This window comes from Cyclopterus lumpus, chromosome 7 (genome assembly GCF_009769545.1).
Source record: "Cyclopterus lumpus isolate fCycLum1 chromosome 7, fCycLum1.pri, whole genome shotgun sequence".
Classification (NCBI taxonomy): domain Eukaryota; kingdom Metazoa; phylum Chordata; class Actinopteri; order Perciformes; family Cyclopteridae; genus Cyclopterus; species Cyclopterus lumpus.
This window is the reverse complement of record NC_046972.1, coordinates 19,576,529-19,645,437: the sequence shown is the minus strand read 5'-3', so window position 1 is coordinate 19,645,437 and position 68,909 is coordinate 19,576,529. Positions and strand designations below refer to the sequence as shown.

Here is a 68,909-nt window from a genome sequence, read left to right as displayed (position 1 = left end):
TCATATATTATAAACTGCTTACAGCTAGTGTTATGAAATTAAAGAGTCTAAATGATATTTTATATTGCTATAGAAACTTCCAATAACTACAGTTTACAAGATTACGTTTGAACATATGATAATGTTGCAATTTACCCAATACTAATTGTTACTGTTTCGAGCTTGAAAGCACAATTATGTAACTGAATGAAACCTTCGTCAAAATGTTGCTATGCTTTCAGCTCCGTTATTTAGCCAGTCTGTGCCGCCCACCAGCTGCTCAAAGCTGGCGGGAGGAGAGCTCCGTTAACCTTAAATAGGCTTTTTTCATCTCCCGATTGCAGATTTTTACTGTATATCGGTATATATAGATTACATTTTCTTTTACATGCCCGATAGGACAAGTGCGTGATGCATTCCAATGGCCTAAACAGAGTTTCCTTGCCAAGGGCAAGAGGGCCACTCTTAATTCTAAGGCCTCCGGAGAGTTTTTTTGTATGTATTTGATTGAATGCCATCAGCATTGAGTATTTACATATACTACATTTTATTATGAAGAAAACAAATGTGTTTTCTTTCTATTAAGAGATCTATGCAGCCATACCCAGGTATATTACAATATTATGTGATGATCAAACAGTTTAAAAAGTATTTAACACAGTATCTGACTCTTCTTTTTAGATTTTCCTAGCCTCACCACAACTCCCCCAACAACGACAACAGCTCCCCCTATAACGACCACAACAACTCCACCTACCACGACCACAACTCCCACATCCACAACAACTCCACCTACCACAACCACAACTCCACCTACCACGACAACTCCACTTACCACGACAACAACTCCACCTACCACGACCACAACTCCCACATCCACAACAACTCCACCTACCACGACAACAACTCCACCTACCACAACAACTCCCATGACCACAACAACTCCACCAACCACGACAACAACTCCCCCTACTACGACAACAACTCCCACGACCACAACAACTCCACCAACCACGACAACAACTCCCCCTACTACGACAACAACTCCCACGACCACAACAACTCCACCAACCACAACAACAACTCCCCCTACCACGACAACAACTCCCACAACCACAACAACTCCACCAATCACGACAACAACTCCACCTACCACAACTCCACCTACCACCACAACAACTCCCATGACCACAACAACTCCCCCTACCACGACAACAGCTCCCACGACCACAACAACTCCACCTACCACCACAACAACTCCCCCTACCACGACAACAGCTCCCACGACCACAACAACTCCACCTACAATGACAACAACTCCACCTACCACAACAACTCCCATGACCACAACAACTCCACCAACCACGACAACAACTCCCCCTACCACGACAACAACTCCCACAACCACAACAACTCCACCAACCACGACAACAACTCCACCTACCACAACAACTCCCATGACCACAACAACTCCACCTACCACCACAACAACTCCCCCTACGACGACAACAGCTCCCACGACCACAACTCCACCTACCACAACAACTCCCACGACCACAACAACTCCACCTACCACAACAACTCCCACGACCACAACTCCCCCTACCACAACAACTCCCCCTACCACGACAACAGCTCCCACGACCACAACAACTCCACCTACAACAACAACAACTCCACCTACCACAACAACTCCCATGACCACAACAACTCCACCTACGACGACAACAGCTCCCACGACCACAACAACTCCACCTACCACAACAACTCCCACAACCACAACTCCCCCTACCACAACAACTCCCACCACAACAACTCCCCCTACCACGACAACAGCTCCCACGACCACAACAACTCCACCTACAACGACAACAACTCCACCTACCACAACAACTCCCATGACCACAACAACTCCACCTACCACCACAACAACTCCCCCTACCACCACAACAACTCCCACGACCACAACTCCCCCTACCACAACAACTCCCACGACCACAACTCCACCTACCACCACAACAACTCCACCTACCACGACAACAGCTCCCACGACAACTGCCCCTACAACAACCACAACTCCCCCTACCACCGCATCACCCACTACCATATCAACAACTACCCAGTCTGGAGGATCTGGAAACCCGTGTGTAGGACAGATCAGTGGGCACTTTGCTAATCCCGCTAACCCCTCAGAGTTCTACCAATGTTCTCCTGCAGGTTCTTTCATCATTTCATGCCAAACTGGTTTGATCTTTAGTGATGTTACCGGAGCCTGTAGCTTTCCCTAGTAGTAAGTGGTAATATCTTTCCTCAATAACAAATGGGGGGGGGGGGGGGTGTTATTGTCAAATGCTGTTACATACACAATTTCTTCTGATGCTTCACTGTTGAGATAAATATAAAAGAAATGCTTGAAGATTCATCAATACAACTTGTAGTGTATTTACAATTGTCTCTTATTTGAAGGTGTATCTAAATCATTGTGGTGTGCATGTTCTTGTTTTTACACTTACTTAATTATATGGCTTGTACATATACTTGTGGTGGTTGCATATCTATTTTATTAAATCTATATTTAACACTATTGAATGGTCTTTTTTCTTTTTAATTTAATTTAGCTCTTGGTAGCTTTGTCCTCCATAATGACAGATGTTACAATTATTAAATGTACAAGTTAATAATGTTGAATTTATAAAATACTAGACGTTTCATAGACAGTTTTTTCCATGTGAAATAACTTATCTGACTCACGTAGATCTTTGACTGTTGGGTCTCTCTCCTTATCGGAATACACATAATTGATTGGTCGAGTAGCGTCACGTGAGATGATTTACAATGCATGTAACGGTCGGTGAGTTTCCTGGACCGCCAAACAAGTGCCCTAAAGGCAAGAATAATTCTCAATCATTCATCGTCTGGGTCCGTACTCGGACTGCTTATTAGTGACCCCTGCCATATACTAATGTGTAAGGTAATAAATCAAGTGAGAATTAAGGAAATGTTCTCATAGACTTCTATATACCAGATAAGTCGCCCCTTGCAAGCTCTAACAAAGAATGCAAATTCAACTTGCCTTTACAAATCCCAATTCATTTTAAAGATTGAGTCAGTGAAGGTACAGAATGCTTTATAAACCTCTTTAGTTGATCACCAGGATGGAAATACAAATTACCATTCAGCATTTCTACCTGAAAGAAGCATCTTTGAATATGTTCTGTTCCAAAATGTATTTATGCACTAATTTAATTCATGTTAAATGTAAAATTATAATTTCAAGTACAATATTATTAGCAGCCCAACAAAAAATTAGACCATCAGATTGAAATGGTTTTAAATCATTAAACACGTTCACAATATTGTTATAAAAAATGCAGAAAAGCTCCACAAAGTTATCTCATTTGTCATTTTTATCAAAACAAGGTAATCTTGATTGTCTCATCAACAGTTCTTTCAACTTGTCAACAACAATCCGATTAACAGTCACAGCAGGATAGCCACTCTCACACTGCTGGTACCACAACAACTCCCCCTACCACAATGTCGCCGACAACCACAACAACTCCCCCTACCACAATGTCGCCGACAACCACAACAACTCCCCCTACCACAATGTCGCCGACAACCACAACTCCCCCTACCACAATGTCGCCGACAACCACAACAACTCCCCCTACCACAATGTCGCCGACAACCACAACAACTCCCCCTACCACAACAATGCCGACAACCACAACATCACCCACTAAGTCTCAAGAATCTGTAAACTCTTGTACAAAAACGGCCAATGGGTAATTTGCCGATCCCGCTGACCCAACACAATACTACCAATGTGCTGGTACAACACCTCACCTCCATAAATGCGCAGGTGATTTGGTCTTTAGTGACACTGTCAAAAACGTGTGTGCGAAGATAGGAGCACTCCATCAAAATTTAATAATTCTCAATTATGGTACAGGTATGTTATCGATGCCTGCTTTCCTCTATTGTCAAGCTCTTTTTTATGTTAATTGTAATAAAGTGTAGAATGCCTCCCACAAGCTGTGTAAATTAGCTTTTGTTCTTTTTTGATACATTTTGGGGAAATTGTGCTTTTGTAAGTGTATTGTGTAATATGTCAAGAAATACATTAAATATCACACGACAACGAGCATAGCATCAAATGTTATTTGTTGTAATTTTAAACAATGCCTGTCTTAAATCTGTGTGCAAATTCAACTTGCCTTTACAAATCCCAATTCATTTTAAAGATTCAGTCAGTGAGTACATAAACAAAACGAAAGCATCTTTTTATATTTTATGTTATCAGCAGCCAAAATGTATTCATACACTCATTTAATTAATGTTATTATGTACCATCATTTCAAGTAGAACAATATTATAAGCAGCCCAACAAAAAAAAAGTATCAGTTATCTCATAAATTGTTTAAAATCATTACAACACTATTGCAAAATTGTTATCCCAAATGCAGAAGAGGTCCACAAAGTTGTCTCATATGTCATTTTATCAGAACAAGGTCAATACTGTATGTCATCAAACACTATTAAAAAGAGTCTGTTAATGTAAAGCTATGGGAAATTGTATTGCCAGGCTCTAAAATGTAGAATCACGCAGGATCACATCATTTTATTTAAAATGTAGTGACCAATACACTGATTCAAGGTCCCACTAATTATTCAGTTTACTAATAACACAGACTTTTGGATTGCATTTTACCCATAATGTCTATCCTTAGAGTTCATGGATAGAGCTGTGAGGCTTAGGGAGCTTCTGAATGTCACAGTTTTTAATCAGACTGAAGTAAAACACTACAAGCTCCTCGTAGTTCTTTTTGGAAATCCGTTCATTGATGCCATGGAATCTAAAAAAAGAAAAAGAAAAACAACTTATGGAATCTAAAGAAGAGAAAATATGTTACCCTTTATACAATTTCCTTGCGCTATTCTTGCAGGATCATTTAATAAGGATGCTTTTTAAAATCACCAAAGCTGAGTGGCAAACTGGGTTAAAAGTTGGTTCCGTACATAAAACTCTTAACATTGCAGTTGACAGTCTGAACCGTACACGTGTGTGACATAAAAGTGTTACCAACAGCAGAAAGCTCTTTTGTTCATTTGGCCTTCTAGTTTGCCAGATATTACTATTATTATACTCTCTGCAGCAGGCTTTATTGAGACAATTGTTATCTAATATTAGACAAACTAGATCTTACCTTTGTGCATCACCTGGTTTAAACCAGATTGGAGCGAAGCGATAAATATCATTCGTCAGGTCTTTAAAGTGTCGACTGTCTGTGTTCCCAATACAGATACCTGAACATACAAACATTATATTACAACAGTTATTGAATATTTTTGACCGAACCGACCACATTTTTATACAATTATGTCCATCTGGAGTCTACCTGGAGCAACTGTAACAGTTGGAAACATGTCCAACACAGTTTTCTTGATGATTTGGTAGCCAAACGACGTCTCATCCATAGAGCTCACAGGCAAGGGGTCAAATCCATCAACGAGCTCTAGCTTCACTCGTTGGTCCCCCACTGTGGACCGGATGAGGTCCAGGACCTGGACGTTACAGCAAACATCAACTTTTACTCAAAATATTCATGAAGAGACATAAGGAATTCTCAAAAAGAAGAATCAAACTTCTGACTACCTCTCGGAGGGACTGTGCTGAGTGGATTCGTAGATTTACATAAGCTTCAGCGAGGGATGGGATGATATTCACCTATATGGTGGGAAAGAATTTAGGTTTGTGCTCAGGAAAACTGAAAATTCCTGTGATTCATCCTATATTTCAGAATGAATAACTGTACCTTAACTCCTGAATTAAACATGGTGACTGCTGTGGTTGTCCTTACAAAAGCATTCGTGTCTGGTTTTCTTTCAAGTACCCTGTAACATAAAACATGATCAATTAATTATTCCAATGGTCAAAATCAGAAGAAAACTTGCTAAATTAATTTTAGGACGTAGTTACCTGCCTAAGAGTGGGGCAAACAGCCACAAATTTGACATTATGAACTTCATTGGAAGTCCGAACTGAAAACAAAGAATAAATAACTGCGTAGCAACAGAAAAGATGTAATATGCTATCAAAAGTGATGGCAATGATGGACAAGTAGCTGGTTCCTCTTACCTTGTGCGCCAGATGCTCAAATGTTCCACGTTCAGGCCCATGACCAAATAACCTTGGCATAGGGTTGTCCTCTAGTCTGAGGCAATAGCATGACATAATTAAAGTATTAGATTTAGTTTGAAGAGTGATGCAAAAAAAAGTAAATGTAGACTGTAGCTAAACATATATATATATATATATATATATATATATATATATATATATATATTTATTTTGTATGTATGACGAAAATCACCTTTTGACTGCTGCAGCCAAGATCCCAATACTGGTCTCTCTGGGAGGCATTGAGGAGTGACCAGGAACCATGAACACACTAAGCTTCACAGTAGCCGAACCCTTTTCACTTATCCCAATCCTACAAAACAAGTATCCAACTATTAATCACCTATATCGTGTTTTATACAATTTAATGGAGACATGCTAGGGTTGTGAGTGTGTTGTGATGGCAGGCTTGGTCCAATTGTTTGCTTTTAACATGTAAACTAAATAATGTGTTTCCACAAGAGCAACACATTTCCCCTTGGGGATTAATAAAGTATCTATCTATCTATCTATCTATAGATCTATCATAACAGGTTCTCACAGTGCAGCAGGTCCTTCAAGACCACTGATGACCCCATCAAGTACAGCCAGGCCCTCGTCCAGGACAAACGACAGCTGCACACCACGCTGCTTCAGTACACGCACTATGTTCATTGCCCCCTTGTAACCACTGACCTGAAAAAAAAGAAGAAGGAAAAGGTCACAGACATTGACAATAGTGTAAATTATATCTTGGTTCGTAATTTCAAAGAGTAAGAGTTTTGATGAATATCTTAGGTACTTCTTCATCATGACCTAGTCCAATGTAAAATCCTCTCCGTGGAGCAAAGCCTTTTATCAGTAAGTACTCCAGTGCCTGAAGAATTCCCTGGAAGATATAAATAATGTTGGATTAGTTTGGTTGGCACATGATGAAGTAGTAATTCAACTAATCTCTGTAATAGCAAGGTTCTACAAAATATAACATGTTCACGCACCATTAAAGAGCCTTTGTCATCTATGGTCCCTCTACCATAGATGAAGCCATCTATCTCCTTGGCGGAAAATGGTGGGGCCTCCCAGCCATCTGATTCTGAGGCAGGTACTACATCTATGTGGGCCAGCAGCATGTATGGCACCAGGTCAGACTGCAATCCTTGCACCCAAAACAGGTGGCTGTAGTTGGCCACCAATTCATGACGAACCAAGCTTGAAGAGAACACTGTTGGAAAGGCTGACACAGGAAGAAGAGTACAAGCTTAAAAAGGGTGAACGTCATCTTTTTACAAATTAAGGTCAGCTTTAATACTCAGCCTATATATTTTTTTAAAAGGTGTATAACTTCATGTGTCTGCAAAGATCCCCAACGATGTGATGAGGCATGAAACATTATATATACACACACATATATATATAAATATACATATATATATATATATATATATATACACACACACACACACACACACATATATATATATATATATATATGTATGTGTGTTTATATATATATATATATATATATATATATATATATATACGTATATATACATATATATTTATGTATATATACATATATATACGTATATATTTATGTATATATACACATATATATACATATACATACACACACACACACATATATATATATATATATGTATATGTATGTGTGTTTATATATATATATATATATATATACATATATATTTATGTATATATACACATATATATATATACACACACACATATAATATACACACATATACATACATACATACATACATACATGTGTATATGAATAAAACAATTAAAATTAGTTTTCTTTGGCCTATATGGAAACTTAGTCTCATGAGAAAACCTGAATTAAACGATACATGAAAATACTGTAACGTCGGCTGTTAGTCCGACTGCTGGCACCTGAAACGTCAACATCCGAGTGACACACTTTGATATTAAATTGCTGGAAGCCTTCCTTAAGGAACCGAATGGCATGAATCGGGCCTTGTTGTGTGATTCTAAACACGTTACCAGTCATGCGAGTGAAGCAAAGGGCAGTCTGGTAAAAAGCACGTCTACCACATAACTAACGTTGTTGCCGGCAGAGACACAATCAACGTGAGGTAAACAGTTGAAGTCATTTAGAAATATGTTTTTGTTAGCCCCGTGAAACTAGCATACACACACACACACACACACACACACACACACACACGCACACGGCGAAACACAATCAATCGCACCTTTGCGCGTTAGGTCGCGGCCTTTTAATTCAACGTTACCTTTCCGGAGGAACCTGTCAAATTCAAGCAGCGCGCTGGTGTTGCTCTCCTCCCCCGAAAAGGACACCGTGGGGATCCGGATCGCCTCTGGTCAGACACACGGAGATAACGCTCGTTAACGGCGTCACCTTTTTTTTTTTTTTTTAACACTAAACTTCACCGACGAGCAGGCGAAGGGAAACAAAACAAAAAAAAAAAAAAAATATGTACCTTTAAAATGCGCGAGGAGCTGCTCTCGCTGGTGGTCGTCTATGACGAGCGAGACGTTGCTCGTCTTTTCCCAGCGCGCGAGCTTCAGTCCGACATTCACGTCCAGGGAGAGCGTCCTGATAGACGCGACGGTGAACAACAGCAGCGCTGTAACGAGGAGACTAATTATAATAATCTTTAAAAACTTGAATATTTTGAACTTTGGCCCCGAGTCTGTCATGGTCTGCTGTGACAGCGGAACTCGGTTCACCGAGAACTTGAGTGAAAGACAGCGGAGGGTGAATCGGTTTGGGTTCGTTGACTGAGAGCCACCTGCCGGCGCCACGAGGCATTGCACTTGTAAACTTCCTCGTGACATTTATTAAAATAAAAAGTAGATTATATAATGCGAAAGATGCCTTTTTGATTTGTACATCTGCATGTATTCTGAATTAGTTGCAGAAACAAAACGTATAAAGCAACACATTCTTTATTGAAATATGGTTAAAATATATACAAAAAAAAAAAAAAACATACATCACACGAGTACAGTGGCGCTAATTCATTGAAAAGGCAACATAACATTACAGTTTGGGTGAGGAAATATAGCATTAGGATTTATTACGTTTGAGAACATCTTTTAAAGTCTCAGCTTCATTTCTGTGTTTTAGAAATAGTTTCAACAACGCCGACAAGAACATATAAAACTAGACTTTTGGGTTAGATAGTAAAGCAACATGTGCTCCCTGAAGATATCACAGGATCGGGTCATTATGGCTTGCATAACTCCCCCCCCCCCCCCCAAAAAAAAAGCAACAGCTGTAAATCAATGTGGAGCATTAAAAGAGCCCCGGGTTACTCCAGTTCAGAGAGTGCTGGTGCCTCCCGTATCTGAGCCTGAAGCGAAAGCCCCTCCTCACTCTCTGAACCCTGGTTTAGACTGTCCAGTAAGGCCACGAATGTACTAAACGAGTCATCTTCAACACAAACATAAATGAGGTACAAGAGGCACACCACAGTGACGAAGACCAAAATCTGTATCTGGACTGGCACAAGGCGGCGCTCGACCTCTTGTCTCTCCAAGGTCGTGGGACTGGCAGGAGTGTCTGGGTACGTGTACTGAACAGGTCTCCCTGCTGCACCCTTGATGGGTCTCCGACAAGTGGCACTGAAATACAACGGAGTACATGTTCTGATAACACAATCGCGATACTCCTGTATGCGTCGGTATGTGCAAGATGTCCATGTGTGTCCCCCACCAATTCAAAATTCCTGTAAACATTTTTTTGAAAAACATTGGCACACTGCAATAGTGTTGGTGAGGCACTTACTAGATCCTTGTGGGGGTGGCATTAGTGTTTGGAAGCTTGTCCCTGAAAGTATCTTTCACGGGCTCCTGAGAAAGCAAGAAAAGAGAGCAGAAACTACGGTCAAAGTAGACCGGTGGAAAAAGAGAAATTAGCCCCGGCCCCAGTGAGACTGAGGCCGAGCAAGTCAGGTAGAAATGAAGGGGAAAAAAATGGGTAAACTGTGATGTAATCACCAGTGATCTGACAAATATTACGACATTTCTTTTCTTTTTAAAGAGCAACTCTTGAGTTAAGTGTGTATTTTTCTAGTTTCAGTTCCACATAGAAACACTAACATTTGAAAGAAGTGGACAATGCACACGACCCCATCAAAAACAGCAAATGTATGTTGTATATGCCTTAATTTCCCAATTGTAAGTGGAAGCCTTGGGGGTGTAGTACAGGGACTGGTTCTTCATGGTGTCCTGGTTCAGTGTTGACATGTCCAGCTAAGGAAACGAGACGTAACAGATTAAGGTTTCAAGAGGATGAATTTCCTCCAGTCTCCAGTGAACCTCTCCAAACAATTCTGACCACCACCACAAGTTTGAGCTTTAGAGTGTGACTGAATAATGTGAGCACTACTGACCCCGTTGGACCACGGCCAATGCTCCTGCTCATTGCACCCATTCAAATCTCCCCCAGTGTCTATGCTCACGGAGCGCGACCTCGAACTCTCCATCTGTTGTTAGAAGCGATAATGTGCATGACCGAGTGACCACGGCGGCAGTGAGAACTCGCAACCTTTGAAATAACAGGGCGATTCTTAAAGTTAAAAAACTGTGGGTTTAAAAAAAACAAAAAAAACAAAGATTAACTTTCCTCCTCAACCATTTGAGTGATGCTGAAGGCCTGAGAGGAAATTGTTGAGTCGCCATTGGGCACAACTGATCCAGATGGAAACTGTAAGAATTAGGATTATGTTAACGGAAACACAAACATGCATCACATAATCTTAACACCAGCGAGATACCAACACCCAGTAACGCAAAACAAAAACATCCCCATTGGTGGCTTGAGAAGGACACAATGTACAGTGCAAGTGAGGAATGCGGAGAATTCAAAATCCACGAGAGAAGTGAAATAAAAACCAGCCTACCCCTGATCCTAATCCGGAGCGTTGATCTACAGAGGATGCTCTACTAATTCCTACGGGAATCTGCGAGCAGCTAGGCCGACCCCGCTCCAATGATTTTATCGCATTCCCCGAATTCCACTTGGGACTCAGTTCCCCGTTTCTAGAAGTACGAGCGAGCTACAAAAAGGCCGACCCAAGCAAAAACAAAAACACACATTTAGTGTCCCCTGAGAATTCAGTTTGATAGAATTTTGTGCAAAAGATATGTAGTATTTACCAGCCTTGATTGGGGTAAAAAGCACTGCGGGTAAAGAAAGTCACCATTCTGAAAACACAACTCTACCTGTGAAAAAAAAAAAAAAAAAGATTAACAGTTGCCATCTCTAACCACTAGGAGGCACTGCAAGGAAGATGTATATTAATAGGAGCTAGTGATGGAAAGAAAATCTATTGGACAGCAAAAGCATACAGATTGTGCAAGCACCCCAATTTCACACAAGTCAAGTCATTAACACAGGAAGTCTAATTCACTGTTCTCACCTGGCGGCTGCCTGGTTGTGCCGACTCAGACTTTTTATTCCTTTCTTCTCCTTCGGAACCTGTCCAAGTCACAGAAAACAATACAAATACAAATGCAGTACAACAAGTATAATACTATTGGTATACTATGCAAAACCAATCCCTTGGTCAACACTAAAGTAGCCATTATGTTATATTATTTATTGGTGTATCATTGTAAAACCGTCACCGAGAATAATAAATTATGTTGGGCAACATTACTCTGAGCCTCTTTTTCTTCAATTGGGGGTCCTCAGAGTTTAAAATGTGTTCATAGTTTCTTAAAAAGATCCCCTCCACATTCGTACTGGGATATATTTGCATACATTTAGCAATGTTGTACCAATTCCACACAAAGTCTTTGTCTCCTTAATACTTCCTGATCTCAAATGTAGTTTATTCTACAGAAGGTCCAAAATATGGAATTATCCATTCATTGTTTTCTCTCGTCACAGCAGCTTAAAAACAGCCCTGAAATCACTTCTTACCAACCAATATTATCCATATGGACTAAGTAAGCTGGGTCCAACCAATATTTTACTCTGTCGTACCAGTCCAAAGGCCTATTATGATTGTTTTGTTTATTATTTCATTACTTGATGTTTGTGTGCATGTCTTATACCTATGAGTGACAGAAGGGTGTATTGTTGTCAAGAACTTTGCTAAACATGCCTCCGTTTCATACTATGTATAAAATAATTGACATGCATACAAATTGTGTGTATGACATTACAGTAATGCCAAGTTCAAGTTTTTTTTAGGCAATACCTGACTCTTCATCATCCTCCTCTTCTTCTTCACTGTCAGAGTACATGACACCTGGCTCTACTCCGTTCAGACGGCCATGTCCATCCGACTGAAGCAGTTTCCTGAGCTTCTTCTCATACACGGCTCTGGTGGAGGCTAGCATAGGCAAATAAACAACACTACAGCAATTTGGTTTTTTTAAGACAAGGGGCAAACAGACCTACAAAAAAAAAAAATAGAGGGAAAGAATCTAATTTCTACAATAAAAAAAGAAACAATTTTCAAGACCGTGATTTAACCTCACCGACTATGGGCCCAGCGGTAACCCCGTGTTCGAGCAGAGCGGCCATGAGGTCATCATCAGTCAAGCCCCTCGGGTCGGGCATCTCTGCGCCCTCCTCCTGGTCCTGGGAATACAAAAATGTTCTGAATGAATGTGAATGCTGTTCGAGACGCGACAAAGACTGCAGCTCGGATGCCAGCAGTCTCGGATATGTGAAAAACAGCTGGAGGCTGCAGTTCACAAGACTGCTCATATTCATCCAATTTTGGACTTTTATAAATCTTCTGCGGAAGAAGAGGTTATTAGTTGACGCTGGCATATCAGATATTAACTAATAGATACTACGATATGGTTTATCGTTCGACGGCGCTCTGCTTATCTTCGTCACACAGCTCCTCATAACAACACTTTAATGAATGATTCTTTCTGGGGGGGAAAATGAGAAATGAATAAATAAAATCTGCCAATTATTTCTCTTTTAAATTTATTATTATGAAACGTCAAAGAAATAGGAAACACATGCCAATCAACACTTACCAGGTCACAGGGTGAGATCTTCAATTTGCCTGTCGTCCAAAACTTTGAACTTATTACTTTAAAATGACTTAAATGCTTGGTAGAATATCAAATAACGTGCATTTCCTTGACCATTAGATATATACGCAGCTCAAAACATCAGCATTGAGTCTAGAGTGCACATCTTGCAGCCAATTCTAAATGAAATGAAACTCTACTTTACAGTACTATGGATTAAAATCTTAAAGTAGAGTAAATGTCTTTCCACACCACCACATGGCACAGAAACAACCTCCAGACTTGACAAATGAGTGGGACAGGTGTGGCAAAGCACATGCACCAACTAAGCTGCAACTATAAGCCTCGTGTAAATCTATACCTATACAGCTGGTGGATTCCGTGGTCAAGGGCCTCAAATGCTGCAGCAGGCTGTCTGGTAGCCGTGACCCAGATCCACACCTCCCTGCCCCTCCACAGCTGCGGCGCATGCGCAGCATCTCTTTAATTCAGTTCATACCGAATATTACCATGCACAGCGACTCATGTTTATCCAACACAACAGTTGGCAAGTTGTTGACGTCCAGGCAATATATGTGCAATGCCAACACACTTTATTTTGATGTGAAGTTACACAAAGTTGTGATCGCAAAAACGAACACAAAAAAAACTACAAGTTCAACTCACGGCCACATATTGTACTTGATCCTCCTCGTCGCTGGAGAAATCCGCTGCGGTTCTCTGCTCGATGTGTTTTAAGTGCAGCTCCACGTAAACCTCCTTCCTGCTCTTGGCAGGTGGCAGCGCGACATTGTGGGCAACGAGGTCCGACTTCAGTCTGGATTTAGAGAGCTGAGCGGGGTCCTCCAGGAACAGCGACATGGCACGGGCACGACGCGGAGAGAGAACACGCGTTCACCGGCTGGACTTGATATATATATATATATATATATATATATGTGTGTGTGTATGAAACGTGCCGTGAGACCGATGAAGCCGACGGAGCTGACGTCACCCCGTAGAAACCCTCTCGCCCCAGGGAAGAAGAACCTGGCTGAGCGGAGGAGAACAGCTGCTCCCGGACACTTGATTGACAGCAATTGAACAATTCCGGTATTGAGGAACAAGCACTGCGAGCTAAACGTGTGTTGAGCTTTAATGTGTTTGTTTTGAAGTTCATTACTTTGCAATTAAAATCTTTTAATTACCTGATGATTCAAAAAAAGTGTTTGGTTAGCTCCTTATTTGATTAGTTGTTGGTTATATCATCGACTGTGTGTACGTGTATTTGTGTGTGTGTGTGTATATATATATATATATATATATATATATATATATATATATATATATACAGTATATAAGCATGTGTATATGTGTGTGTATATATATAATATATATATATATATAAGCATGTGTATATTTATGTGTATATATATATATATATACACATACATACATATATATGTATAGATATATATACAGTATATATATAGATATATATATATAAGCATGTGTATATTTATGTGTATATATATACACATACATACATATATATGTATATATATATATATATATATATATATATATATATATATATATATATATATATATATAGTAGTACAACAACGGTTTTACTTCAAAAACCCAATATTAAAAACGGGATATTTGTGTCCGTGTGAATACACTCAGTAAGTAAGGGTGTCAGTAAGCCATGGCAATTTAATTTATTAAAATAAATAAACAAGTGTTATTATTTACACTTGGGCTGTTCCATCTCTGGCATTTCAAAATGTATTCAGTGAAATAAAAATAAAAAGCCTATTGGGAACCCCACATTTCAAAGTTATGAAAGTTTGAATTGTCAGTGTAAATTCCTCCTGCCAAGCCGCAGCAATTGAAATGTGTACCTTTGACCTCCAGCCTTGACCCAGGCTCTGGCTGCTGTTGGTGTAGTAGTCGTCTCTCTGGTGCGTGTGGCTGCATTCTTACTGGAACGATGGATATCCACCAAGTGCACGTAGAGGTGGTGAGTCGTTCCTTTCCTAACATCTGTGAACAGATTGAAAGAAGAAAGAAAAAAACACTTTTTCAGGTGATTCGCTGTAAAAGCAAGAGGTGCAGAATTGTTCCATTGAGGACTTTTTCCCCCAACCCAACACCAGCAGGCACCTGTTCTAAAAAACACTTTGATTATCTATAAAACTTAAAATCATCAGTGGTCGAGATACAACTGAGTAAACCTGCTTCTTGGAACCGGCCTCTGGTGCTTTCAGAGATGTTATCAAAAAACATGATTATGGAAAACGTGTGGACGACTTTATAGAGTAAAACTTATCAACCCCAACCCCCTAACATCTGGTACTGTAGTGACAGTTATCCTTAAGCAGGTCCCTGATATAGAACCACATATAAGATTACATGCAATGGGGAATTCTGTAACCCTATGATGCACATGTCTATAATGTAAAATAAACTAGGGCTGCTCCCTCTTAGTCAATTAGTCCTTTTTTGATGCTAAATTACTTATTTTCAAGAAACTTATTAGCACATATTTTAAAGTGGTGTTTTTTTTTATTCTTTGTGGAGAAACAGAGTTTGACAGAACTGTCGATCAAAATCAACTAATCAATTAGCCGACAATATCGTGGGAATGTTAGTCGACTAAGTCTTTGGTTGAAGACAGCCCTATTATAAAGATCATTATAATGCGTTATAGTCTGCCTCCAGCGCTTTTAAATTATAGTTATAAGCTCTCAAATGTGCATAATGCTTTAATAATCATAAAACATTATAAAGCATTTTATAATGACTTCCAAGGAATTCTATCATAATACTTCTTAATTGTAGGTCACTAACTGACCATTTTGTTTTTGGCAAGGATCAGTGATTTATAATTCTCATAGTTGTAATACATCATAACATTTTTATAATTAATGATCACTGTTATACTGCATTATAATATGATTATGAATTACTCTGTGGTTATTGTTTGCTAAAAGTAAAGCACACAAAACACGTTTTACTTTACATAATGCCGACAATTACTATTTTGAGTACTTTATAGTCAGATTATGATGCATTATGAAAACATAACAATGTATTACAACTATTGGAATTATATTACCAGCAATTGTAAAGTATTACGACACTTGACCGTATAAGTGATTATACAATGCTTTATAATGTGTTATTATTATTATTATTTTAATCCATGAGTTCTTCTAACTATAATTATACTGTACTATAAGCAGATTATGACGCATTATAGTGAACACCACTCATTGCCAGAGGAAACATAAACAGATGAAGCAAAATGAGCCAAAGATGGGTTATTTTGTTTGTCTTTGGTGCAAATCGTACAAAACAGCTCAAATATATTTAATTAGATGCCTTTGCTATATCTTTGTGCTCATGAAATGACAATACAGCAGTTGTTTACATTGCTCCGCAGTGATATTTGAGTTTGAGTTGAGCAGACCGCACGCTGAGCTGTTTACTGTTGGGAATTTGAGCTGTATCGTTTTTAGATTGATCAACACAGTGTGATCAGTGGGGGCCTCCAGAGGTAGGAGTGGATTGACATTGCCTGATTAGGATCCATCACTTGTGAACACGTATGCGTTTTTATTGTTGGGTTATTTTGATTTTCTTGTTTGCTCGATTTTTCCACGCAGTGTGATTATGCAAGAACTGGTATTTTCACAATTTGGTGCTCCTACACAATTGGAGATGTACACCATTGTTGTAGAAATAGCAGCTGACATGTCAAGATATGCTGCAGTGGGTTTGCCTTGGTCGCTTTGTGCCTTTTGCTGAGTAAAAACGAATATTTACATTACTTTTGTTTGTTAAGAAAACTCCACAGAGCAATTTTGAAACTCACCCAGCCTGAACATCGCTGTTCATATATATCTCAATATGAAATATCGAGATCTCCGTAATTGGTCTGCAGGGATGTTTTACTGATACAGTATTGAACAGATCAAAGGAAAAGAGAAACATTAAAGAGCAGATTTCAAAGTGTACTTGGTTTAAAAACCTGGCGGCCAAGACAGCCATTTTTATATTTCTCCATAATGTAAAAAACATTTTTGTTCGCCTCTGAATATTTTTATCCCATAGATAGCACAGCTGTGGCATAATATGCTAGTCTTCACATACTTATATGATGTCATTGCTGCAGATAATCATTTTCTCAAATGATTTTGGTGATAACCTCTTGAAGTGTTAGGCCGACAGATAAAAACGATGTAGTTGAATTATGTTGCCCCGTTATTTTATTAATAGGAACACATCAAAATATTTGATTTTATGTACATGTAAATGAAATCTCCAGCAATAACGTAGGTATAATTATTTTGCTAATCTGATAAGTGGATGTATCTGTAGGTTTATGTAAAGCTCTATGAGACTAATGATGTCATACGACATACAAGTTTAAGTTTTAAAACATGCAGGATAGGCTTAACGTCCACTTTTAGACAACTGGTGTTGTAGATCATCACAGAGTCCTTGAATTAAACATCTCTGGATGCACAGAGTTGAGACGTCCAACGTAACGAGAGATGCATGACATAGATGCTGTTGACAGCTTTTGTTGACACCCTTACATAATATTGTAGATGCCCCAATTAGCCGGGCTAAAAAAAAAGAAGAAGCTAAACTTTCGTTTGAAAAAATAATTATACTTGGTTTTTATACGTTTTGATTATGTTGTTCACTGACTAGTTTGATTAGGGATAAATGACGTTTGCGAATAGCAGAGAACTTTAGCAAAGACATCCTAGAAAAGGATGTGAAAGTCTTCAATCCCACTCCCTCGGGTGACTGTCCACCGTGTGTCCAATGGCTTTAAACCCTACATGAAATGTTAGAACGAACTCACATAGGAATAGAAAGCCATAAGACACAGTTGTGGTTTAATTTAGAAGACAATAATACAAAATTAGTGACTGATGCAGTCTGAGAAAGGCTGAAAGCTTGAAAGCAAAAAGAAAAGGGGGAAAAAACAGAAGCATGCTGCAGAAAGCATTCAGGATTTAAAACTCACATTGGCATGCATAATTATTTAAGAGAAACTGTACGTCTTCATCTGAGGCCCAGGGGAGTAAAATGAAACTGTCTTGTTAGTCTTGAGACGGAAGGAATTGTATTTTTCCGAGACTCAAACAAATTGACCCCTTGTCTGACGCTTTACAGCAATACCCTGCAAGCTATTCAACTCCTCGGGGAGCTCTGCAGAATAATCTTTGATTAAAAATGCCCTTTTAAACTGGGAGACTGCAGGGAAAAGGTGCAATCGTAATCAAAAGGATTCTGCCTCTGAATTCCAAACGGATGACATAACGTATTCTGTAGCGATCCTCTGCCATATTCTTCCACGAGCACAAAGGAGATCATCACCTCAGCATTTTTGTATTCCACTGCCGGGCACAGCGAGCCTCACAGTTGTTATCGAGTTGTTGCGTCTGTGGTGTCCAGAACATTTTATGTCATTTTCAACATTTCCATGCAGCATATCTCTTGTACCTCCTTTGAAGAGTCGAGCATAATTAATGCACAGGAAAACTAATATACTTAGTGGGTTTCATACATGCTCCCACAACTCTTTAAACGTAAAGAAGTTTAATAGAAGATTGTATCTCTCTGTGTTGGACTGAAGCAGCAGACTGTTTACCACTATTTTTAACCGTTGGAAATGCAGACTCAGCAAAACTTGATGCAATGGAGGCCAAATCTGCACAACCCAGATGTCTGCTCAGAAAAACAGTAGCCTTTATAAAAACATGAAAGATATCTAGTGGAAAGAGAAACCGGGCTACTGTAGAGGACAGAGGAGGCATTTGTTGACATTGTATCAAGTGCAACGCTGAGATATTTGAGAGGCACAGAGGGGCCAGGTATTTGTCAGTCAGTGTTTCTTGTCTCCAACTCAAACAACAAAAGCCCCATTGAGACCGCTACTTTTTTTTTTTTCTCTCCGAACAAGCACACAAAGCTTCCTGTACTCGGCTGCAACTGTCCGGTACTGAGAACCACGTCTGGTCGTCTTTCCGTGCACCTGTTTCAAGTTGTTCTGGCTGAGCAAGATTGTAAAAAAAACACTTTGTTATAAAGTTTCACATCTTTTCTCAAAAGCTTTGCCACATTTGAAAATTGGCTCTTTTCTTTCTTTTTTTTATCCCGTAGTTGCAAGATGTCCAAACTTTCTCTTGAAACTTTTTTTTCTGAAGAGATGCAGAAAACACAATGAAGTTAAGTGTGATTTTTAAAGTTTGTCAGCCTAACCAAACATCCATCGGTGAACACATTCAGATTGATATCTCAATGGCCTCACATGTGCTGGATATTCACATAACCTCTGACAGAGAACATTATGGGGGGGAATCGTTTACTCGATTAGCCTTTTTCCAGCTTTTAAAAAAAGACCACTGCCTCTGAGCTCCAAGGGAGCCGGTTCTCATGCATGTCTCAGCATAAATTAGTAAAGCCCCTGTGTCAGACTCTGTCCAGACAAGAAGGTGAATCTCAGCCACAGGGAGGATTAGCTTTTATCCCTAAACATCGTACATGGGTCCCTCTTTGCTCCAAGCCAATTCGTGATCAGATGTTTTTATTGGCTTTAGCTTTTCTTTCATATATGTTATTACATTCCTCTGTTTGTTTTTTTGACAGAAGAGTATGAGGAGTGTGGTATATTCTCTCTCAAGAATTGTAAATGCAAAGCTATAACAATAAAGCAAGGGACTAATATTCCACAATTTGACATTTAGACATTGATCTTGAAAATAAAGAGGGGTGGCACCTGTTTTCTTATCCTATGCAGTACTCCCTTTTCACAGATTACAAACACACCTAAGTACCTTCCAGACGAGACAACCAGCTCACATTGAAACACTGCAGACAACCCATGAAAGCCTCAAGAGTACCGAGTACCACTGTCATTGTCATTCTTTACACTTCTGAGAGCAGCAGTGACGTGCATTTAGTGCAGCTCGTATTCACATGCTATAAATCCGACTCTTACCTCCTTCTCCCTCTCCTGCCGTCCCTCGCTGGAACGAGTATGGCATCCCCTCAGCCTAATACTGTATGGTGAGACAATGGGTCGTGGGGGGAGGAGGAGTTACTGTGTGAGCAGGAGCGAGAGTGGGGAGGAAGGGGGAGTAAAAGAGAGAGAGAGAGAGAGAGCTCTCACAATACTCTCAAACCACGAATCTGACAAAACGTTGGATGAATGGCAATTCTTGAACCCCCCCCCCCCCCCCACACACACACACACACACACACACACACACACACACACACACCCTCAGATGCAATGTCAGAGAAAAACAGTAACCAGAAAACCCTCTTCACGTGGGAAATGTAAGGAAAAACAAGAAACTGTGAGAGAATGGGTCCTGGATTTAAACAAGTCCCTTTCTTTGGCTTTCGCTGAATGAGTTCTTAAGATTCCAAGTTGGCAGAGTGCCCATGGGTCCTGGATGGAAAAAGGATAAAAGAGGGGCTGAGGTAGGGGGGCTCCCTATTGTGTTTGTTCCCTTCCTTTCAGTCCTGGCCCTCGAGTTGATCTTTGCAGCCAGTTGCTAAATATTCCGGTCACTTATTCCCTTCACTTGTATACAGAAGGTTTTTTTTTATTTTCTTCGCATTTTCATCTGGATTGATGCACAACTTTTCACCCTGCACACATACAGTATTGGGCAGTTTTGGGGTGGATGGTTTAAAGCAAGAGGCAGAATGTTATTTCTCCTGGTGAATGTGGGATGGAGACAGCAGGTGCTGTTGCCCCTCTCTGAGTCACAGACAGCTTTTCCCCCCTCGATCCATTTCCTCTACTAATACACCCTCCTCATCCTGTCTACTTGAGGAAGGGGGGGGGGGGGGGGGGTGATAGATGGCGTCTGTATGATGAAGCACAATAAAACAAAAAGATAGTTTGTTGAAGGTTGTTTTGGAGCGTTAGTCGCATCGTCCTGACCCAGAGTGGCTGAGTGTGCCACAGGGTGAAGGCGATGATGATGGAGAGGCTGTCGAGGATGAACGCGACCGCATCTCTTGTCAGTCACCCCCCTGTGCTTCTCACCGCTGCATCAGTGGCGCAAGAGAAGCCCTGTTTTCACTCACAGTCTATCCTCCTCCTCCTCCCTACCCACAAACCCTTCCTTACCCTCTCCTTCTCTCTCTCTCTCTCTCTCTCTAATAGACACACAGGCTGGGTTCATTACTATTCACCAGGTTTCACTCGGACACGCATCATTGCTCCACTCTCTACAACTGTGTCGGGGCGGAGGGGGGAGAGAGGGTACGGGGGAGAAGAAGGAAGAAGGAAGAAGCAAGACACGTCTCATGATAGAAATGAATAGATCACCATTGTTGTTTTCTGTGCCCGGATGTTTGTGTACAAACATATTTCCAGTTGTTCACCGACATAAATATCTTCAGGACAACAAAGCTAGTTCAGTCCTCAAAACAGAGAATGGGTTTTCCTTTGGGTTTTTTTTAGTTGTTGTTCACTTCCCTTTCATTAAATCCAATGAGGTCGTACACTCTATCACGGTTGAAGTTATTATTATTATTATGTTGGCGAAGCCTTCTGAACTCTGTCACACTCATTTCAGGAGAAAAAAAAGTACTTCCAACTAATCCTTCTTTTATGCTACTTCCGGTTTTACTGTTTAGTCATCAGTTCACAATAGATAGGACAGATCACACTGATTCATAGAAGTGGAGCTAAATCACAAGGGAGGAGAACATCTGCTACCGTGGCAACCTCCACATGAAATCATACCAATTTGATTGTGTCTCTGTGTTATTGGCCTTGAGCTACTTTTCGGGCTGGAGCAATATATTGGAGGGACTTTTAATAATTATGCAACCTTTCTTCTTGGTTTGTATCATTTCATGTTTTTAGAATACAGTAGACTCCTCTCTGCAATGAAGGGCGTTACACTTGGAAACAGCTTTCTGCATTTTAAGGATTCAAACAAACAAATGAATCATTTGTATGAGAATCTGCGAACACAGAGGACGCAACTGTTTTCACAAAGGAACGGTCGTGTTATTGACTTTAAACAAGAGCTAAAATTATCACCTAATCATTTCAGTCATTTCTTTTTTTTTTTTATTAAATATCTATAGTTTCTTTACCATTGTTTGGACCAACCAAGCAATGTGAGTTTTTTTTACTTTAAAGCTTCTGGCATTTTTATCACTACTTTCTAATATTCTATATCATCAGTTGCAGCCTCACAGTTTAAACCATGTGAGCTGGACTTGAGTGGCATTTGATGAGTGATGCGTCCCAGGGTGTGTTGTAACGTTTTAAAACAGAGCCCACCTCACACCCTTAAGGATTGATTTAGTGTCAGCTTCACTGCATAATCCCTGCTCAGCCTTTAGAAGTGATGTACTGTGGAGTAATATTAATTACAACAATGTTTGTCAGACGGTCAGAAAGTGTAGATACAGAAACCGAAAAAGTAATTGACCTCTGATAAACAATTCACTATAAGACTAACAGCATTGATCATTGAAGTATAAGTATCCAACATCCCAGTGATCAATAGTCTGCAGAGGGCTCCAGATGTGACCGGCTGCCGCTCTCTGGGTGGGAATTTGAAGCCTTTGGATACGCATCAGCGCTCCACTGAACTTAAACTTGTATTCACATAATATTCAAGCCAGGACTGTTGGAGAATAAAGCTCTGCACTCAGTCTCGATACACTACAAAAGTCAAATGACATCCTGAAAGACCTAATGATCAGAGTACAAGGGCCTCCTGTTTATATACCAATATGCAACAGCAAATAATATTTGTTTGAAAATATCATGCCTTTGTTCATGAACATTATTAGAACAAAATTGATACTAAATGTTCACGGAAAGTGTATTTTGTTGATTTCCTTTAAATTCCCTCTGAAAAGACCAAATCAGCATGTAGCAACTAAACCCTGATTGTGTGTCGGGGTTACACAGCCCTCGGTTTAAGAAGAGGTCCAATAGGATACAAGCTTTGTTCGCTGGGATTCTTCCTACCGTTCATACCGGCCAGCACAAGATTCCCTTCTGGTGGACTTTCAATGTTAATGGTGGGAGACTTCATCCAGACTCCTCGTTCATGTGCAAAAAAAAAAAAAACATTTCAAAGTTGAGCTGAAACTCATGTGACGCATCAGCAGTCTGAAAGATAACCACCCAAACTCAAAGTTACAATCACTTTAGAACTAAATCTCCCCTCTGTGCTACTATCCACATATAGTTCCACATCAAAGCATAACTGGCCAATTAAATATAAGTAAGTACTACTTTTTAGATGCAAAGAGTTATCCGTTTTATAGACATGACTTTACATGAAAGTGACCCTTCATTTTCTCTGTCTCTCTCTCTCTCTAAACTCCGAATGATTTGATGACTTTATAATCTGCTCATGTACCGACCCTCATGAGTGCTTTATGTTTTAACTGCAAGCTAGTTTGAAAGCCCAGAGCCTCGAAGAACGGAACCGTTTTGCCCCGCAGCCATGCCTGTTTGCATGCCACATATCCGTGGCTCTATTCTGGGCCTGAGGAGATGTGTGTGCACTGCAGGGGCATTTCCATCGCGAGCTGCCGGGGACCGACTGGAGGAATACAGTTATGTGGCAGCGGCATTCCTTCTTGCTCTAAGAGCAGCCTGTATCATGTCAAGTATAGCTAATCCGCTCTCTTGTGTTAATGCATACACTGACTAAATCACGCGTGTCCGTCGGACTTGACAAGTAATAATAAACAAACACACTGTGACTTCCTCCTTCTCAAAGACCTCGAAAGGTTTATGTTGCTCTCACGTATTAATAAATATACACATCCACAGGCTTATGAAGAAATATAGAGGGCTTTGGAGGTATTAGCATGTAATCCGTGGCATTTGTTATTATTGTATCATATACGTCAGCATGTGCTTTTCTCTGCAGGCTCACTGGAACCATATTGGCTTTGCACAGACTTACTCACTGGCACGGAGCCCATTACTGGTCTGCTCCCTTCTTTTCTCTCTGAGCATATCTCCCCTCAAACTAGTAATCACTGTTTACATTTAAATTGCACCATCTTACTGTTTATCCATAAGGCTGGTACTGGGTGTAGGCCTTTGTGCTTTCTGCCCCTGCAGCCTGGAACCGATTGCAGCTAGACCTGCAGCTAGACCTGCAGACAGACCTTCAGATAGACCTGCAGATAGACCTGCAGATAGACCTGCATATATAGACCTGCAAAGACCTGCAGACAGACCTGCAGATAGACCTGCAAAGACCTGTAGCTAGACCTGCAGACAAACCTGCAGACAGACCTGCAGATAGACCTGCAGATAGACCTGCAGCTAGACCTGCAGACAGACCTGCAGATATACCTGTAGCTAGACCTGCAAAGACCTGTAGCTAGACCTGCAGACAAACCTGCAGACAGACCTGCAGACAGACCTGCAGATAGACCTGCAGCTAGACCTGCAGACAGACCTGCAGATATACCTGTAGCTAGACCTGCAGCTAGACCTGCAGACATACCTGCAGCTAGACCTGCAGCTAGACCTGCAGACAGACCTGCAGACAGACCTGCAGACAGACCTGCAGCTAGACCTGCAGATAGACCTGCAGACATACCTGCAGCTAGACCTGCAGACAGACCTGCAGACAGACCTGCAGCTAGACCTGCAGACAGACCTGCAGACAGACCTGCAGCTAGACCTGCAGCTAGACTTGCAGACAGACTTGCAGACAGACCTGCAGCGAGATAGGTTGATCCCAGTTAGAACTTGAAAAAATATTGCGAAAGGTTTGGAGGCTAATTTAATAAACAGCTATTTATGTTTCCTCCTGTCTGTGTTCCTGGGCATGTGACTATATAGTTAATACTGTGTGTTCTGTATTAGTGTTTTAAAAAAAAAAAAATGTTTGATTGTCTACTGCGTCTTAAAATGTCAAATTTGATGTGTTTTTAAAGGTTTGTGTATGTCTCGCATTGAAACCCTTTGCTGTCGTGTTGGCCAGGGCTCTCTTGAAAAAGGGATGTTCTAATCTCAATGAGAGCTTCCTGGTTAAATACAGGTTTGACACACAAAAAGAACAATATGCCGAGGTAAAGGCAGAGAGACAAATGTGTTTAGGATTCCTGTCACATTGTCCTGGAACTGTCTCAGGATGAGGTGCATGTCAATGCCGTCTGTGGTGTCTTATCTCTGCACGTGGCTGCCATCAGCATGTGTCAGAGGTGTATTGTGCTCAGTGTGATAGAGATAGAGAGAGAGCAACAATCTCATTCCATAGAGATGAACCAGGATTTATTTTCTCTTGAATTGTGGATGAATGCAATGCTTTTACCCCATCTAGTGTTGAAACCGTGTGTCGAAAAAATGCTCCCCTAAAAAATGTTTTCTAAAGAATGTTTTCCACATTGTTATTTCACTGTTGTTTTAGCATTCATCTGCCGAAGGGGGAAAAAATGATATGTACTCACCTGAAAAGCAATGTGGAAAGCTGAAGCTTCTGGTGCAGACACCACGTTTCAGTGAAATAGGAAACGTCCTGTGTCCAGCCGATAAACTTTCGAGAATAACAATATTTGCCAGAGTGAGGATAAAAACATAAAGAAGTTACTGAATTTTTTTGGTGTGGAGCAGCGCAAATGATCTCTACCTCCTTCTGTTTCATGGATTGTGGAGGTCCATTCATACATTGTCATATTCATGTAATGTGTTTATGTAACTCTGTAACGCTGTTCATCTGTACACATGACATATGTTGCTTCTGTCCATCCGGGGAGAGGGATCCTCCTCTGTTGCTCTCCTGAAGGTTTCTTCCCTTTTTTCCCTGTGAAAGGTTATTTTTTGGGAGTTTTTCCTGATCCGATGTGAGGTCCTGGAACAGGGATGTCGTATGTGTACAGGTTGTAAAGCCCTCTGAGGCAAATTTGTAATTTGTGATATTGGGCTATACAAAATAAACTGAATTGAATTGAATTGAATTGAAATTTAAATTATTCCGAGCATATTGTTTCTGCATTGAGCTCGACGTGTCTGGAGGTGTGTGTGAGAGTGTTAAACCAAAAATACAAGTTAAGAAATTCTGGTGATACATTTACTTTTATAAAACGAGGAGCAGCCGTGCACTTATTCGCCCGCTCACTGCCTTCAAGTGCACCGACATTTCGAGAATGTTGTGTTCTTTAATTAGCAAACACAGTCCAGTAACTCTCTTCTTAATCTAATCTGTGTAAATGATATGTTAATTCAAAAACAGATGTCCTACTTAAGTAACTTGAGGTCGATTTTTAACACCCGCACGCCTCCGAGATTGTGTTAGTTGACAATTACCTGGAGAAGTCATATCGTGTTGCTGTGTCTCCAGAAGAGGAAGCGGATGTTAATGAATGCCTTTTGTATAAACACACATATTTCTCAGCTTTCAATACCTGACCAGCATCTCCACCTTGCAGGGCATGTTGGCAAATCAGTTACACAGCTGAGCTTTGGTGGATCCTGGCATAAGCTCTCCACTGTGAAGACAGACACAGTCACAGGGAAATGTGTCACAGGTAACGTATATAAGACGGAGAACATGGATATGAATCATACGTGTCTAGAGACAAATTAACTTACAAAGTAGCTAGTTAAGTAACAATAAAGTAACATGGATTCAAGATAGTTGATTAGTGAGAGCAAAAGATTGCATGCTTAAAACAAAAAGGTCCAGTAAAGCAACCGCATAAAGATTAGTGTTATTATAATGCAAATGTGCAACACGTATAACTCAGCGTGCCTTTAATGGTGTCAGAGTATTCCACAAAATGTTTAATAAAGATGCCTACATTTGCAGCTTGAATATGTATCGAGTTTTTTCTCGTTTCAATCTTGCCGGAAGCCCATATTTGGCCATAACCAGTCGAGCTTTGCTTCTCCCATGCAATCATTCAAGGGATTAGTTATTAAATCCTTTCTTTTATTCATCCAACTGAGGGCCAAGTAATACAACGCATATGAAATACACATTTTCTTTGCACACGGAACAGTTAAGTGTAAGAATTCAAAATATCTAAATCATGCGATAGCCGTGAGATGCTCAGTATCTGCCCGTTTCTTCTCAGGTTGACATCCGTCCTTAAATGGGGTCAAGCTAAACATTGTAGTGTCATATTGTACATATTGACCTGACTGGCCTACCTGAACTTTAGACGGACCCACACACACACACACACACACACACGCTGGCAATAAACTATACACCTTTATTCACTTCAGTTCAGACATCAGTCTACAATAAATCACCAAATGCCATAAAGACAGGATGCCAACACCATCATGTCAATGGTAAAACGCTAATGTTTAGCGTGTTTGTCGTTTACCAAATTCAACGCCTTAGTTTATTACGTTAGCATGCTAACATTGGCTAATTAGCGATGAATAAACTATTGCTGATACTGACGGGGTTTTTGGTCAAACTAAAGTATTGGACAAATTAAAATGTTGACGTGATTATGGCATTAGATTAAAAGTCTGGGAATAACTAAAGTCACTCAAATTCATCGGTACCATGGATATTTACACCATTTTCATGGTAATTCATCCATTAGTTGTTAGTCAGTCTGGACCAAAGAATTGCATTGACCAACCACATCGCCACAGTGGCTATAAAGAGAGGATACATTTATTATTTATTGAAAGTTTTGTAATTTCTGGCTGCATTCAAAAAAATCTTGCCAGGGACAGCAGATGAAATTAGCCTAACTTACAGTTTTACTGTTGATTGGTATTGGTATTTATTCCTTTTGCAATAAGTACCGCGCGTTTGTCGAGGTAGAGAAAAGACAACCTGTGTGTCATTGCTTCCTTGATGAAACACTTTCCATTGATAGGGTTGGAAGTGCCCCGACAATATAAATGCACATTTTCTGCTCGCATTTCAACACAGACTTTTCTTCATTGCTAATCATTGACATCATTGAAAAAAGTCATATTATTGTTGGAAGAATCTCCACTTCAACCATTAACTAAAAAGGACATCCTTTTCAGTTAAGAAACCCAAAGAGCAGGGCGCTAAAAGATTTAAAAGAGATCCAGAAGCTGGTTTTACGACAAAAAACATCCACACAACGTACTATTGTGAGAGCGTAACACTTGGTCGTGAGAACATCTCGGGCAGTCGGTTTCCCTGAGGTGCATCTACCTTTACTGTGGTCAAGATGTTTGTGGATGAGCGGATCGTGACTCTATTCAAAAGAAATGCCCATCACACACTGACCTATTGGAGTGTTTTCTTCAGCTTTGGACTCTGCATCGCTTTCCTTGGACCCACGATTTTGGACTTGCAATGTCAAACACAATCCACACTTAGTCAGATTACCTGGGTGTTCTTTTCCCAGCAGTTCTGCTTGTTGATTGGCAGCTCTATCGGTGGTGTTTTCAAGAGGACGTAAGTGTGACTCCCCAGACTTTGCTCTGCAGGCGTGCATGAATAATCTGGAAACAATGTACTGCCATTCTAACCTAAAGGTCTCTTTTCTTGTTTCAAAGGTTATTCAGTGCTCTAGCTGCCTTATTTGTCTCTGCTCTCACCATCTCTGTCATATTTGCCATCATCCCTGTGTGCAATAATGTTCTCCTGCTTGCCATCGCCATGGCCGTGTCCGGGTTTGCGATGGGCATTATTGACACCATCGCCAACATCCAACTGGTGACCATCTATCAGAGGGATTCGGCTGTTTTCTTACAGGTAAAAAAACATCCCGCGTTCGCTTTACCTCACCTGTAGACATTTGACGTTATAGCATTTGCATTTGATGAACAATTAATAGAAGAGAATTGAAAGAGTTTTTAAGTCATGAGCTTCACTTTTCATTTCCACAGGCTCTTCATTTCTTCATTGGGTTCGGAGCCCTGGTGAGCCCACTGATTGCCGATCCTTTCCTCTCCGAGACGGGCTGTGGGAACCACACAGGGAACGTGACGGAGACCATGCATCATTTCAGGAACATGCTGAGGAACAGTCCGATTGCAGAGCACAACATAAATCAGAGCCTCGTGCCCCACGAGGGAGGGCAAGAGGAGTCAAATGTGCACTATGCTTTCTGGATCATGGCCCTTATCAATGTGAGACGTCGGTCAGATATACAGCAGTAGATGAGCAGGAGGAGAGTTCATCTTTTTTCCCAATCTGCTATTTTTAGTTTAAAATGAATATGAATTGTGCACCCTCAGCTGCCCGTGCCCATTGCAGTCCTGTTCCTGATGTATCGGGAGCAACTGATCCCATGTTGCCCCAGCGGCACTCCTCGTCTTCTGGACAAAGATGAACTAGCTATGGAGAACCAGCCGGGGGCCGAGGGCTCGGAAGTGGAGCAAAAGGAACATGAAGCTGGAGGTAAAGACGTGGAAGAAGTGCTTTATATACAGGACTCTTATCTTTCAGTCAGCTTAGGCCAAAAAAGAAAAAAGAAATGACTATAAATGCCATTCTGTGTGCGACAATCTGTTACCCGTGACCCTCGCACTCTGCTACAGGTCACGGGGATATCTTCAGCTGCTGTCGGAATGATAACCTGCGCGGGCTGCCAATATCCTTCTTTATGATTCACATCCTCGGTGGGATGGTGCTCTTCATGACCGATGGCATTGTGGTGAGTGAGGGGGGTGCAGATAAATAATAAGATGCGCATTTCACTTACTATGTTCAACATAAAATGTTATGAATGCATATAAAATCTGGTCCACATCAAACTCAAGAAAGCAGAGCAGATGACAGAATCTGCCTTTTCTTCCCAGGGTGCGTATGCCGGCTTTGTCTACACTTACGGCGTGTCACCGCCTATGTCATTGCCACATAAGACAGCTGGTTACCTGGCCAGCATCTTTTGGGCGGCGATCACAGCCGGACGTCTTTTGTCCATTCCACTTTCGTACCGTTTCCAGCCTGTGAGACTGCTCGTGTTTAACCTGGTGAGGCCTAGAACACATTCAGAGTGGCGTTGTCGATGGCACATGCACATAGAAACGTACGAGTCAAACACCTCATTGATATTTCTCTCTCTTCTTTGTAGGCCGGTGCTATTGTTACTGTCTTGATGCTGCTTATTTTCTACACCAGCAACAGCTTCCTTTTTGCCGGGACCTTTTTATGTGGGCTTTTCCTCAGCAGCATATTCCCCTGTATGCTCGCCTACACTGAAGACATCCTTGATTATCAGGGTATAATGATACGTTTCCAGCACAATAATTACAACACAATAGTCGATACAAAGCAGGGAGAGGAAATAAACCACGCATTTCTTTTTTTTTTTGCAGGGTGTGCAACGTCAGTGCTGGTGACAAGTGCAGGGATGGGAGAGATGGTGATGCAGGTTGTGGTTGGCTCAGTAAGTCTTGATGAGTATCTCCGTCATTGTAGAATTGTGTGAACAACCCAGCAGAGATTTGGGATTTGTGTTGAGTAGTTTCTTGTCGCTATCTCATCCCCAGATTATCCAGACTGAAGGCAGCTACAGCTTCCTGCTGTGCGGAATGATAATCGCCTGCCTTGGTTTTATCTTCTTCATCGGTCTCCTGCTGTTCCATCGAATGCACAGAAATTACCTCACAGGTACACAGTATCAGCCAGCACCCTCATACAACGGCTGCCTACGGTTTGTTTATTTATTCATTTCACACTCATCACACTCGTACTCCCTCTGCATCCCAACAGGAACAAAGAAAAAGTCAGCCATGGTGGAGGAGCGGGCAAGAGAGCAGAATGGATCGGCCCAAACCGAGCAGAAACAGGAGCCGGGGAGCAGCTGAGAGGGGAAGCAGCTGTGTTTTGTCCTTTAGTGGCTACTGTAGGAGATGAACTATTACAACAATTTATCTTCAGAGATATTTTACCAAAGCCTAGCAAAATAAACGTTGTGCTGTGTTATTGTTGTTGTGCTGGAAATGACAAATGGACGCCAAGTAGATGGTGTGCTACTGTTAGCGGTTATAGTTCAAACTCTTCGAATTCTTTTTCTTCTGTTAATCAAAAAGACAGTGTTCATCAAATTGGGGATTGTTGTGGTGTTTTACATTTCATCAAGGTGTGAAATCTTCGATCTTCGATACAAGGATTATGATTACCAGTAGCATACTTTTTTAAAATCTGTTTCAATGGTTTTCTCTTTGTCGTTTATTTTTTAATCTTTTGTTTTCATATTGTTTTACGTGTGTGTGCGTATCTTTTGGCATATGTACATGGATTACTATATAATATGTGTATTAATAAACAATTATACTGATCTGGTGTACATAGTGTGGGTTTGATCGATATAGAGACAATTCTGACACCGCATTTTATAATTGACATCGAAATACATACAACACACGTGCAGTGATTCAAATGTTTATTTTCTTTGCTTTCAGAATTAACAAGAGGACAACCTCAGGTTTTACACTGTTAAACATCCAATGTAGAAGCAAGGACTTTGTACTTAAAGAAGTTGGCCCCTGAGAATTAAGAACAGTGTAAAAAAAAGAGTCATCCAGCCTTTTAATAGTTAGCTAGTCAATCTATAACTTCGGCTTCAAGCCCAGTTGCAACAAGTACAGGAGGTGTCAAAGACCAGGCCGGCACCACAGTGATTGAAGTAGCTTCTGCCGTTGCTGCAGTTGTAGAATTGGTTCTTGTTTTTTGGGTTGGGGTACATGCCAGCGGCCTTTCCAGTGCAGAATCCGCTGTCCATGCCAGCGGTGCCAGTGTTCCCACTAGTGGAGCTACCGCTGCCGGAGCCCTTTCCGGAGCCGGAGCCGGAGCCGGAGCCGGAGCCGGAGCCGGATGTCGTGCTCATTCCTACAATTGGAGGAACGGGAGTGGCAGGAGGGGCGCAGGCTGAAAAACACAACAAATCCATTACTTACCAAGTACATTTCTCAACATGTTTTACATTGATCACCTGTGATAAATATATTTAAAGTCTTACATGCATCTTCCAGATTGAGGCCCTTTTTGAGAACATTAATCAGTGGGTATTTTCCCTGGTTACAGAAAGTGCCCATGTAGTCATCCATGTCGAGGGTCCACACCATGGCGCCTCCAAATTGACTCTTTGTCAGCCAGTCAACCTACAGACAGGCAGATGTCAAAAACATAGCATTGTGATGCAGCAACTGCAGCAAGACCCAATATACAGAAAACAGGGTATCAAATAGTAATATTTCAACACATTTGCCAATATGTAACCTCGACAGTTAATGTAGATTGGGGAACATTTTTAGCTCAGAGCTCATTTACGCCAGCAGACAGATTGGGCCGTCGAAAGAGTAAAACAAGTATTCTGTGCAGTTCTGTTACCTTGAGCTGGAAGCTCTTCATGTTGTCATAGCCCACCCACTGGTTTCCCTTATAGGCATATGGTACATCCTGGGCCGTGTTCCAAACCTCAGTTGCTCCTTCTTTCAAAAAGCCGCAGATCTGTAATTTTTCACAAAGCAGTGCATTAATGATCGCCTCGAGTGTTTAAACACTGTGAAAAAGCAACCGACTCTATCTTAGAGTATAAAGAAGAATATTCTCTGCGACTTTATTGCAATAATAAGAAAGCGTACCTCAAAGTAAGCGAGCTCTCCAGCCTCTTGTGTGTATTTTCCTGGAGTTCCAGCTCCGGCAATGGGTGCTCCAACGCCATGGTTAGCAGGGTTCCTCAGAGTGAATGTGTTGCCATATGTTGGGAAACCAACAATCAGCTTCTCAGCCGGGGCTCCCTGGTTCTTATAGTAGTTCATGGCGTAGTCCTGGAACAAAGAAAAATGAAATATATACGTGGCTCTGGAACTAGAAAATGTATTCTGCAGATAAATATCGCAGACTGTGGGTGGATTCTTTATTTACACAAGCCCAGTTTTTGGTGAATTTCGCTGTGAGGATGTTCAAGTACTCACCACATTGAAATAGATTAAACTGTCATGGTCCTCTGGGCCTCTAAACAGGGGACTGCACTCGCCAGTCACGGGGTCCCAGGAGCCGTGGAAGTCATATGTCATCACGTTCAACATGTCCAGGGCCCTGGGTGTGTGGACAACACGGAGGCAACGTTAACACACGCACATTGAGGATTTTAATTAAATAGGTTGAGAATTCCAGAGTCGTTGCATTCCACTGTGAGCCATTAAAGATGCTGTGGATCAGATTGGACCCACCACACATATCGCTTTAAGTGCTTACTGGCCGAGCTTGGGAATCTGATAAGCCGATTCGATGGTGCCCTTTCCAGCCGACACAGCAGCGGACATCAGAAGACGAGCCCTGTTGGTCTGCTTGGCCTCACTCTCAAAGGCGGCTCTCATCTCCTGTTGAATGTCAACAGATGTACAATATTTAGTATCAAACCAAAACCAAAGGGATTTATTGTGGCCCAAAAACATTTGAGACAAGCTCAAGCAGTTAGATTCGCTATCAGGAAATGGAATTATTCAAATGGCAATGGGGAATGAAAGACTGCAGAAACTACGCGGTGACTAACCTCCAGGAAAACCGAGTAGTACTGCTTGTCCTGAGGGGGGCCTCCTCTGTTGGCCGGATACTCCCAGTCAATGTCAAGTCCATCGAACTCATACTTCCTCAGGAACGAGATGACCGACTTGATGAAAGTCAGACGGTTGGCAGAGCTCAAAACCATTTGTGAAAATCTAATGTGGGGAACAGAAATAAATTGTATTAAATCGGAAGATTTTCACTATTTAGAGAGTCCAAGTCTGCCGATATCTGTAGATTATCTCACCCTGCGGAGCCAAAGTTCCATCCTCCAACAGACAGAAGAGTCTTCAGGTTGCCATTCCTGCCAAGGAATCAGACGGGTTTTTTTTACAAAGCGACAACCACTAAAAACACACCTTCATTCTTAACTGTGCTTCATTGGTCAAACTTTATTGTTTTTTTTAAAGAGGAAAGAGACATTTTTCCTGTAACTCACTTGTTCTTCAGGGCGTTGAACTGACCGTAGAGCTCCACATCGTTCCACTCATAGGTGGCCAGTTCGTTGTTCTTTATGGTGGCGAAGGCATACAGAAGATGGGTACAAAGGCATGGGTCGACGTCATTGGGCATATAAATGGTTGGAGGTGGTCTGTACTGTGCCCAGTTTGTAAAGTAGCACGATAGGATGAAGGATGAGCCTTTGATTGGAAAGAAGGTTGTTATTATTAACGACCAAACACCTATTGTATGTAACGCATCGTATGACCAAATTAAACATGCACACTGTATCCATATATTCATAGATGACTTACCGAGCTGCGCGTGCAGCAGCAGGGCCAGAGCTGTAAGATTAAAAGAATCACGTTATCTTTGAGTAAAAAGACATTTTTATAATAGTGCTCAAAATTGCCCTTTACAAATGGCTTAAAATATACTATGTATCCAAATCCTGGAAGTACCAATTACCATGGTAGTTATTACATGGTATTACTTTTTCTCTGCACGTAGCAGAGAAAAAGGTTTCAAAATGCAGCAGCGCTGACTTACCCGTCACAAACAGTACTTTGCCCATGACTACCTTTTACAAGGAGGTCATCTAACAGGGGTACTCACTTTTATACACTCACAGTTTGCTCAAACTTAACAAAATTGGGACATCTGCCAAAAAGGTGTTTATTTTGCAAAAGATTGTTCCAGAGAAGGTTATCAAATGTGCAGATTAATTAGGAGTAATATGTGATTACTTATCACATTTCCAGACATGTTTTCCCACTTTCTCCTTGCGTGAAGGACTCATTTATCCAAACGGGAGCATAATCTACAAAAAAAGCAAATACAATGCAGAAAATAGGGTTACGGCATGTATTAAAAGTTGCATAAACATCATAAGAACATTAAAGAATTTGTCACAAATGTTTTGTTGGGATGTAGGAAATGACATTTCACCATTATTATGCCCGACTTGACAGGAAATATTCTTCACTCATATCAGGAAGAAAAACATTGAAATGTTTTAAGTGGATTATCGATGCATGCACAGCTAAACAAGAGGAAAGACAGATGTTTATTCATTTGACTACAGCGCATGAAGCTATGATATCTTATCAAATATGCCTTTCATGTCACGCAGCATATTTACCGTCCCTGTTCAGCGGTGACATAAAGCATTAGAAGTCAACTTGCTTAAACTTGCCTTTGTGAAACTACTTAAGCTGCAGATATGTGACGATAAATATGTTTGACAACTCTAATCGTGTTGAAAAAGAAGATCGTGATATGTCATGTAGAGGGGGTTTGATTTGAATTATAATCAAAAGCATTCACAAAGCAAATGGGAGAACTTATCTAATCGTTTCACCTCCATTATAATGCAGCCTTCTTTATCTTCTTTATGTTATATAAAAAAAAAAAGATATGCTGGTGTCAGCAGGAAAACACCTTGGCTGAGCCCGAAGCCTCGAAGCAGAAATATTGCCATTTGCTTTTCCAAAACAAACCAATCTGCTTTTCATGGCGGGTCAAACATTTAAAAAAGGCGTTTGAGGGGACTGAAAGTGGTTCATTTACTGAAAGAAAAATCCAATTTAAGTTTTCACCAAGGTCATTTCATCATCTCAGGAAAGGTTTGCGCTTAAGATTATTTTCCCCCGAGATGCAAATCAAAGGCTAATATGTCACATATCATGAATGTATTTGAATTACACATCTGCTCAGTTGAAATAAAAAAAATAATGCTATCACTGTGTCCTCATCAAATAGCAGCCTAAAAATTCAACAAAAAAAACAACAAATGAGTTTCAGAATAAGTGGTAAAGGTTATTTATTTCAGATAAAACTCTCCTATGCATATAGCTTTTTTAATAGTGTGTATAATCTGAAGTTATAAAAGAAGTTTTCAAAAACAGATTTGTGTGGTTAACCTTCATAGTTACTCAATGCATGCGTCACCATCATAGTTCTGTTTTCCAATGCCGCTTGACCTTTAAGGACACGTTAACGTCATTCCAGCTTCCTCCTAAACGCAGAGAATCTATTTATCTTTGTTGCTATAAATTAGCAAAAATGTATGTATGTATATGTATATATTTATATATATATATTTACTGTAAATATCACAGACTGTAATAAAACATTACGTTTTAAAATATGCAGCCTGAAGTTCAGCATAGCCTTGTTTGTCGGGCGACCTTAATGTGACTCGGACAGAATCAGTTCAGAGTATGATATGATAATGATAACAATGATAAGACATTTTGTTATATTTGTTGTATGAATATTACCCGTACAATTGTATACATGTATATATGACTATTTTTTTGTAAATGCTGATTCAATTTGGACTGAAAGCGTTTCAAATATGTGTAGGTCGTGCTTATCAAATCTATAACTGTGCACTATTAGCTGTCGCTGAGAGAGATGACGTGACAGAAATACAAATATAACTGGAACCAAAGCATAATTAAACATATAGGACGGAACTGCACTTCAGAGGACAACAAAGTAAAACGTTGTGGATGTGATATGCACATTAAATATCAGAGCCCGTGGAAAGAAATCTGAAAGCATAATCTTTTATGATGATACATGGCATCAGTTACACCATTATTAAGCCATTAGAAATGTAGAGGGGCTCAAAATGGCAACGATTTAAATTAGATGAGCTAAGGCTTGAGGAAATATTTAGACAAATGCAACGTTTGTGAAGCAATGGGGCAAAATATCATTTTGTTTGTACCATAATAAATTATACCGTCACACAGACAGACAGACAGACGGGTAGACAGACGGGTAGATAGACAGACAGACAGGTAGACAGACGGGTAGATAAACAGACAGACAGATGGGTAGACAGACAGGTAGATAGACAGACAGACAGACGGGTAGACAGACGGGTAGATAGACAGACAGACAGGTAGACAGACAGGTAGATAGACAGACAGACAGATGGGTAGACAGACGGTAGATAGACAGACAGACAGATGGGTAGACAGACAGGTAGATAGACAGACAGACAGACGGGTAGACAGACAGGTAGATAGACAGACAGACAGATGGGTAGACAGACAGGTAGATAGACAGACAGACAGACGGGTAGACAGACAGGTAGATAGACAGACAGACAGATGGGTAGACAGACGGTAGATAGACAGACAGACAGACAGGTAGATAGACAGGCAGACAGACAGACAGACGGGTAGACAGACAGGTAGATAGACAGGCAGACAGACAGACTCTGTAGCTTTCTCAAGAGTGATTTCTGCTCGGCAACAGGAACAATGCATTTTTTAGAAAAACAGGGAACATTCTTTTTGGATTTTCTTCATTTATTCTTAATTCATCTTCTTTCTTACTAAAATACACCAAAGAAAAAGAAAGAGTGTGATAGAGACTGTACTCAACATAATATCTCCTCTAATGGTCTTTAGTGCCATCTACTGTTTAAGTATACAAACTGGCCTTACAGTTGCCACGCCAACGTATCGTATCCCACACAGATGGACAAGATACACTGGAGAAATATGCATGGGCTGTGGGATCTCAGCACAGCAATAACCATACAAACACAAGCCCACTCAAATAAACATTACAGAATCACATTATTGCACAACCTTGCCTCATAGGAGCCATAAGAGGAAGCGGGACCATGTTGCAAACTCTGCTTCTGCTTCCCAGTGTCCTTTTGCCTTTCCGTCATGAAGGCCTCAGGGTTATCGCTTGTCCTCTTCAATGGTAAGAGCAGCTTTCTTTTTTTTCTTTTTTAATACGCATCAAAAAATATGGTAGAGAAACTTGATTTGCCTGTGCTTTTTGCATCTCACCGCTCCAGTCCTCTGTCTCTTCTGTCTAACAAAACACGCTGCGGACTCGGCCCTGTTGTCGGCTCCGGAGGTGGTGACCGGAGCACACGGAGGATCTGTGACGGTCCCCTGTCAGTACGAGCGTCAGTTCAGAGACCACACAAAGTACTGGTGCAGAGGACCGATATACGAGCTGTGCAAAATAGTGGTGAAAACACCCAGGAGGCCACAAAAAGACCGAAGCTCCATCGCCGATGATAAGGAGGCAGGAGTCTTCACTGTAACTCTGACTTCTCTCAGAGAGAGCGATAAGGACAAGTACTGGTGTGTCATCGCCAGACCTGGAAGGAACGTCTACGCTGAAGTCAAGCTGCGCGTCTCCCACTCAGGTAGACCAGGAGCTCGCTCAGACACTTCATAATGTTTTACTGCCCCAGGCAGGCGACAACTCATAAACTGACTCGAAACTTGTAGGCGACGAAAGTTTTTTTGTTAATGTCGGTCCTCAAATAATTGCCTTGTGTTGTTTTTAATGTGTTGTGAAGTCAAATAAATGGTTTCCACATTATGGACAAAAAGGTTTCTGCTGCAACTAGCTGACGAAAGATGACTTTTTCACTCCAAGAAAAAAAAAATATGAATTGTTACACCCAGTAGATAATATATTCTATTAAAAAAAAACAAATTCTTATTACTGCAGTCCATCAATGGGACAGAAGGTGTGGGACCTACATAATTTACAAAAAACACCAAAAACATTATTATTATTATTGAAATGTGCACAGTTTAATTTCTTGTTCTCGTGGTGATACCGTGGGCCAACATATACTGTATATTCAGTCCAGGAATATTGGCCTCATATGTCAGTAAATTTAATTTTTTGACGTTTAATGCAAAGCATTTTTTCCCACAGTGATAACAACAACAACAACAACAACCACCGCAACAACTATTCTGGAAAAAGATTTAATAAGGTAAGAAGAGTCTTCAGGGACAATATACTGAACTTTCCAATTGTCATTTAGTGGAATATTGATAAAACATTAAAAGCAGTTGATATAATCAAATGAATAAATGTGCCACAAACAAAATGATTTTAAACCCTTATTTTTGTTTGTTTGTCTAAACTAGTTGGTGGGCGACTCTCCGTTGGATCCTCTTTATTGTCATGTTGTGTTGTTTGGTATCAACACACATTGCTGTGTGGAGGATAACGGCCGTAGGAAACCAACTGTGATTGAAAGTCCTGCGTGATTTTTTATTATCATTCATACTCAGGATGCCAAACTATTCCTCCAGTGGACTTTCTATCAGTGGGTGAATTAAACTGAGGAAGAAACCAAGTGAAAAAGGTGGCTTTCGGCTTCGTTTTTTCTTCGTATAAATGATTAATTAATTAAATGATTAAATGATTAATTTTGGTGCCAGGGCCTAAGAGAACTTTGGGCCTAACTTTTGAATATCCAATCATCTTAGAATTGCCGCCTCTGGAGAAGTGAGGCTCTTGGCTTTTATTTAACACATGTGCAGGTCTTCATTGAGGTTTCTCTGAATTATATACAATTTGTCATTGGTTAAGTGCTCCAAAGATCTGAAACGTTGCCGACATGAAGGCCCAACTCTTGGAATATATTGATCAACATTCAAGTTGAATGGTGGTTGTGTCCTGCTACATATGTCAATCTAAGAGAGGGTCACAGAGGAGGATTAGATTGTTCTTAGTCAGTGCATCTGAGCTGTGAGTCCACTGACTTCTGGGACTTCCTGTATCTTGCTGAGTATATTCTTTAAAGAGGTTCCTCTGCTATATTACTACTGTATCTGCTGTATTTAGGTATACTAGAATGCTAGTCTGTACTGTCTTTCTAATTTGAACATTTTGAGCTGCGATTTTTGACTGAAAAGTCAACGAAACCAGCTAGGATTTAAGTATTTGCTCTGTAATCCAAATCTACTAGGGACTAAACTATATTCTACTTTTTACCTTGAGGTAAACAGATCTTTGTCACCCTCCTCTCTGGCCTCCTCTGTTCTGTCAGCCCTCCCTTCAACTGACTCCTTCTCACTCATGCAGCCTAACTTTGCCACCGACGCTCTTCTCTCTACGCTGTCTTCCTTTCTTGATTCTCTCTGTCCTCTTACGACTCGAGGTCCGCAAGTCCTCTCCGGCTCCGTGGCTGTCCGAACCAGTGCGCGCCAAGAGAGCCGCTATGCGAGCATCGGAAAGGAAATGGCAAAAATCCAAACACGCCAGCGACCTGCTCGCCTATCAATCTCTTCTCTCCTCCTTCTCTGCGTCTATCTTTGCAGCCAAAAGTCTGTTCTACCAATCCAGAATCGAATCCCCAAAAAGCTCTTCTCTATTTTTTCCAACCTCCTTGACCCCCCTGGTCCCCCCCCCCTCCCCCCTTCTACCAAGCCACTTTGTTGACTACTTTACAAAAAAGATAGACGACATATGCTCCTCATTTACTAATCCATCTTCTATAACTACACCTCCAGTAACTTCATCTTCTTTCCCCTCGTTTTCCTCTTTTATCCCCCTGTCACCCAATCAAGTTCTTACCTTGGTAACCTCTGACTACTGGGGTCCCTCAGGGCTCAGTCCTTGGTCCTCTTCTCTTCTGTCTGTACACCAACTCTCTCGGCTCTGTCATTCGCTCGCATGGCTTCACCTACCACAGCTATGCTGACGACACCCAACTAATCCTCCCGTTTCCACAACCTGAAACGCAGGTAGCAGCACGAATCTCTGCCTATCTGACTGACATCTCTCAGTGGATGTCCGCACACCACCTGAAAATTAACCCGGACAAGACTGAACTTCTCCTCCTTTCAGGAAAAGGCTCTCCCACCCACGACCTAACTATTAACTTCAACAACTCAGTGTTGGCTCCGACTCCGACTGCCAGGAACCTCGGTGTGACGCTCGACAGTCAACTCTCCCTGACTGCCAACATTACCGCAATAACACGCTCCTGTAGGTACATGCTGTACAACATCAGGAGAATACGACCTCTTCTCACTCAGAAGGCGGCACAGGTCCTGGTCCAGGCTCTGGTCATCTCACGGCTGGACTACTGTAACTCCCTCCTGGCAGGTCTACCTGCTAATGTCATTCGACCTCTACAGCTCATCCAGAATGCAGCTGCTCGACTGGTCTTCAACCTCCCGAAATTTACCCACACTACTCCGCTCCTCCGCGACCTTCGTGGCCGCCCGCATCCGCTTCAAAACATTGGTACTTGCGTACCGTGCTGCGAACAGATCGGGTCCGGTCTACATCCAGGACATGGTCAAACCGTACACCCCAGCTTGTTCACTTCGCTCGGCTTCTGCCAATCGGCTTGTAGCTCATTCACTTCGAGCTAAACACTCAACAAATTCACGACTGTATGCTGTGCTGGCTCCTCATTGGTGGAACAAGCTCCCCATTGACATCAGGACAGCAGAAAGTCTCTACATCTTCCGTCGCAAACTAAAAACACATCTTTTTCGACTATACCTTAAATAGGGAAGGTAGAGCCGTAGTAGCACTTTAGTACCACTTAAATGTCTCTTACTGATACATTTTGTAGTTTAACACTTTAGTAGCACTTAGATGGCTCTTACTGATGGCACTTTGTAGTTTAACGTTATTGAAGAAATTGTACTTGCTTGATTCTTGTTGTTCTGAGTTTGGACTCATAGTTTAATGCACTTATTGTAAGTCGCTTTGGATAAAAGCGTCAGCTAAATGACATGTAATGTAATTTAATGTTCTTAGAATATCTTATGGGATACCCACAGCTGAGATGGAGTGTTTCTCTCTTCATGCAAAGTAATAAATTACAATCTGTCTCAGCCCAGGTTCTAGACTGGGACTAAAGTGGGAGACACATGGGTACTAACACGTATGTCATTTATTCATAAGTGTAACAAATAGATGGGATTTGGGATTTCTGTCAAATGTGCTGCATGGATGTTTGCACTGTAAAAACAAGGAAAAGACACCAGAAGCCACAACGTAGAGATGTGGAGATGGCTGCTGCTCTTTTTTAAAGGCATGAGGGCTTACCGGGCCCAGGTGGTCCCATGTCACTGATTACCCTCCAATAGCACTGCAGCCATCAACATAAGAAGGCGAGACCGTCACAAATCAAAGCTAAATTATATAAAAATCCCCCAGAAAATATGACGCATTCTCTCGAAGAGGCAGTGGTGATTTGTGAACCTTGTCAAGCTGACTTCATTAGCATGCAGCTCGGAGCGGCAAGATATTGGATAATTGTGTCTGCTGGTTATAGAAACGCATATATTAAAAGTTGTATTAACAATGTTCTATTCATGTGCCCCAGTAAAGCCATCAGTGTAACAGTGAGCCAGCAAGCAATAAAGGAATTCAGCCATTCTATTGTTGCACCTGTTCATTTCCTACGGTGACGTATATATATATTGTGTACATTTATAAATGACAAAAACAACAAAAGATCATTAAAGTAATGCAATATTCATGTCAGGCCAATAGTATTGTATTCTTCATGTTTTTATATTTTTCTGGAGGTATTTACCAGATCAGCTAAACACATCAAATATAATGCATAATATACATTACATTTAAGGTAATTTGAGTATCAAACATGTTTTTTGTTTGTTTGATACTCAAATTACTTAATTTATGTTAATTAAGTTTGTCAAATCTAAGTCTATTAATCTTCTTGTTAAGAAACAGAATCGCCTGCAGCCTGTAGATGGAGGGTGGAGGAGGTGGAGCTCAGATGAGGATGCAAGGTGTGAAAGATTTGGGAGGTGATGTCATCACTTCTGCTGCAGGAACCTCTGGCATGAACTCATGTCAAGACAGCCACCATAACCAAAGAAAGTCAGCTTTCAAAATAAAAGCACAACGAAAACAAGCGAATAAACGATTCGGGCTGCGATAACTACTTTTGTTGAACAAAATAATTTCAAAATGATATTACTGTCATTTGAAGACCACTTTATGGCCCTGATATAATGGGAACAATTAGCATAAACATGCAAGTACACATTTCAAAAGAGCTTTGCACTTGTATGTCTTAAAGTTATTCAGACATTAGAATTTGAATGGGAAAAACAGGGATAAAATAAAACCACACAACTAAAAGTCAAAGGGAGTTGAATATCGTAGCCTACAGTTTGTAAATCCCCTCAATATACATGTTGTATTTGGGATATTGGGCTATACAAATGCAATTGACTTTACTCCATGCTGTCGAATATTATTAGCGGAATAAAAAGTACTGTATTGGCATCCAATACATAGTGGAGTATGAAGTAAAATGATGTGAGTATGAAGGAAATAATCAAGTAAATCAGCTTACAACTAAGTTTGGATAGTTTTCTTAGTAAATGAATTCACATGGGTTAGTTACTGTTCCTACAATATATGCATACAGGGACAAAGTACCTCAAATAAAAAACCTGTAGATTTGATTAAAAAAACCACGTTATAGTTAGTTTGGTTCCTGTCTTTATGTAACAACACGGAGTCTAACATGTACGTTATTCGCGTGTTAAACGTTTTAATGTGAAGGTAACTTCCGGTATTATTCTCTCTACCTTGACGGACTTGGTCTCACTTAGCTTCTCGTAAGTAGCAAGTTGCCGCTGATCGCTGGTGCCAACGCCCGGCGAAAGAGACAGCTAACGTCAGCTAGCGGAGGAACATTGGTACGTGGCGAAAATATAACCTGACTGATGCTCGAGTATGAATAGAAGTTCGGATTTTGTTTTCACGCCTCGTGTCGTTAGCCGGGACTGAGATGCAGCAAGTAAACTAGCGGTACTGCACGAGCTAATGTTAAGCTAAGCTAAGCCATCGAGCTAGTTAGCATTGTCTAGTGATTGCTAGCGCTGCGTTAGCTTAGCTTGCTAACCGATAACAAATACGTTTTCGACAACATTACGCGTGTAATGAGGCAGACAGCGTCATATTGTGTGATTGGTCTACCGCCTAATTAAAAAAATACTAGTATTAAAATGTTTACGCAAGTGAGTTGACGTTGTCAATAGCTAACGTTAGCCTCCAGACATCTCTGGTGATGGGGTGTGACAGTTAAGCAACGTTAGCTGAAGCTAGGCTACAAAGCCTTTTCCCTGAGAACCCTCCCCCCCACACCCCTCTTTGCTTAATCAAAGCTGTCATATGACACTGAGAGAAACTTTAAGAGTTCAGGACCGAGGTTACAACATAACTAACACATTACATGTCCTAATGAGTCATCGCCTCTCCCCACAGCTCACTGCGGAATCAAAAAGCACAGACATGCAGACTATCAAATGTGTGGTGGTGGGTGATGGAGCGGTGGGAAAAACCTGCCTTTTGATTTCATACACCACAAACAAGTTCCCCTCTGAATATGTACCAACAGTAAGTACTTTTTGATGCGTTTCAGAGTCAGATGTGTGTTGACCAGGCGGACACGTTTTGGTTGAGAAAGTAAAAACATAACATGCTTTTCACTTCTTTTTTTTCACAGGTTTTTGACAACTATGCAGTAACTGTAATGATCGGGGGTGAACCATACACCCTTGGCTTATTTGATACAGCAGGTGAGATTATTTTTGTTTACTCTTTTTAAGTATATAGCATTTCTAATGGATTTAAGTACAATTATGACTTATAATATGCTAATTTGCGGTGTGGTCTGTTTATAGGTCAGGAGGATTACGACAGGTTACGACCACTAAGCTACCCACAGACGGATGTCTTCTTAGTCTGTTTCTCATCTGTTTCACCTTCTTCGTTTGAGAATGTTAAAGAAAAGGTGAGTACAAAGTGTTTATCAAATGCAGTAAGGTTGCTCACCCCCAAAAAAATCTAACAACATCATCTTTCAAAAATATCTGAAATTAAACTGCTTCAAACTCTGCTCTATGTTACTAAGTGATTGGAAGATTGTAAAGCAGTATGGCAAGTTAATAGAGTTAAATAGTGTATATATAGACTGATGCCAAGGGGAGGTATAAATGAAGCAACTACTTGCTTTTTAAAACAACATCGTAGACATTATTGATACGCTGTACTCTGTGTATTTAGTGGTTTATCTGATGCACTTCAATTGAGCAGACGAAGTACCAAAAGTTAAAATAATAGTTCAGTATTTCTCCTCCTTGCTCTCTCTGTCATAAATCCCTGGGAGGCATTTCTTAAATGTATTCTTTTGTACAGGAGATCACACAGGATCCTATAATCACAGTAGGGGATATAAAAAAAAAAAAAAGCCAAATAAACATGAAAACTGAGAGTATTTAAGTTTGTAAACACAACATGAATGTTTATGAATGTGATTCCAATGTTTGATAAGTTGTACGGCTCACTATGTGGAAGTGACTGGGATAATTCTTTTATGTACAACACAACACCAGGCTTGACTTAACTTTGCTTTCTTAACTTTGCTTTCTTAACTTTATAACATAAAATGTATCAAATAAATAAATACACGTATATAAATGTACTAAATTGTTATTTATTGACATAATGGTATATTAAACCGTCCTATTGCAACGATACCCGATACCCCATCTAGCTATTTGAGACCAATGGACCGGTATTGGTGCACCTCTACTCGGGCCAGAGACATTTTTTAATAATAGAAAGTTCTGGTAATGGTGGTAAGAAATGTTTTTAAATGTTTATTTTTGGTGACCAAATTGCATAACATAGGAGATAAGTCTATGAAGTAACAGATACAACAAAATGCTGATTATTATTATTATTATTATACAAGTGCAGACAACAAATATATATTTCCTTAACAAGGTTGGCACCATGACAATAAAGGTTCTAATATTGAAAAACGTCCTCCTTCCTTCTGTAACCTGTCACCTTGTCGATCAAGAACCCCTGTCCTCAAACTACAACAATCACATTTTTAGAGCAGTTTTATTTATCAGAGTCTAGTTAATAGCATTGTCGTGCATAACCTCCTCCATGTAGCGTCACTTGTAAATGAGCCCTTTGGTGATGAGTTTGCCCGTTTGTGGTTTTTTTCTTTCTTCTCTCCAGTGGGTTCCTGAAATAACTCACCACTGTCCCAAGACCCCGTTCCTGTTGGTAGGCACCCAGATCGACCTGCGCGATGACCCCTCTACAGTGGAGAAGCTAGCCAAGAACAAACAGAAGCCAATCACCCCGGAGACCGCAGAAAAGTTGGCTCGTGACCTTAAGGCAGTCAAATATGTCGAGTGCTCAGCCCTAACGCAGGTAAGATCTTCCTTTTTGAACGAAGCTTGAAGCCAGTGTGGCGCGCATGTGCTTGAATGTCAGTTTCCTAGCAGGGGTGGACATACGTTGGCTTGTCTTTTGCTAACAGCATTTGGCTAAAAACTTCATCTAACTCCTGTGTTGTGTGCCTGTCTTTCTCCTTTCTTTTCCTCTTTCTGTAGCGGGGACTGAAGAACGTATTTGATGAAGCTATCCTAGCTGCTTTAGAGCCCCCTGAAACTCAGAGAAAGAGAAAATGCTGTTTGTTCTGATGTCGTCTTGCATCTAGCTTTGCCTCTCGATTGTCTGCTGCTTACACATTGTAAAGAGATGTCTGTCACTAAATTAACCACAACACTCTTTTAAACTTAAAAAAAAAACAACTTTGTGCCCATTAACTTTGTTTCTTTTCAACTTGGCCTAATCACGATTATCCATGCTGCCTGATTTAACAAGAGTGCCAATCTCGAGTTCCTCATTCTGTTGTCAGCACCGTGGTGCAATTCTGTGAAACTGGACATAACTGCATTTGTTTGTTATTCAGCATCAGTTTTACCTACAAAAGCATTTATGCCACAATCTGTCTTAGACAGTAGTAATATATTTTTTTTTCTACTGCATCATCAACAATTTTCCCATGGGGCTTTTGTCTTTACTCGGACAACTTGATCATGAAGGAGTCTTGTATAATGTCATTTGAATAAAGGAAACTTTTGATTGCCCTGCTCTATTTCTACCCAGCCTTCTTTTGCAATTAGTTCCCTGAAGATGCTAATATGTATTTGGAGCACAGCCCTGTTTTGAATATTAATATTTTATTTCCACAGAAAGGATTAAAGAATGTGTTTGATGAGGCAATACTGGCTGCCCTGGAGCCCCCTGAACCTAAGAAAAGGCGTAAATGTGTTCTGCTCTAAGTTTTCGTCGCAGCCTCCTCCACACCAGTTTCCAAATCTAGGTTAACAGTACTGAAGAGGTTTGTTGCACAAGCACATTCCAACATGAGTGACGATATTATGAAATGTTTGCCTTCTGACTGACTTAGCCTAACCTGAATACATATTCAATGTGTTGAATGTGCTTTTTGAGTAACATCTGATGCTGTCTGTTATGATTTGATTGCCAATGAAATGGTCTTACGTGATGGGAACACTGAATACTTAAGATACATCAAACTGTTGGTGATAATAATTAAAATGCTGTTTGAGTTTGACCACATATTTAGAGTTAAGTGTGATTCCAAAAGAAAAAACTGAAATGTTTTGTTTTTTTAATAGAACTGTTTTATTGACGGCCCTGTAAAATGCAAATAAGCTGAGAATGTTGGTTTAGTGAGCTGCTCCAATTATGTATTAGTATGTGCTACATCGATTCTATATTTACTTTTCAAGTAATTCCCATAATGTTTATCATTTATACTATATACGTTCAACCCTGGAGCACAAGACTGCATGTGGTTGACACGGCATCGTCATAGAAAAGACAGACAAATATTAATTTTCTTCGAGTGTTAACAAAAGCTGCCGTAGTTTACTATTTTTTTTCTTTCTACATCTCATGTTCATGTCGGCATCGCCTCCGGGCGGATCCAAGACACATTTGATGACATTTCTAGGCTATGCTCCATTGTAGTTCTCGTTTTGCCAAAATATAACTTTATAAATTGACACTTGTCAAAGTCGAGATCTGCCGATGCAGACGTGGGAAATGTATGGAGTTATACTTGTCAATTTAACGAACTATATGCAAGAAGTTGGAGCACAACAATTTCCCAGTCGTTTCCTTCTGAAAAGTGGCAGTCGATGAACTTTAAAAGAGATTTCCAGCCCGTAACCCTCGGCTAATGAACTATTTTGTAAAGCGAGCAGACTTTGCTGCTGACGTTAACGCATTGTTCTTACAAAATGAGATACATAGTTTGAAACCCTGTGAAGATTTTTGACTGGCTGAACTAGCACTATTTGTCTTTTACTATAACCACGCCTGAATTGTGACGGGCTTGAATTTGATTTGTAAATACAGTGAGAATAACTCATAACTTATTGACTGAATACAATGTGTGCATTACAAATAGAGATTTGGAGGAAATGAGGTGACACTGAAATCCCCCAAAAAAATGTTGAGAACGAGTTACTCTTTGGTTTTTATTCAATTTGACATCAAAGTTGTATTGTATCTTGCTTGTGATAAAGCACCACAATAAACCAGTATTACGAATAAACCTAACTTCAAATACTACGTGTTGTCTGGCTTGATGGTTACAGGATTAAAAAGGTGATGGAACTGTATACATTTTCCACAGATTAGTTTTCCCAATACAACGTTTCAGCATCATAACTTACACATTTACAGGCCAGTGCAAATATTAATATAATGTACATTAAGGCTGGTTTGTTATAGTGCTGCAGTGTTAATATTTCTAGACAGAATCCCTTCTGATCTGAGAAATTGTTGTTTTTTTGTATTTCTTGCCATGTGACATTCAGTCTGGCCTTATCACAGATGTCGCAACTTGTCAGAAATAACGTTGCACATCACCCGTAGGTGCCTCTGTGGCGTCCTCAGCCTACGACTGAGACGTAAACAGACATCAGAGCCAGAGAATCCGCTCCAGGGACCGGCTCCGCCTCGTGACTACGTGGCATCTCCTCACGATGAAAACTTAACATTTCATAAAGAAACTGATACACATATAGTATTCATAGCCTCTTGCAAGAAGAAGAAAAAGACAACGTTACTTCAACATGTAAAATGACTGCTGATTGTACAAGGGAAATAGTAATTGGTGCAATTTCCATAAAAGAAGGTGCACTTTTTATGCAGAGGCAGCAAGCGGGCAGTCGGTGACTACATAAAAAGATCTACGCGTCCACTGCGGGACATATCTCAACACAGCTGTCGGTGACACGTATTCCATACCATCCTGCCCAGAACTGCGCGTCCTTGCCTCCATGGGTAAACCGGATGTACCTCACTCCTGGTCCATAGTCCTGGAATACATGTGTCATCTGAAAAATACACATACATCAGTACATCTGGAATTGTCCACGACTCCCTCCCTCTGAACTCAGCATCATATTCATATATGCCTCACGCTTTGCACTCGCCTGATTCCACGTCTGATCGTTCCACTGCTCGAAGTAAACCGTGTCGGGAGCGAACGTCTGCACCGCCTTCTTCCTTTGATTCAGCAACTCTACGCGGATCGTATATTCACTGCCGCAATCCCATCGCGGGGCGTACCTAACATAACAAAAAAAAAAGGTCAGGGGTCGGCAATTCGGGAGTTTCAACCGTCGTCCAAAAAAACATTCCTGTGTTTTTGTTTATTGATTTTCATGACTTCGGGAGCAACGGTCACGGCATCTTTTGTTAATCCTCGTGTTTGGTGAAAAATGACTCGTATACGTTCTGTGTCGTGCTCTGAGACGAGGAAGCTCGCATCACACAGTGTCTCAGTACACAGTACAAATAAGAAAGATGAGGAAAACCATTGCCCCAATTAATTTACCGGTAAATGAATGGGGGGCTGCATTATATGTAACACGGTCGTATGTATTGACCCTTTACTTGAGCCTCGCCGTCACGATGTGGATGTATGAAAAGCGTGTACAAGTTTCATTGTAATCTCTTAAAAGGGAAGAGTAGAAGAACCGATTTAGCCGAGTGTAAAGTCTGGATTTAAACTTGGCATCATCGGGATTTTAGATCTGCGAGGTCTAAGTGTGCTCTTCTCACCAATCAGATATTTTGATGCCTGGCTGGAAATGATCCATAAACAATGCGTTGTAACCTTCCACCCCCAAATCAATCAGCTGCGACTTCTTGCACATCCTGCAAGATAACAGAGAGAGGATTTGAGCTTTTCACGCAATCAAAACGTAAAGCAAAGTGCGTACTTGCCATTTGCTTTCTGGACCACTGCTGAATACTCACCCGTAAGAGGTCACAAAGTTTTGCTGGACCTTCTCATTCGGATGCGGCACCATGACGCCCTCCACTTTCCACTGGTCGCCGCCGTTCTCAAGAATCTGCCAGTTCTTCATTTTATCTACAAAAAAAAACAAAAAAAGAGGAGGGTTGTGAGATCAATTTTTTTTTTTTGAGAGCTGATGTGTTATTGAGCAGGAAAAGAATGGGCTCCGATTGGAGAGTAAAATCAGTTCTGCTGCTTTCGTACTTTCTCCTTTCGGATTCTTGAGAAGGTTCCTCCTCTTCTTGCACAGGAAGTAAAACAACCGCCAGTCTTTGGGGATTTTGGAAGCGTCGCGGAGGCGGTATCCCTCTCTTCGACATCTCCCTCTCCACAGGGACTCGCTGTCGGCCACTTGCCCCCACTGATGGCACACTAACCGGCAAACCCAAACCACCTGCTCGGGAGGGAGATTCAAGAAGATCTCCTCCAGGATCTCCAGAGGAACCGGGCACGGCTGGAAAGAACAGACAGGACACAGATAAGCTCAAACTCTGGATCGGCAGTCTTGGATCAATGTGCCCCCCCTCCCCCCTCCCCTACATTCAGCCTATGAGTATGTGCGTGTGCGTGTGTGTGTGTGCGCGCGCGCCCCTTCTTAAATGGCAGTGGATCCTTCAGGCTGAAGCTTATCATGCACAGGAAAGTTATAACAAGTGAACCCATTATGCCAGATTTGAATTCAGCGTCATGTTATGCTCGGTCTGACTTCAAAGTGTCACCAGCTTGAAATGAAACTTGCATGGGCTGCCGGTCACGTGACGCGCCGTGTAAACACTCACGTGTTCTTGAGAAAGCCCCTGTGACGATCCTGCCGCTGAAGCCGAGCTCTGCGTCGCTCCCATGGCGTCCTGCTCCCTCTTCAAGCCCGGGACAGACCCAGGCTGTCGGGACGGCTTTTGACAATACAGCCAAAATATACCGAATCGCTACCGCCCTTTTAACGTATTTTGTATATGCATATATATCTATATATATATATATATTTATGTGTATGTAGCTACAATATCACGCACATTTAAATCAAATAACACACAACAAGGAAGTGCGTTTAGAGGCAAAGTGAGGTCAAAGCAGCTCCAATGTTTTCCTATGAATGTAAAATTAACAAATGACTACCGACACATCCGCCGTGACAGACCACGTTCCGTTACACCGCGTCTTCTGAGTCACACCGTCAGATATTCGGCTTCTACGGAAGGAGCGCTCGGTGTTCAATCCCGGACGTAAAACTCAAAGACGTCGGCGGCGCGAGCTGCCCACGTGGGACCTTTAATCCCGCCCCGCGTGATGTGATTGGTTCAACTCACAGAAAATGGGCGGGGAAGTATTCAGATCGCCCAAAAGCTCGATGAACATACGCACCAGTAATAATGTGCCGTCCTCAGGTCATCGAGCACAAGCCCTTTATGAATCCTTTGCTTTGCACTCGAGCATGTACACAACTTTAATGTATATATACATTATTTTTTTTAGATCAAATAAATATTAAAAAAGCTTATAAAATTGAATTTAGCGAATATAATTTCTGATTATTAGGCCTAATAATCAATTCACTGAGTGCTCTAAGATAACGTGTCAAGAGATTGTTGTTTTTACTGCAGTCACGTGCAAAGGTTGCATTAGTTCAAAGAGTGGTTGAAAGCAAGACCGTTAATTACCAGAATCATATTCACACTTTTTTTTGTATCTACGTTTTTCTGTAACTTAACTCCGTATAGATCACATTCAACAAAATCAAGTCCGTAATACTATTTCTGTACGTGTCGAACATCTCGGGGTAGGTCAGACACACTCTAATGGCACACACACAAACACACACACACACACACTGCAAGGCCTCTAAAGAGCCCGTTGTTTATTTCAGTTGGAGGAAGAGCACTTCTGCTTCCCGTCACACATTCCTCCCGTTTCCAGTTTAGGCGGATCGCAAGTATGGATTATGTCCCCATTTAAAATGTTCATGCATTTACTTAGTGGGATATCAGCATCTGAAAGCAGGTCAAATAGTGATGTACATGTTCTTGAATGACAGCTGCTGATCATATTTATTGTCATGCGGTATCACCAGTGTAGTGTGTTCCTGATGATTGGATAATAGGGCCCAAATAAGTACAATTATTCTGACTGTTTGGAAAACTTAGCATAAAAGCGTAATGATCGGACCAAGAGCATCATTTATGAACTTGTGAAAACAACTCAACTCCGATAGACTGTCTTCAGCTCAAGGTAGAGAGGTGCCTTCAGGATAATAAAGTTATCATAAAGTTCTCTCTGGAACTTTGAGTCACGCCTGCGTTGTGTGTTCAGGGTGATGTGTGTGTCTGTAATTAGTCAGTTATGAATTTGTTAAAATGAACACGTTGCTCTGCATTAATATCGTGTCATACCTCGCTTTTTGAAATATTGCAGTACAGTAAAGTGTGTTGTTGAACTGAACTATGAACAATTAGGCTATTCCACATAAAGGAATTCCGCCTGCCATGTTCAAAATACAACGGGTGCAATTTATAAATAAATCCTAAAGAAAAATCTTAGTTGAAAAAACAAACAAAGTGATTTCTTGATGGAATCTTTCATCTCCTGTCATCATGTACACTTTTCACTGTGACTAATGTCTCAAGCCTTGAAAACCTTTAATTTCTGGTCTTCTCTTCAAACCACATCCTTCCTCCAGCCTGGAGAAAACACAGATACAAAAACAAAAAAATAGATCGACCCGATGAAGAACTTGACAAACTCAATTTCCTTTCAAGAGAATCGTCATTGATGAAGACATCGTTTGGGGTTTCAGGAAGCATTCGGTGAGTACCTCGGCCCTCTTTGCATCATCCAACTCATTATTAATCCTGAAAAGACCTTTTCACAGGGAGTTACGCAAGCAATGCTCTTTTCGTGGTTTCAGTGAATCCACCTCTCTCCATTTATGGCACACAAACAAGTGATGGGAGAGAAGATTCATAAACATTTCACCCAGATCAAGGACGGGGGTCACTGCAGAAGACTCCATTGAAGCGATGAACTCTTTCTCAACTCTATATAATCACGACAAAAAGCTGCGACGTTTCCCCCTTTCACGTTCACACCGTCCTTCACATGCACACATTTCAGCACCGCTTCAAATCAAACAACAATTTATCTATATGAAAAAAAAAAAGAAAGAAAAAAATAAAAGTACCAAAAATGGTTGCGCAACATGAGAGAGACTGATTTTAATAATATGGCAAATAAACAAAAAGGTGCATTCATGTATTCAATCACGTAGGCACTGCAGTTTGTGTACGATACAGTACATAGACCTCTAACCTAAATTACAAGCCATATACCAAAAATAAATGGATACCAAGGAGGCTAAAAGACCCGGGGACATAAGATGGCAGCCATCGATTTTGGTGTCTCATTAGAATTTCACGCAGGCCGCAACCCCCGTCCGTCCGTCCCCCTTGAATTATGATCAATCCAGTCCGTGATGCTTCCACTCCGCGCTGCATATTTAAATGAATATGAAGACAAAAAGGTAAATGTGCGATTTTTTTCTGAGTAACAAGGACTTCCAATCTGTGTCGTATCTAAAACAGGTTTATTATCCATCTTCTGTCAACCAGCCGAGAGTCTTTTTTTTTTTTTTTTTTTTTTGGTCAGCCGAGGAGCTCCTATGTGTCTGCGTCGATCCTGTGAGCTGCACGGGGTGGAAACAGTTACAAAAGCAGTCAGAAAAACATCGCTGCCGGCAGAATAGCTCAGTGGGTTTTAAGAAACTCTCTGAGCGCAGATACAATATGCGGAGAAACGTTGCATCACACGCGCATCTACGATGACTGTCGACGCTGTCAGTGAGATCTGAAAGAGTTCAAGACGATCTACCAAGTCATAAAACCTGCACTGAAGTAGCTAAATATTACATTAGGCGGAGGCAGCCCGCGGGAATAGGTTGATGGTTCACCTTTCACATTCATGTTATCCTTCAAATTCCACACATTTCAGAATTATTCTACTCTTTTAACTAATAGGGAACATCAGGGAACTGCCCCACTTGTTTATTTACATTTAGGCAATTCTTTTTTTCTTTTTGTATATTACAAGTTCTGACATTTGTGTTGACATATGCAAATGAGGTTTTGTGTTATTAATGCCCACATTTCCAGAACAGAATGCTGAACATTAGATGAAGTTATGATCAAAATCCTTGTCTCATTTCTTTTGACATATTAGAGTCAAAGATTTCTACTGAAGGATTTTTTTTGGGATATCTCAAAGAAAATACAGCCATAACAAAAAGTTATATATAAATTAAGCTACGGATGAGAACCCTCTTTCATAATAGACAGACAGCAAACTGGAAAGTGCTACTAAAGTGTTAAATAATAATACAATCTAATTTTGATGAAACAGTCTCTGAATATATGTGTTGTAAAGTCACTACTAATAGGATTTTTTTTAAATTACTTATAGATACCATCATGAAACTTCCCCAATTGAATACTTACATTAAATTATTGCGTAATTATCCCCATTTGTTATGAGATTTTGCATCACAAGTTTTCTGAAACTAACTTTAGATACACTTTAGATAGGCTCATTTCCAGCTTCATACATGTTTACAAGCTTCACTGTTCTGCCTATAACGCCCCATTTTAGCACAATCTAACAGATGTGCATTTCTAGGCCACAGCTGTGGGAGAAATCTGCAAACGTAAATAGGACTAAATGTTTTGGCCCGCGTCGTCTCGGCTTCATGGGGGACGAAACTGTGACACGATGCCGATTCGGGGGGGAGTGTATTCTGCATTGGACTCACATTGCTTTGGTATCCTGAGTGGTTCGGCGTCTCCTGACAGGACTTGATGCATGACTCCACGGAACTGATACAGCACCTTCAGGCTCTTCTCCTCCCCCACACAGGGGTCATAGAAACCAGGGATTCCTGACTGGGAAGCCAACACAAGGTTATGCGGCGGCGCCGGCAGCAGACTAAATCCTCTTTAATCTAGGACATCAGTCTGAGGACATCCATTTGTAACACTGCAGCACAGTGATAACCAGGAGGTGTACCATATATTCAGATGCTTTAAACACAAGGAAAATACCTGCATCAATGGATGCAGTAACATTGTGTGTACAATATACTTTATAGCAACGGGTGTGGACACATTCTTACCTTTGTGGCCTCGGTGAGGATGAGTTTAGAGTCCTTCACCAGACACTGCAGCGGCACGGTCACATCAATGACCTTTGCCCTCTCGTGTTTTCGACTGTTGTCGGTCACAAACTTGCCGTACCAGGCGTTGAGGATGATGAGGCCTGGTTTGATGAAGCAGCATCAAAGATAGTGCGAGTCAAGTGGAGGTGTATAAATGTGGTATTTTAACGTGATCAAAAGGTTAGTCACCTTTCATGGAATAATCATTTCAGTCATGCATGCTTACAGACATGTTAAGACAGATTTAATAACAGAACCAATGTCATTTTAGAGAGTAAAAGTATATTTTAAAAAAAAAGACAGCCCAATTAATTGTAATTGCAGGCTGCATAAACAATACCATAACAATTTCATAGAGAGTGGTCCATTGAATAATAAAATGTGTCTGTCATTACACAGACCCTGCTATTAACATTGCAAATTTATCATTTGTGATTTTGGGCTATACAAAATAAACTGAATTGAATTGAACCAGGCATCGAATTATTTCACCTGTAGCGCATTCAATTATTATTTTTTTTAATGTAAGAAAATCAAATAGCTTCACAACTTGCTTCAAATCATCAGTCCTGGGATGAGCTCATCCGTATTACACATCTTACCCATTCTAGACTCCTCCGTTTCAATAATCCTGCGCACAGACTCCTGCATGAGCAAGACCTTTAAGAGAGGAAAAGAAGGACACAAACAATGAGATTTCAAATCATATGGATTATACTAATGCTTTTCAGTAAGACTTTGCATCCCATTTAATCCCCATCTCAGCCCATTCATCTGACTGGTAACTAATATTTCGGGGGACGAGACCTGCATCTCTTATCTGTCGGCGAACCACAATGTAGGATCGGTACCACAGTCAAACGTGAGCCTGTAAAATACTCACAGCGCTCTCCGCCTCCTGCTTCTTCCTGGCTATATTTGAGGCTGAGCCTTCCCGCTGTTTGTCCAAGTCTCTGGTGAGGTTGAAAGATAAATGGAGGAATGAAATGAGCTCATAAAATCTGGCGGTCACAATACACGTGGTGCTGTTCCCCGATAACATTTCTTGGCATGAAAGAACTTAAAGTGAAGGGTTCTTACTCTTCCTTCTGGGCCCGCACGTAGGGCCGAATAATAAGCTGCTGGATGGCGAGGTAGAAAACCAGTGGTCCAACTGTGGCATAAAATACAGCACTTGGCAGGAGTTGGTCAGTCAGGTGAATAGGGAAGAAATACGTCTGGCTGGCTCTGTTTAGTCTGCAGATAGAGTTGTCTAGGTTAGACAGGATAGTGAGAATTGTGTGTGTATTGTTAGAAAGATGTTAGTAAATGGTGTCAAAAAAGAACCAAGAGACCTGCTCAAGTTTTTTGCAAATGTCCCCGCAGTGGCACTAATAAAGGATTATATTAACTTATCTTAGAACTCCTACACCAGGACCAACTAGCATCGTAGTGGGTCCTTTGTTTACGCCCTCAAAAAAAAAGGTGCAGCCCCCAGCACAAACACGACATGTCGAAAATTCATTGGATCCGCTGGCATGATGTCACGTCTCGAAACCTACGGGTGCCATGGCAACAGCGCTGCGAGGAGAACGTTCGGAAACCCGCATCAAACTGGAAAGAGGTGCACTCACTTGATCTTGAGGGAGACACCTTGGGGCACTCCCACGCTGACGGTGGCCCCCAGGACACTGTGTCGACTGATCTTCCTCTCAGCACCGTACTCTACCACAGTCCCAAAGAAACCTGATCTGGAACATGAAGACAGTCACTTTCTCTCCTTCTGCACTCAGTTTACTGGAATTTAAGCTGTCAGTTCTTGCATAGAAACTACCGACTACGTATATTCAAATGGTTAGAAATTTGAGTTACTCAACAAAGAGATTGACACAAAAAAGAAATTAGCTAATCATGACCAACATCAAGGTTCTCAATATGGATTCTCCAAATAATACATATTGCACTTTGACAACATACTTTACTGAGCCCTTAATCTTGGTCTGGTCATCGTCCTGGAACTTGTACTGGTAGCTCATCATCACAAAAGTGTGAGGAATGCCAAACTGCAGAGACAAAAAGTGACACATGTTGGCACAACCATTGACAAGAAACTGTTTATGGTGTCTTTAAAAATTTTAGCTGGCTGCTAACCTGCATTGCGAGGGTGAAATGGCTGCTCTTGGTGTCCCTGACGATGCTGGTGTTCATAGAGGACTGGATGCCCCAGCGCCACTGTAGATAGCCCATGGTGTTCTTGTCTAGGTGGCGGGCCAGCAATGTGGTAACCCCAGGACGCACGCCTCGGGATGAAAACTGGAGGCCGCACTGAGCGGTGGCGAAGCTGAGGCACAAAATGAAATCAATGAGAAAATCACTGAATTGTTCATGTGGAAGTAAAAGTTGAGTAGTCTTGCATTTCAACACATACCATCGAGACGTCAAGTTACGGAAAATCTTCATTCCTAAGAGAGGTCCTTGGGTGTCTCCAGCGCCGACCTCTACCTGTGTGCACAAAGCCACAACAGATATTCATTCACATCTTAAAAGGCCACCGCATGTTGTACCACAAAGGCAGACCTCACTGACAGTGCGCGTGTGTGTGTGTGTGTGTGTGTGTGTGTGTGTGTGTGTGTGTGTGTGTGTGTGTGTGTGTGTGTGTGTGTGTAGTGCCCAGTGAGAATGCAGCATACCTCTCCCCACCCATTGGCGGAGGTGACTCTCCTGAAGGCCAAGTTAATTGTGCCACCTCCGTTTCCATTGTGGGTCGACAGGGAGCCAGACAAAATAGCAGTGTCTTTGGTGCTAAGAGGAGCCTGCAGAACACAGAAAACAACAAGTCCTTTGATGAGAATTAGCTAAAACTATGACAAATTGAATCGGGGCTCCAGCTTGTTGAATCCAAAACACATCGCAAGAATGCCACTTAAAACCTGATGTAGAATCTGGAGCAACCCATTACCTCTATGGATTGTGATATGTGCATCTTGTTGATTTCCACATGTGGGACTCCTCCTCCAGCCATATCCTCATAGTCCTCCTCATACTGGTCAAAGAGGTCCGTGGCATCAACACCCACACTAATAGTTCCCTGCGAACAACATGTTCGGGAAAGAATACCGTGTTAATTAATGATGTAAATAATATGCACAAGATGCCCAATGACTCTTTCCGTAACCTTGTTACATCCCCTGGGCGTACCTTTGGGTTGGTCCTTTGCTGAAGCCTTCTCTCCTCTCGCTCTTTCTGAAGACGCTCATACTCTTCTCGAATCTCTGCGGGGGATCTTTTTCTCTCCACCACCTGGAGTACAAAGATGTGACTTGAGAGCAAAGCAACCGGTGGTTTGGCTGATTCACAGGTTGCAGATAGAGCGACAGTACAATACATGTTGTACTGTCGAACAGAGCAAGGATAACAGGAACTATTTCACACAGGTTAACTGAGGTGATGTCATGTAGGACAGGATGGCCTCGTGGTAAGAATGCAGGCTTCATGCCACCAGATTGCAAAGCTGAAATATTACACTTATGTATAGTATTGGTTGATTCTTAAAGGTTGACTTTGTATTAAGTTAATCTCAAGTCAAAACCCTAAATGGTGACCAATATCAATCACAAGATGATACACTTCATTTATTCTCTATATGTTTCCATCGGCACACTACAGATGCAATTTCCTTACCACATAAGGCAACAACCCTCGTGCTTGTGTAACACCTCAGAGGTTAATGTATATTGGGCTTAATGGGGCGTCAATACAAACAATGCCTATTGTTTCAGACTGCATGTTGTGGCTTGTTTTGTGGCATTATTAGCCCCTAGAATCACTCACTTACAAACTTACCTCCCATCCATCAACATCGAGTCCCCTCTTGCCATATATATCATAGATAGCGCGAGACTGCGGCTCCCGAAGCACTAGAAAGACACAGGTACCCACCAAATAACATTAATAACATAACATTAGCTTCACCGTGTAGCTGACTCAACGGCGGAAGCAAAAGGCTCACTTACCTTGATAAGCTTCATGTACGAGGTTAAAAAGCTGCTCTGCTTGACGCTTCAGTTCAGGGTCCCGGTGTTTGTCCGGGTGATACAGCATGCACAATCGCCTGTATGCCACCTTCAGCTCCTCCTGTGTTGCCTGAAGCGAAACATTGAAATGGAGGAAATATGAGAGAGAAAACTTGTGGGGGAACTCGATCAACGGCTTACAAAACACACAGCAGGACGATGCCACAGATACAAACTCCCAACTTAAATTTACTGATTCTCCAACACCTATTTGATCTTCATGAAGTTTTAACAGTCGGAGCAGAAACCTGGTGCTTAACATCAAGTAATAATGTTGTGAAATAAGAGTATGTATACACGTGCAATCTACACTATTGTTAGATATTGTTTTGTTTTTATATATCCCTGACACAAGCACATATATGAACGTTTACATTGTGGCATACACAGTCGCTCTGGAACAGCATGTCCCTGAGACACTTAAGTTATTTTTGTGTTGTGGTAAAAAGCCACTCGCGTGAGAACATAATGTTCTCTGCTTTACGAACTCGGGCATCGAGACCGAAAGTGTCCGATCCCGCAGACATCGGAGAAAACACCTGCGCGCTGTCAAGCCGATCACCTGGAAATGTTACACGATGTTAGCCGTGAAGTAAAGTTATAGCATTAGCTAACTTAGTTAGCACTATCCAGTCCAGTAGATCACCATTAAAACTGAACACACATGGCAGTTGGCTACCATTAACATCTATATTACAATACTAAGACGCGATTAACTACCTCACTTTATCAACTGACACCTGCTTTTTTTTTTAAAAGCCGTGACCCTGCAACCGGTTCCTGTGGAGTTTCCAGCCGAGGAGTCACAGCACAGAAACCAATGTCGAGGGTCACAAGCTAGCTACCTAGCCAACGTTACATGTGATTGGACGGGTAACCGCTAAATATCAACCGGGCGACGTTCGCGGAATGACTGCCACGTGCACGTGCACACACATCCCCTCGGATAGCAACTGCGCATTGTACCTCTCGCCGGACATTAAGCAGGGAATAATAATCATCATTAAGGAGCTCATCATCATCCAAGGAAGACGCCATGTTTACAACCGGTCATCTCTTCCTCGCGGCCTTTACGCGGCTCGAAGGTCTTCTGCGCGCTCTCGGTCGCCCCCTCGCGGCGGGGACGAACGACAAGAGACAGCGACTGTGTTCACAGCTTCCCAGGCGGCGCTCGTGCTGCCCTGAACGGGCTTTTTCATTTCGAAGTTTAAAGAAACGTACAGTTGTTCGTCGTTAGTGTAGATTTATCTGAGGGATGGTGAGAAGATATGCTAAAGTGTCGGCCTCCACAGTGGCGTTTTCATAACCTACAGTCAAAGAGTGTTTCATCTTCAATTCTTTTACATTTTGTATTATATTATATATTTTTAATGACAGTGTAGCTAGTTCACGTTGTTTTTTCGCCCACAATTTTGAAAAGCTCTCATTTGAATATAGTGTTACATTTCCAATTCGATACATTTAATATAGAAGATAGCTACATATGCCTTACTCTAAAAGGTTAATATCTGCATCCTAGCCACTGAGGAACAATTCAGGCCACGGCTGAGAAAATTGCTTCACTGCATTAGCTCTTTCATTAGTTCATTATTACTCTCTTTGCAATAACAAGAAACCGTCGACTGTATAAGGCGCACGAGCAGCAGGCACTAGAGGAGCTGTCCTTTCAGCACCCCCACCTCGAACTATACGTTGCATTTCAGCACTGGCGGCCACCGTCCTGTTAATGTAGGATGAAGGCTGTCCCTAATGTCGGATGAAGGCTGTCCTTAAGTGCATGGAGTTGACGCAAGTGCCAAAAGCGCTGTCTATTAAGCACAATGTGTAATTAGATCGCCCGTGTAGTCAGTTAACGTGGCCATGCTATCGTCAAGCCTATGATGGCCCGATGCAAGTTGAGAACCTTGAATAGTGATAGTGTGAATTAAAGTAACTGTGTTAGCAGCGGTCTTCGGATCTGTGCATCACATTGACAGAAATGTTCAGATGGACCACACCAGCAGCTCCTGATGGATATGTATCCCATAACTGAGATCCGTTCGCCAAGTCTAAAGTGAACAAACTAGTCTAAATGCTTTAAAATAAACTGACGTCTTAATATACTGTGCATGCTATCACTACTGTTTTATATGTGTGAAGTGTTTTATTGTTTGTTTTTAATAGACTATATGTTGCCAGCACTCCCTTCAGCCCACAATGGCAATCTATAGGATTAAAGATAGTTTAAAAGGAACCTTAAGAATTAACGCTGTTATGGATGGATATCTAAAAATGACACCTTTGTATGAAACAGGTAAAAAGCCCAATTACCATTATAGATCAGCAGATTTATCTCTGAAGATGTGTTAATAATAAACCAAACTTAATGAATCCCATTACACATAAAGACATGTTGTGTATTCCGTGTAAAACAAACGTATGTGTGTTCAAAGACAAACATTTAGCATTCCCCTTCAAATTAGTCTAAATTAGGGACACCACACGTATAGCCTCACCCACCGAGCATTAATCTTTCTTTTTTTAAATACAATAACGCGTCACCAGCTTTTTAACAAAAGCGTCACGCCAGACCCGCAGCGCCTCTGAGCTGTTTTACATTCACTGTAAAATAAAAATAAATAAATAAATAAAAAACGCGACTGGCGGTGTCAAGGTGAGGGGGAGATGTGTTTTTCATCCCGGAGCCTCTCTGTCAGTCACCGCCTCACAGCCAATAGTAAGTTCGCCTCAGTCGGACCGACTCGCCGCTTGCTCCTCCGGTCCCTCCTCGTGCTGTCCTCGCCGTGCACGCGCGTGGTACCCACGGTCGTGAGGAGGAGGAGGATGTTGCGCGTGAAGGGGAAATGGCTGCCGAAAACAAGCCGGAAGGTAAGAGAAATATAATGGGATTAATTTACTAGTACGACCGCCGCGTGATTTTTTAGCAACGGGCACAACTCTGCGCGGAGATGACACGCGCGTGAGGACGAGCGGGGCGATTTTTGGATGGAAAAAACGGCTCCGCTATTTTCCTCCGAATAGGCAGCGAAAACGTGGAGACATCACCTAGCCAGCTAATATTAGCTTCCATTCTAGCCAGCTACTCTTCCCATCGTAGCCCACATTTAAAGCACGCCACGGGGACAAAAACAGTCCGCGTGGACAAAGTAACGCGGTAGCCGTTTATTTCGCTGCACCGTTCGACGGCCGAACGACGAGCGGTCCAAGTAGTTAACAACACGGCTAAGTTAATGACAACATGTCATTGGCATCGACTAACTTCTTCCCTTATTACCCAGCTTCAAAAAGCGGCTCGGTTGTGTAAGTTTATCTGTCAACGCTGCTCTCTCTCTCTCTCTCTCTCTCTCTCTCTCTGCAGCCGCTATCTGCAGGTTTTTTTTTTTTTGCGAGGCATTGTGATGATGATTCAAACATCTGTTTTTTTTAAAAATGCATTAGTATTGTTTTTTTAAAATATTTAAATATATATTTTTATTTCCCCGTCTCTCCCCCCCTTCGAAGCGCGAGCATTTCCTTCTGGCATTCGAGCGAGTAAGAAGTGATGCTTTTTTTTTTTTCTTCTTCTTTTTTTTTTTTTTAAATGAGCGGATGTAATGTTTTTCCTTTTTTTTTTTTTTTTTCTTCTTCTTCTTTCAAATGCCAATTATAGCCTACTACTTGGCCTATATATTCGTGTTTGAGACACGGGGTATCAAGACGTTGTAATGCCCGCTCCGCTTGCAATGCCCGATAGCACTTGAAATGAAATGCCATCACACGAGAGGAAACAGGGAGGATGGAGAGTAGGGTTTCCAGCAGCCTGCTTATTACACTACTTTACACATCGGACAACACGATGACTTCTCTCCCCCTCAGCTTATTGCATACGGCTCACTAACTTAAAATTAAATGCAATAGACTATACTTATTTTCTCCTAAGTGGGCTATTTTTTTTAATTTTTTTTATTGCAAAACATATGCATACGAGATCTGTTCTCGTTCAGAGATGCCCATGGACATTTTGGGTGAGTAATTTAAGCAACTCATTTGATCGTATAGATAAGATGTACTAGGTTTTATGACCAAGTCTGAGCTTTCTATACTGCTTGAGTGACGTACTCACGAGAGCCGTCATTCTTAGATGATGACAACATAAATCAACTTAAACATGTCGTTTGTAGAATTTCATGAAAAAATGATTTGAACTTTGTGTGCATTCAATGTTGGTGTTATTCCTTTTTTGTAATGGTCTCAGTTATGTACAACTTTGACTCCTTTGACTTTAATTAGTAGAATTAGACATTGCATGTCTTACTTTTATGCCTAAACTTATGGTATGTCTTTTATATTCATTGATTTGTGCTGCACCTTTGGGTGGAACAAAAGACTCATCCAAGACTTTAAAGGTGGCTGCGTAATTTGAATACGAAAAGAAGAAGAAGAAGAAGAAGAAGAAGCATATAAAACAAAATGAGGCATTAGGTGCAGCTGTTTCTGAGCTGTTTACAACACATTGCTGCAGGCTTCAAAACATGGAAAAGACGTCCGTCAGAGTTCGCTGTCAGAAACCTCAAACACAAATTCTTTTTGATGTAGAATTACTTCAATGTTTCAAATGGGAGTAAACAAATTGCCGCTGTCCATATGAGGAGAGACGATAAAAGACTCAGTTGTTTGGATGTCAGTGTACCAACCACCAAGCAGAGCCCCACCAGGGGGTGCTAGTGAGCCACAAAAGCCCACTTACTATATGAGGGATCTGTCTGTGCGTATGACAAAAAAAAAATAAAGACATCTGGTTATGATAGTAATGACTTCACTGTGGCGTGGAGTCCTAATGTATTCATCTACATAGCTGAACTTAACAAATGGACTCCAGTTGTTCATCTCGATGCCTCTCCAACACCGGGAGCTCTCACTGAAAAAACCCTGACTTGAAAGTCCCATTGCTGAGCAGGTTAGGTTATTTTCAGTGTTCCCGTGAGGCCGGTCAGTGGGAAAAAAAAGAAAAGGAGGAGGAGGAGGAGCAAGGGGAGCGTAGAGGGAGAGAGAGCGAGAGAACGAGAGAAAAAGTGCTTCATACCTTCACATAAATACGACGTTGTCTCTCGCACAAAAAACAAACCGGCCTTTTAAAGCTTTCGCGTCGAGCCGTCACGCCGAATCTCGAATCCCTTTGGCATGTCCATTAATGCAGAACATGCTCGTCAAATGTGCATCACTGTTTTTTTTTTATATGACACGTCCCCCGGATGTTGGGGAAGCCACTGAGAGAGCTGAACAGTGTTTCCTTAACCTTTTGTCCTTGTGGTATGCAGCCAGTGCTGATCCCTCCTGCTTGTTTGGCAGCTCCTATGATGGCCCATAACAACTGAGGGTTACATCTCGTGTCGAACCCAGGGGCCACGACCCAGTCTCACTCAGTAATGTAATGTTTACATCCTGGGGTATTTCTCTCCAGCCTAACTGATTGTCAGGGCCCATGGGGTTATCCCCCCCCCCCCCCTCCTCTTCACACTCTTAAAAAGCACTGTGGGTCCGTAACTTTAATACAAGGCCTGGAGGGCACGGAAAAGTCAAGCTTGATACGTCTTACAGCGAGACCGCTCTGGATAAAACTACAGCCAATGGTTTCGTGAATCAACCAGCGTAGATGGTCATAAATATGTTGCTGTTCAAGAGCCACATTTGATCAATTACACAAGCACAAGCGACAGAACTCACACTGTGTTTTTTTTTAGGTGTCGGGATTCCTCATGAAAAGAAAACACTGTTTTTAAAGTTAAGTCTTGATGCTCCTCTGAAGTTGAAATCGTGCCAGTTTTTCCTTTTTTTTTGGAAACCCAGCACAACCTTCTGGCATATAAACATTCATTTTAAAGCTAGATAAAAGCCATGTCAGTGATGAGATCGTTTACTGTGTTAAATTAACTAAGTAAATCTTCCAAGTAATGCAGTTGAAACAACAGCAACAATCGGCGTACGGCTCCATTCCAAGGCCCGCTGATGGAATTAATATTACCCTTTTTATTATTTTCAAGCGGGTGCAGTTAAAAAAGTTCCCCTGATGTTATCACTTCACTCAAAGTTCAGGGTGAAGCAGCAGCAACACATCAAGTAAGCACGCAGTCAGCCATTAACTTACAAAAGTGCTTGTGCAGCAATGGTATGAAATATTTCTCCGCCGTTTTTTTTTTTTTTTTTTGGTAAAGAAGGATGAATTCAACCTCCTCGTGATGTCGGACCACTCGCTCTCGCAGTTTTGTGTCGAATCAGGCGCTATACGTTTTTCCTTCTTCTTCTTCTTTTCTTCTTCCCTCCAGCCTTTTAATTGAATCAGCGGGGTGAGGATGGATGGGACCACGGTCCGCTCCGTGGTCGCCTCCACTGATGGATTGTATTGATTCATCCAGTTTACTACTGATACAATAGGCGGTGTTATTGACCCGTATCAAAGCAGGCCAGAGCCACAGTGACCCCTGCGGACTGTCCATTTGTTCATATAAAGACACCAAAAGTATTTAAACAATGGAGAACTTCACTGTTTTACACAACAATTTCACTAATTCACTGTGATTAATTATCAATATTGTTATTATGAATATTATTAATGTATCGTATTTTTTTGCCCAACAGCAACTTGTGTGTTTTTAAAATGTGTTTCAATATACTGTCTAGCTTGTGTTGATATTGCTTGCATGGGGGGAGTTTGCTCAGTCATCACGGGGCGTGGGAGAATGCTTCTTTTCCTCCATTTCCTCTACTTTTCTCTTTGCCTCCTGAAGGACTGAAGAAAGTTCGTAATCCGGATCGAATGTACAGATCAGCAGTGTGTTATGCTGGCCATGGTCCACCTAAGAGTATCAGTGATGACACAGAGACAAACAGTAAGAGTCAGTTATTAATACTTCATTGCTGCTCCAAGAGGCCACTAGCTGGCCCAATCTATTATTCATTCATTGATTCATTTATTTACTTCTTGATTTCATCCGTCCCCATGCTCCCCTCCTTTCTTCTATTCTCCTCCAACACAACACCTCCTCCGGCTGCTCTGTTGATTGAAGTGTCTGCTTTACGGGATCACGCTGTCAATAGCTGAAGTGTTGTCGTTAACTAAGAGTGATTGTTTCAGGTTGAGGCCAGGGGATCAGGACCCGAGCGGACCCTCAGAGAGAAAGCTTACACGTTGAGCCATCAATTATGGCCCTGTACTTGCCTTTTTCTCGGCTTTTCTTAAAGCTGCATTTAATGAGTTAACGTAGGGCTTTAAAATCTTGAAAAAATGGAATTGTGCATGACAACAAAAATATGTATGCAATGCTGTATCTATATGATACTTGCTTTCTCCAAATGGATTGCCTCCCCTTTCCAGTACCGGTGCTTTATGAGAAGTGTAGACTATAGGGGCAAAGAACAAAGACACACCCCGGCGTCACAGCTGACGTTTTTTTTTTTCTGACTTCAAAAACAGCTTCTGTGGGAATTGCTTCAGTGCACTTTACAAGTCTGTGTACATGTGCTATTTTCTGTCATAACCAAAAACAAAACAAAATCAGTCAAATATAGGCCAACGTCTGGTATTTATTTGTGGATGATTTCCCCTTCATTCCTCTTTAGAACATTTGAGCCTCTGTCTTTTTACCCGTGTGAGAAAGCTGTCCTCTGTAAAGCAGATCGTTTCCCAGCAGAAAGGAAGCCCATCATTGTTAATGAATACACCAGTCTCCTCGCTGCTGGAAGACTAGATCCAGACTCCAGACGGGGTAATTAAGTGGGCTCGTGTATTGTCATTTCTAAATAGAGAGTCTGAAAATCACCCACAAACCCCCTTGTTAGACTCCTCATTCGAGATCTGTCACTGGGAGAGCTCTTCTCTCGAATCCCTTTTTTGTTTTTTTTTCAAAAGGAATATTTGGAGAGATTTAATGGCGGGCTGGGGGGGATCTATGAAACAGGGACTGTAACAGGGACGTTGTTGATACGACTTTTGCGTTACCCCCTCATGCGTGACAGTTGTGACTGACAATACGTTGTTTTTGTTTTTTTGCCAGTCTTGCTGTTTTCTCCCTCGTGTTATTACGTGGTGTTACAGTATCCTGAACCCATGTCAGACAGCCTGTTTAATGCGTGCAGCCCGAGGGTTTCGTTTCTTCTTCCGCCTCACCAGGACACTCGGTAGGAGAATATAAGCAGCTGAAACCGCCAGGTAAAACCATCGATCTGAGTAATCGTCTGAGTAATTGTGGGAGTAGTTATGATACAGAAAGAAGGGCTTTGTTTGTGTGCACGGAGGGAGAGAGCGAAAGAGAACAAGAGCTAGAGGGAGAGAGAGAGAGAGAGAGAGACCTCACCTCTGCTCTCCTTGAGATGGGATTTTTATGGATGGGTGAGCACGGTGAGGGCTGAGAACACATAAAGAGTCATTTTCAGTTTGTTGCAGGCAGTTAACCGTGTGTGCATGTTTGTTGAACTTCCGGTAATAGGCCGAGGCTCTTTTCTTCCCTTCTTTTCTTCTCTGAGCCGTTTGACTTTTTGACAGTCTACCCTTATTATGCTTTATTACACCGTGCTGTTATAACCTCATGGAGCCATCGTGCACCCGGGGTGCAGCCACTTAGAGAATTTAAATGATGTCATTCGGAACAATTAATTCTGCCGCCCTGCACATGTTGCATATCGTGTGGGCATATAAAAAAAAAAATAAGAAAAAAGAAAAAAGAAAAAAAAGCATGAGAAATGGTGTCCAGCTAGATTTAGTGTAATTCAAATCTATTAAATGGCATTCAGGCTCATTTTTGACAACCGGGAGGAGAATAACACATTTTGTGTCTTTTAAAACAGCTGTTGTGTGTGTGTGTGTGTGTGTGTGTGTGTAATCTCTTTGTTGTAGTGTTGTTGTAACATAGCAACGCTATAGTTCAGGAAGACTTTGGTTGTGGGCAGTTCGTGGTCTCACTGTGTGTACGAGCGTTATCGAACAGGCTACAGGGCAAGTGATACAGATAATTGGTTTCCCAGTCCGACACTGACACATGGTCGGTTTAAGTCCACACACTCCTTTCCATGTTCCCATCAAGAGCCATCAGGTTGTTGGGAGACCTGCTTCTGGGCTGTGGTTCAATCACTGTTATTACTGCCAGGGAAATCGGACTCCACCTAAATTGTCCAGAGTTGTAGTAAAACTCAGCTCAGCATCTCCCACAAGTCGTAGGCGACAGTCTTTGGTCTAATCAAGTGCTCTCTTATAGTTCAGCTTTCCTGGCAGATACAGTATAAAACAGATGATATAGAAATTCAATGACTGCACATATTGGTTTTTTTGCAATGTCAAACCTCTTAAAATGAGGGATTCTTGTGTCAGCTAGAAATGTAAACTAGAGTTTTGACAAAATGGAATACAATACATCAATACATCCCGGTGCAAAAGGGCAATCGTTGTTTTTCTTTGTTTTTCTTTCTCCAAAGTTTTTCCATATGTTTAAAACTAAAAGTGAATTACACATTAATGGTTAATCATCCTCTTAATGATTAACGTTTTGCTTAAACATTTTTTTAAATGAGCCTCGGAGCCACGACGTTTGGCCCCGCA

General features: G+C 41.3%; 9 protein-coding genes across 11 annotated transcripts in view; 4 read left to right on the top strand and 5 right to left on the bottom strand.

Moving 5' to 3' along the window:
• The window catches only part of LOC117733911 (acidic mammalian chitinase-like), a 3,717-nt gene extending 3,428 nt beyond the window's left edge, over positions 1–289 (top strand). The window contains exon 10 of the mRNA XM_034537844.1: positions 222–289. Within this exon, the coding sequence (XP_034393735.1) occupies positions 222–289 (68 nt within the window). The remainder of the gene's footprint in view (positions 1–221) is intronic.
• A 3,971-nt stretch (positions 290–4,260) lies between these two features.
• LOC117733688 (N-fatty-acyl-amino acid synthase/hydrolase PM20D1.2-like) lies at positions 4,261–8,927 on the bottom strand. The gene is made up of 13 exons (XM_034537511.1): positions 8,632–8,927; positions 8,422–8,508; positions 7,141–7,376; positions 6,945–7,031; positions 6,705–6,838; positions 6,357–6,476; positions 6,122–6,197; positions 5,963–6,024; positions 5,799–5,877; positions 5,639–5,710; positions 5,382–5,547; positions 5,190–5,289; positions 4,261–4,838 (listed from the first exon to the last, which is right to left on the bottom strand). Exons 1-13 carry the CDS (start codon positions 8,849–8,851, stop codon positions 4,709–4,711), a joined length of 1,569 nt encoding a protein of 522 aa, XP_034393402.1. The 5' UTR covers positions 8,852–8,927; the 3' UTR covers positions 4,261–4,708.
• A 514-nt stretch (positions 8,928–9,441) lies between these two features.
• lemd1 (LEM domain containing 1) lies at positions 9,442–14,020 on the bottom strand. The gene is made up of 11 exons (XM_034537838.1): positions 13,826–14,020; positions 12,647–12,749; positions 12,364–12,498; positions 11,578–11,636; positions 11,315–11,380; positions 11,059–11,214; positions 10,784–10,862; positions 10,549–10,643; positions 10,319–10,408; positions 9,942–10,006; positions 9,442–9,778 (listed from the first exon to the last, which is right to left on the bottom strand). Exons 1-11 carry the CDS (start codon positions 14,018–14,020, stop codon positions 9,466–9,468), a joined length of 1,356 nt encoding a protein of 451 aa, XP_034393729.1. The 3' UTR covers positions 9,442–9,465.
• Positions 14,021–28,263: 14,243 nt separating this feature from the next.
• On the top strand, positions 28,264–31,340 carry mfsd4ab (major facilitator superfamily domain containing 4Ab). Its single transcript, XM_034537512.1, has 10 exons — positions 28,264–28,584; positions 28,686–28,884; positions 29,019–29,261; positions 29,370–29,532; positions 29,673–29,788; positions 29,934–30,107; positions 30,209–30,356; positions 30,453–30,523; positions 30,627–30,747; positions 30,850–31,340. The coding sequence occupies exons 1-10, from the start codon at positions 28,355–28,357 to the stop codon at positions 30,942–30,944; spliced, it is 1,560 nt and encodes a 519-aa protein (XP_034393403.1). The 5' UTR covers positions 28,264–28,354; the 3' UTR covers positions 30,945–31,340.
• A 268-nt stretch (positions 31,341–31,608) lies between these two features.
• On the bottom strand, positions 31,609–34,663 carry LOC117733690 (acidic mammalian chitinase-like). Its single transcript, XM_034537514.1, has 11 exons — positions 34,639–34,663; positions 34,404–34,433; positions 34,088–34,289; positions 33,896–33,952; positions 33,638–33,803; positions 33,340–33,464; positions 33,057–33,180; positions 32,724–32,909; positions 32,470–32,589; positions 32,099–32,240; positions 31,609–32,007 (listed from the first exon to the last, which is right to left on the bottom strand). The coding sequence occupies exons 1-11, from the start codon at positions 34,661–34,663 to the stop codon at positions 31,703–31,705; spliced, it is 1,482 nt and encodes a 493-aa protein (XP_034393405.1). The 3' UTR covers positions 31,609–31,702.
• A 2,921-nt stretch (positions 34,664–37,584) lies between these two features.
• On the top strand, positions 37,585–40,746 carry LOC117733532 (CMRF35-like molecule 3). 3 transcript variants are annotated; one of them, XR_004609750.1, is made up of 5 exons: positions 37,585–37,821; positions 37,919–38,278; positions 38,803–38,863; positions 39,021–39,241; positions 40,729–40,746. XR_004609750.1 is itself a non-coding variant. In XM_034537267.1 (4 exons), the coding sequence occupies exons 1-4, from the start codon at positions 37,785–37,787 to the stop codon at positions 39,124–39,126; spliced, it is 564 nt and encodes a 187-aa protein (XP_034393158.1). In that variant the 5' UTR covers positions 37,585–37,784; the 3' UTR covers positions 39,127–39,713. The 3 variants fall into 3 exon arrangements, 2 of the variants coding, with proteins under 2 accessions (XP_034393158.1, XP_034393159.1); XM_034537267.1 differs by lacking the exon at positions 40,729–40,746 and having other exon boundaries at positions 39,021–39,713; XM_034537268.1 differs by lacking the exon at positions 40,729–40,746 and having other exon boundaries at positions 37,712–37,821; positions 37,981–38,278; positions 39,021–39,713.
• Positions 40,747–43,453: 2,707 nt separating this feature from the next.
• On the top strand, positions 43,454–48,354 carry LOC117732983 (cell division control protein 42 homolog). The gene is made up of 6 exons (XM_034536215.1): positions 43,454–43,580; positions 44,149–44,280; positions 44,390–44,462; positions 44,568–44,677; positions 45,919–46,116; positions 46,944–48,354. Exons 2-6 carry the CDS (start codon positions 44,176–44,178, stop codon positions 47,031–47,033), a joined length of 576 nt encoding a protein of 191 aa, XP_034392106.1. The 5' UTR covers positions 43,454–43,580; positions 44,149–44,175; the 3' UTR covers positions 47,034–48,354.
• Positions 48,247–51,372, bottom strand: LOC117732981 (F-box only protein 6-like). Its single transcript, XM_034536214.1, has 7 exons — positions 51,209–51,372; positions 50,872–50,985; positions 50,297–50,546; positions 50,053–50,167; positions 49,855–49,950; positions 49,224–49,359; positions 48,247–49,124 (listed from the first exon to the last, which is right to left on the bottom strand). Exons 2-7 carry the CDS (start codon positions 50,932–50,934, stop codon positions 48,978–48,980), a joined length of 807 nt encoding a protein of 268 aa, XP_034392105.1. The 5' UTR covers positions 50,935–50,985; positions 51,209–51,372; the 3' UTR covers positions 48,247–48,977.
• A 1,901-nt stretch (positions 51,373–53,273) lies between these two features.
• dnajc11a (DnaJ (Hsp40) homolog, subfamily C, member 11a) lies at positions 53,274–60,516 on the bottom strand. Its single transcript, XM_034536213.1, has 16 exons — positions 60,308–60,516; positions 59,282–59,411; positions 59,112–59,185; positions 58,467–58,568; positions 58,228–58,356; positions 57,959–58,081; positions 57,697–57,770; positions 57,420–57,609; positions 57,246–57,331; positions 56,903–57,019; positions 56,370–56,525; positions 56,173–56,242; positions 55,892–55,949; positions 55,248–55,390; positions 54,888–55,017; positions 53,274–53,768 (listed from the first exon to the last, which is right to left on the bottom strand). The coding sequence occupies exons 1-16, from the start codon at positions 60,377–60,379 to the stop codon at positions 53,743–53,745; spliced, it is 1,680 nt and encodes a 559-aa protein (XP_034392104.1). The 5' UTR covers positions 60,380–60,516; the 3' UTR covers positions 53,274–53,742.
• Between the last annotated feature and the right edge of the window lie 8,393 nt (positions 60,517–68,909).

Bases quoted from the DNA above. Each gene is read 5' to 3' on its own strand.
- LOC117733688 (XM_034537511.1), bottom strand. From the start codon at position 8,851: ATGACAGACTCGGGGCCAAAGTTCAAAATATTCAAGTTTTTAAAGATT. The intron at 8,509-8,631 runs GTACATATTTTT...GTGTCTGACCAG, and splicing joins GCTCCTCGCGCATTTTAAAG to AGGCGATCCGGATCCCCACG. The intron at 5,548-5,638 runs GTAGTCAGAAGT...TGTAACGTCCAG, and splicing joins CAGCACAGTCCCTCCGAGAG to GTCCTGGACCTCATCCGGTC.
- lemd1 (XM_034537838.1), bottom strand. From the start codon at position 14,020: ATGTCGCTGTTCCTGGAGGACCCCGCTCAGCTCTCTAAATCCAGACTG. The intron at 12,499-12,646 runs GTGAGGTTAAAT...TGCCTATGCTAG, and splicing joins TACCGCTGGGCCCATAGTCG to CCTCCACCAGAGCCGTGTAT. The intron at 11,637-12,363 runs GTATTGCCTAAA...TGACTTGGACAG, and splicing joins GGAGGATGATGAAGAGTCAG to GTTCCGAAGGAGAAGAAAGG.
- mfsd4ab (XM_034537512.1), top strand. From the start codon at position 28,355: ATGTTTGTGGATGAGCGGATCGTGACTCTATTCAAAAGAAATGCCCAT. The intron at 28,885-29,018 runs GTAAAAAAACAT...TCATTTCCACAG, and splicing joins ATTCGGCTGTTTTCTTACAG to GCTCTTCATTTCTTCATTGG. The intron at 30,357-30,452 runs GTATAATGATAC...TTTTTTTTGCAG, and splicing joins AGACATCCTTGATTATCAGG to GGTGTGCAACGTCAGTGCTG.
- LOC117733690 (XM_034537514.1), bottom strand. From the start codon at position 34,663: ATGGGCAAAGTACTGTTTGTGACGG. The intron at 34,290-34,403 runs GTAAGTCATCTA...TTCCAATCAAAG, and splicing joins GCTGCTGCACGCGCAGCTCG to GCTCATCCTTCATCCTATCG. The intron at 33,953-34,087 runs GTGAGTTACAGG...ATTCCTTGGCAG, and splicing joins TTCAACGCCCTGAAGAACAA to GAATGGCAACCTGAAGACTC.
- LOC117733532 (XM_034537267.1), top strand. From the start codon at position 37,785: ATGAAGGCCTCAGGGTTATCGCTTGTCCTCTTCAATG. The intron at 37,822-37,918 runs GTAAGAGCAGCT...TCACCGCTCCAG, and splicing joins ATCGCTTGTCCTCTTCAATG to TCCTCTGTCTCTTCTGTCTA. The intron at 38,864-39,020 runs GTAAGAAGAGTC...TGTCTAAACTAG, and splicing joins CTGGAAAAAGATTTAATAAG to TTGGTGGGCGACTCTCCGTT.
- LOC117732983 (XM_034536215.1), top strand. From the start codon at position 44,176: ATGCAGACTATCAAATGTGTGGTGGTGGGTGATGGAGCGGTGGGAAAA. The intron at 44,281-44,389 runs GTAAGTACTTTT...TTTTTTTCACAG, and splicing joins CCTCTGAATATGTACCAACA to GTTTTTGACAACTATGCAGT. The intron at 44,463-44,567 runs GTGAGATTATTT...GTCTGTTTATAG, and splicing joins TGGCTTATTTGATACAGCAG to GTCAGGAGGATTACGACAGG.
- LOC117732981 (XM_034536214.1), bottom strand. From the start codon at position 50,934: ATGGGAGCGACGCAGAGCTCGGCTTCAGCGGCAGGATCGTCACAGGGG. The intron at 50,547-50,871 runs GTGAGTGTTTAC...TGTTCTTTCCAG, and splicing joins AGGGGCTTTCTCAAGAACAC to CCGTGCCCGGTTCCTCTGGA. The intron at 49,951-50,052 runs GTGAGTATTCAG...GTTATCTTGCAG, and splicing joins AACTTTGTGACCTCTTACGG to GATGTGCAAGAAGTCGCAGC.
- dnajc11a (XM_034536213.1), bottom strand. From the start codon at position 60,379: ATGGCGTCTTCCTTGGATGATGATGAGCTCCTTAATGATGATTATTAT. The intron at 57,332-57,419 runs GTTAGCAGCCAG...TTGTCTCTGCAG, and splicing joins ATTTCACCCTCGCAATGCAG to TTTGGCATTCCTCACACTTT. The intron at 56,526-56,902 runs GTGAGTGCACCT...CTCTATCTGCAG, and splicing joins GGTGTCTCCCTCAAGATCAA to ACTAAACAGAGCCAGCCAGA.